Source organism: Trichosurus vulpecula, chromosome 7, assembly GCF_011100635.1.
Source record: "Trichosurus vulpecula isolate mTriVul1 chromosome 7, mTriVul1.pri, whole genome shotgun sequence".
Lineage (NCBI taxonomy): Eukaryota > Metazoa > Chordata > Mammalia > Diprotodontia > Phalangeridae > Trichosurus > Trichosurus vulpecula.
In genome coordinates, this window is record NC_050579.1 from 66,206,153 (window position 1) to 66,278,241 (window position 72,089).

The 72,089-nt window shown below is 37.2% G+C and overlaps 2 pseudogenes; one reads left to right on the forward strand and one right to left on the reverse strand.

The window, feature by feature from the left end:
• Positions 1-4,287: 4,287 nt before the first annotated feature.
• Positions 4,288-22,742, reverse strand: LOC118857543 (annotated as a pseudogene).
• Positions 22,743-58,245: 35,503 nt separating this feature from the next.
• Positions 58,246-65,912, forward strand: LOC118857544 (annotated as a pseudogene).
• The last annotated feature ends 6,177 nt before the right edge of the window (positions 65,913-72,089 follow it).

The window sequence follows — 72,089 nt, forward strand, 5'->3', positions numbered from 1 at the left end:
GCAATATTGTAAGGGTGATCAAAAGGGAAAAACTTAGTCACTCTGATCAAGACAGTGATCCAAGACAATTCCAAAGCATCCATGATGAAAAATACTTTCCATCTCCAGAGAGAGAACTGATGAATTATGAATGCAGATTGAAATGTACTTTTTATTTTTTGTGTATGTTTTTGTCTATGTTTTCTTTTGCAGAGTGGCTAATATGGAAATGTTTTCCATAATTTCACTTATATAATTGATATCAAACTGTTTGCCTTCTCCAGAAGTGGGGGAGGCAAGAGAGAGCAAGAAAATTTGGAATTCAAAATTTTAAAAATCAAATATAAAAAATACATGTATTTGGGAAACATTTAATGAAATAAAAATATTTTTAAAAATCTGAAAACAAATAAGTATAATTCCTCTTCTCCATGACAGCTCTTTATTTGCTTGAGGATATTTGAAACCTGTTCGCTCTTCCTTTCTCTTCCATAGGACCTTCAGTTTTAAAGAAAATAAGCTTCTTCAACCCATTTTCTCATGTCATAGCCTTCATTCTTGTCATCAAACCATTCACTTTCTTCTGTAAATAGTTCCATTTGTCAATAGTTCATTCTAATGTGGATTGTTCTGTTGAGAGTATATTAGAAGTATCAACTTCTTCTCTAACACCATATTCGAATAAGATCCTAAAAACATTATTTTTTTTGACTGCTGGAATGTATTGTACATTCATAGTTTATCATTCCTTTGAAAACCCTAGATGTTTTTAAGGACCTGTTTTCTTACCACATCTGCCCAATATATGGCTTATTTCTTTTAAAAGAACAAATGTAAGATTTTAGATTTAACATTATTAAAATTCATAAAATTTTATTAAGTTGATCATTCTTTCTTGACAAGATTATTTTGGAGACTGACTCACAAGTACCCTCTTAGTTTAATGTCTCTTGAATTTTTGATTAGGCTACTATTTATGATTCCATCCAAGTCATTGATAAAAATATTTAATAAAACATAGCCAAAGAAATATCCTGGGAGCACTCTACAGTAGACCTGCCTCAAGATTGGTGCTGATCAATTGATTGCCACTCTTTGAAGCCAATAATTCAATTCTTTCCAAACCCATCCAACTGCTTTATCATTTAGTCCACATTTCCCTATTTTTAACACAAAGATATCAATGATATATGCCTTTACTATTTCAAACTGAAATTTTCTGCAATAATTATAGATTAAGGTACTCTCTTCCACAGAAAACAAGACAAAAGAACAAACATCTCTAACGAGTGATAATTTTAGAAGGCTTCATATAAATGCTTATTTCAATACTCAAAATTATTCCGTCCAATTCAACAAATATGCACTGAAGGTACAGGGCATACTGCTAGGTGTACCAGAGAATCAAAGATAAAAATAAATTATCTTTGATCTCAAGGATCTTTCCTTCTTATGTGCCTTCAGTAATACAGATTATATCTCCTCAGCTTCTCCTATCTAATACTGAATAAGCAATGATTAGTTTCTAACTTTTTATTAAAACAACTATTTATAATAAATTATTTTCATTATAACTTTCTTAACCCACTTTTTACAAAAATTGGACCTATAATTTCATTGGTATATGTAATTTCAGGTGAGGGAATACTGTTTACCAATGCAGCTATACAGCTTATATTCTTGGAGAGTTGTATGGGGCATAAATATGTTATGAAATTTATGCAAGATTTCAAAGACACCGTCAGAGGCCAGAGTCGAACCCAGTTCTGCCTGAGATTGAGGCTGGCTCCCTCTTTCCAGTATGCCATGGTAAATCTAAACATTAATTTCAAAAGAGATAATATTTTCAATTATTGTTACTTCTTACTCAACCAAAGAATTGAAACTTGGTTGTCACAATACCTTTCTGAGTTTTGAGTTATTTTATATCTAGTCCAGCTTAAAATATAAGTTCAAATGATTTCTTATTTTAATTTTTGTTTTCAGTGCTATTAGTAGAGTTGTATTCTAGTTTTACAATTATTTTGTTCCATTTGTAGTATTGTTTCAACCCAAAACATCATAACCATTCACTTTTGTAGGGAATGAATATATAAATTAATGACAAATCACAGGTGTACGCAAATAGAACTTGTTGCTTAGCAACAAATACCTATTATCAGGGGAATGATATTACATCTTATTGAACATTGACATACTCAGCAAACAGTCTCTGAGGAAAGGATCTGTCACAAGTCTGTCACAAACCTCCTACTACAGATGGTCATGGGAATTAACAGTCTACGTTTTCTCACTTAATAGCTTGCAAGCCCCTGTCTTTTCAAAAACATGCATTTCAGTTTTATCGACTCTGAATCATCGTAGTGCTTTAAAAGATTAAATATTACGGAGCCTACAGACTAGTAATTTAAAAATAAAATATTCCATTTGCAGGTGCAGTCTGTCAAGTGACTAACATTACTTAATCTTTTACCATCTTCAAAAAAGCTCCCTGGGAAAATGAAGCCTGTGATTGTGGTATACACCCTAAGCCATTCTTTGAAGGGTCTCCAGAGTTTTTTTTTCCAACTTACCCCTGCATCTGAAATGAAAATGTATGCTTGAATGTATGTATATCCAAATATGCCCCAATATAATTAGTGATGAAAGAAAGCAGAACATTCTTTATCAATAAGAATTCAGTAAATTGACATTTAGTGAATGTCCTTTTGATTATCATATATTCCTAAGTATCAATATAATCTATGTAAGCATTTAAGCATCAAGTTAGTTTAAAAATGCAAATCTAATCTAAAACCAAATGTTTTTGGAAGGATGTGTAAGGCATAGAGTACAGAGGGCTATCAGGGTTGTGCAGGAAACATCTTGAATCAGTTATTAGGAGCTAACTGCTCAACTTTCTGTGTGAGCATTTACACCTCAGAAATTGAAAGTGCAAATCATTGTTTGGTTTATTAATTTGTTGATTTCTAGACTTAAGAAATTGATGGAGGAAATGCTAATAACGTAGATTAAACCTAAAAGTAAGGCATAAAATATTTTTTTTAATTTTGAGGTGGGGGGGACCAAACATTGGCTGGTATATCACTGACTATGGTTTATGGAAGGTCAGAACTTCAGATGGTTGGATGACAATACGGTTAGTTAAGAGCAGCTTGGACATTATTTGTGCAGAGCTCACTTAAAGTTCCAAATCCACTGGAAAATCCATATCTCCAAGAAGAGGAATTTCCCAAAATTCAGTGCTGATGAAATTGAGGACCTGATCATTGAGAATCAACTCATTTCTAATGGCTGTAGCATTAAGTACATCTTCAACTAGATTCACTTGGACAGTGGTGGGCAGCATTGGCATTTACCCTCTGAAGGAACAAATAGAACTTCATACAACTATCTATCCATACTTATGTACATACACACCCACATATATACACACAAATACATGTATATATATATATAATGTGTATATGAGTATGTATGTATGTATGTATATAAAAATGCACACACATATATATGCCCATATAAATATGCATGTGTGTGTGCGCTTGTGCATTACTCTTACATTGACTTCATGCTTACTATGTGTCAGGCACTGTGCTAAGTACTTTACCATTATTATCTCACTGATTCTCACAATAACCCAGGGAGGTCAGTGCTATTATTATTATTTTCATTTAAACTTGAGAAACTTGAAGCAAATGAAGATTAAGTCACTTTTCCATGGTCAAAGAATCAGTAGAAGTCACAGGCAGGGTTGAACTCAGGTCTTCCTAACTCTCTAGATCTGGTGCTGTGTGTATACATATAGATATAGAATTAGATATACATATACATATACATACATATACACATACACATATACATACACAGCATATGGTAGAAGCTTAATAAATGCCTTTGATCAATTAATTGGTATTCCCCAAACTGTATCACATCATTTGACTGGCAAGTTTGATTTGGTTTCTTAATCTGCATGTCAAAACATAGGTTTCTAAGGGGGTGATCAAGCCTTATGCCCTCGTGAGCATGGTGTTTTGTCTCCCTATGGGTTGGCAACAGTAGAGTCTATTGCATAGCATGTTGACTTCCTCCACCTGTATAGAAGAGAACAAGGTAGAATGAGGAACATGACTATCTCTCCCAGAGGACAGGGCCTGTGCCCAGATACTCCTAGAGCAAATGTTGTGTATGTATGTGAATGAATCAGGGCTGTTCTCAAGGAGAGAGAGGCTGGAGAGACTCCTTTTCCTTCCCACTCTCATGAGGGAGGCTCTCTAGGCTGGCACAAGCCCATACCCCTGTACCATTCTATACTTTCAGGGTTGACATAGAGGCAAGGGTCACAGGACACTTCCAAAGTGGATTTGGCTTGGGGGTGGCCAGACACTTCCAGGAGTAGCAGGTTCTGGGAGGCTATGGAATGAGCCCTGGAAGTCACCAATGGGCTCCAGAAGGTCCCTAAAGTTGTCTGAACCCAAGTCTGCTGCTGGCCCCTCTGGCGCAGGGGGATTGATAACAAAGGAGTGCCCCACAGGTGAGGCATTCAGGTGGTTGAGTGAACATCCCCTCCTGAGTAAGACTGGAGAGTCCAACCTGTCTAAGGGCCTCTGCCAAATGTCTGACTTGCTGCTTTTCTTTAGCTCAGAAGAAGCCACAGGGTGAATGGCCCACAGGGGCAGTCTCCTTAGGATGGGGTGACTACCCCAGGGTGCTGAGGGTGGCGTCCAGAGGAGGGACAGGAGCTTTGTAGTGTCTTCTGTCTTTGTCCACAGTGCCTCCCAGATGGTTCCCTCCTCTAGTGAGCAAAGAGGGTCTCATCACAGTAGGACAGTGTGTGACAGATGAGCATGTATTTATTTTTCTTCCTGAAAGAACGGGAATGCTGCTGCCTATGGATGAGTCCGAATCCAGATTCTATTTTGCACTCCCAGAATTAGGGGTCAATGGCACAGGCTTCCCAGATCTGACCTTTGTCCAAGGAGGGTCAAACTCCAGTAGGGTTGGTTGGGTCCCTGTAGTACTCTGTGGGTACGTTGTGGGTAGGTCATAATGGTACAGAATTATAAAAACAGTCTCATTTACTCCAAGACCTTTTAATGCTAAACAACCAATAGGAAAATCTTGCTGAGCTCTCGTCAGATGATATGGGCATATAAATAAGCTATAGAAAATTGGTTGGAAGGAAGTTTTAGAACCTTTCAGTTCAGCTGTACTTGAATAGACAGGGCTATTTTATCAAATATAAAGCTACAGAACCTAGATCAATACCTGAAACTTAATGCCACAAAAACTAAGGTTAAGAGTATATACTTCCAAGGGAAATCGTGGCCATATGCCTCATTGGGACTCCTGGGTTAAATAAAACTGTGAGAAGCATGTGGTAGATAGCACAGAAAACTATACAGTTAATAATCAGAGTTTTTTTCTTTTTTGGGGGGGGGGGCAGGGCAATTGGGGTTAAGTGACTTGCCCAAGGTCACACAGCTAGTAAATGTGTCAAGTGTCTGAAGCTGAATTTGAACTCAGGTCCTCTTGAGTCTAGGGCTGGTGCTCTACTCACTGCGCCACCTAGCTGCCCCTAGAGTTTTTTCTTAAGTGAATATTTTGGTTAAGATAGATTGAATTAATTTCTGTGGATGGTCTTCACAATAATAGCACACACAAAACCACCAGCACCACCAACCAACAATGGAAAGAAACTATTAAAGAATTTCTATAGAGTTCAAAGCTTGAGAATTTCTTCTCTTAGTCATAATGCTATTCATGATTGTCACTATTTTGATCTCCCTTGAGAAATTGTATTGGGGCTAGAAAGTGAACATTTGGTTCGAATCTTTAGTTCTAATGCTTATAACAATCAATGGATTTTAGATAGTGTTTTAAAGTTTGCAGCATTCTTTATGAATGCCATCTCATTGGATCCTCAAAGGTTTCCCCATGAGGTAGGCACTATTATTGTCCCATTTCACAGATGACTAAACAGACGAAAGAAAGATTGTTATTTGCTCAATATCATCAAGCTAGTAAGAATGTGTGGTAAGATTTGACTTCAGATCTTCCTAACCCCAATTCCAACATTTTATGCACTGCAAAACTTAGCTGGCCCATACTTGTATGACCTTAGGCAGGACATTTCCCATATCTCAGCCTCAATTTCCTCTCTTAAATGAGTTGGTTGAAAAATAGAGAACTCCTCAGGTTAGTTTCACCTCTAAATACTATGATGCTATAAAGATTCGAATTGTATGATGATAGTAGAGAAGGCAAGTAATGGGCATGATTCGTTAAATAGTACCCTTCAAAAATAAAAAAAAATATAAATCAATTTTGCCCTTACTATTTTGGTTTATTATTTTCCAAACAAGAAAATCTTCATAACTATGTGTCTGATTTACAAATGCTCTTGACTTTTTATTTATAGTCTTTTTCGAAGAGTTTATAACTCTCCCCTTGGGAAATCTAAATCACCAAATTGGACATAGAGAGAGAAAATTATCCCTAATTCTACCCTGTTAAACTTGATCAGTTAAGAGCTAATGCTTTTCTGACATGTCATGAGTAATGAATTTCTCATTTATCTATAATTACTACCTAATATTAAGATGTCACAAAATAATGGGCTAAATATATAAAACATAGATAAAAATGTAGATGTCCAAATAGAGTTGATGCCAGTCTACCTGACCATCATTAATGTCCTTTACCATCTACACCCAATTTTCCATCTATGAAAAAACAACTGTTTTTGCTACTTACCATTACTATATTATCTTGTAAATGTTTCAATGCCTAATGCCTCAGCTGCTAATACTAATTATCAATGCCAGATATAGTGTTCAATGTCCTAATATCCATATTTCTCAAAATCCATTTTATATATTTTTTTTGTAACCACTTACATGCAAAGCACTGAGCTGGACAATGGAGATAGTATAAATAAAAATGACCTACACATCAACCAAATCAAAAGGTTCATACATTCATGCACACCTATAGTTCGCCACGTATGAAGATATTTTTCATTTCTTCTTCGGAAACAAGCTTGGTCATTATAATGAAACAATGAGTGAGTCTTCCGGTTGCTGTTGTTTACTTACTGTTGCTGCTCTTATGGTTCTTTCCATTTGCCTTGTTCCAGTGATTGGGGCATAATATTTCTTCTACTTGCCTATTCTCAAAACTGCATTCATTCTCCCTTGAGAATTTTTAATTAATTAAACCCTCCTTATCTTAGTTATCAATTAATGCTATATTTGAAATGAGCCTAACCCAGAAGAATGCTTATATAATCTGAAATGATGTAGTGGCAATTATCGATCTGTCTCTATGTCTCTCTCTGCCTGGCTCCTCATCTCTGTCTCTTTCTGTTTCTCTGTATCTGTCTCTCTGTTTTCCATCCTTCTCTCTCTTTCCACCCACCTCTTTCTCTCATAGCTAAGTTTTGGGTCTACACATTATTAATGATACTAACTTCCATTCCTTTTGTGGTTTATATTTTACTAATCACTTTCAATTATTTTAGATACATTATCTCCTTTGAGCCACATAACCTTTCCAAAGTAAATTTGAGTATATATCTTGTAATAATAAGAAAAGTATTCTCAAAGTGGTTCTTTTACCAGTCCAAGGTTACAGCAGTTATTGGCAGAGTGAAAATTTTAATTAAAGCCATCTGACTATAATTCCAGTAATCTTCCCAGTACAAATTGTTGTGTGCCACTACTGTAGTGTTCCTGGCCTCAGTTTTTCTGACTCAGCTAAGAACTTGTTCCTTGCCTCAGAATCTGTTGAGCTACCCCCTTTTCCAGCTTAAATGTCTTTTCCTTCTAGGTTTAGGAAACACGTTTGATTCTGGTTGGCTACATTTATAACTCATTTCATCATACTACTCCAAATCTGGTTTCCTTTGAGGATACTCTATGTTACAAGAAAGAATGGGGTTAAATATTGCAGCAAACGCATCCCAACTAAAGTAGATTTCTTTTCCTTTCCTGATCTTGGACTTCCTTCTGTTTATTTTAATGAGTCATTTTAATACCCAACCACTAAAGTAAATTAGCTCAGGATCTCATGGCTGTCATGACAACGATGGAACTATCCCAGATGATTTCCAGTCTGATTTAAACCATTGACTATACCTTAAATCTTAATTTGGAGCTGGAATTAAAACAACTCTGAGACTCAGCAGAGGCTCACAGTTTTAGGGTGTAGAAGAAATTAAACTGATTTAAACGAAACTGAACTTTGGATAGGAGAATTTAAAATAAAAATTGAAAATGATCCATGAGGATCAAATGAGGCATGAGGTTTGCAGGAATATGGGAGGCCAATGCTGTACAAAAATATGGACATTTGCCACCCCTTTCACACTCTGTATACTCCTGCAAAAACAAAGCCATTTAATGAAATTTAAATTTTCCTTAGTATTTTTAAAGCACCTATGCAAACACTATGATGGGCTCTAGGGACATGGAGGTAGAAACAAACCATGTATTTCATCAGGCCAATTGTGTTCTACTGGGGATAGAAAATGTAAACATTCATAAAACGATAGCTATGCATCATTTGGGATTATTTTGGATCATTGAGAAATCTATCTATAATAGGTGCCAATACTTTCTCTGCTGTCTTCTCTTAAATTCTTACTATCTAGCTTCTGACCTTATCATTGCCCTGAAACTGATTTTCAACATTGCTAATGATCTGTCAGTTGCCAGATCCAATGACTTTTTCTCAGTTATCATTCTTGATTTCGTTGTGAATTTTAACACTGTGGATCACTCTCTCATCCTCGATCCTCTCTTCTCTCTAGGTTTTCAGGATGCACTCTCTTGGTGCTCTTCCGACCTATCCGATCACTTCTTCCTACTTCCATTTTCTGGATTATCTTCCAGATTACGCCCTCTAATGATAGATGTTGCCTCAGGGTTCTTTCCTGGACTCTCTTCTCTCCTGCCTCTATATACTACTTTACTTGGTGATATCATCAGCTTACGTGAATTTAATTGCCATTACTATGCTGGTGATTTTCAAATCTACCTATCCTCCCTCAAACTTTCTGCTGACCTATAGTCTCACATCACCAATTTCCTGTCAAAAAATTCAAATTGGATGTCCAGTGAACATCTTAAACTCAATATGTCTTCTAAGGACTTTTCTGAAACTATCCTCCTTGTCATTTGTAGCACAATAATATTCTATCAGAATCATATGCCACAACTTGTTCAGCCATTCCCCAATTCTTTTTGAGTCTGAGACCAATTCACAGTTTTCTTTGAGGTTTTGCATATAGCAGTTTTGATTTTCTTGTCTTCTCAGTTTGTGTTTTGACATTCACTGTCATATAGTAATTTTTAGCTGTCAGGTTCTTTTTATTGTTGCTGTTTGCTCATTTTTACAGCCCATTACTTGACTTAACTTGATATTAAAGTTAGGTTCTATTCTTGGGGAGAAGGGGACACTGTCTCAAGCTTCTGGTTCACTGTATATCTATTTTTGGTGTTAGTTCTGGGGATCTGTAAGTTTTCAGTTCTTCTAAGGAGGTATGATCTAAGAAGAGATATGTTTACTATTCTCCTATCCTGTGCTCCAGTCTCTGTGTGAACACAAGCACTCTATTCTGCCTTGGACCTGTGATCAGGGTTTCTTCTCCCCGGGGGCTGCAAACATTGGTAGACTTGTGCTTTTCCTAACCCTGGGACTGTGACCCGGGACTGTGATCCAGGACTGTGAAATAGATTTGGGTATATACAATCTGACAGAGTCCTGTACCCATGCCAATAAAGGGATCCTTACAATCTCCCTCTGAACAGATGTCCAACTCTCTTACCATCTGTGAGCTGAGAGCTTCAGAAGCTGCTGCTGCAAATTCAGTTGCTCCCAAGGCCTCTTCCTTTCATGCAGAGGAGTGGCCTTCTGCTGTCTTGTTCAGGTGTTACCTGTGTTTGGACTGTGCTCTGCTTTCACCTTAGTGCAACAGATCCTTCCTGACAACCTTTTTGGGTGTCTTCTGTTGGAATTTTTTCAATCCATTACTTTATGGATTTTGCCACTCCAGGATTTGTCTTGAGACATTATTTTAAAGTTGCTGGAGGGAGGGGCTGAAGTTTTGGAGAGCCTTGAAGAATCCTTGCCTCTTCTCTACCATCTTGACTCAGCCACCTTCCCACTCCACAAAATTTTAATGGAACAAAATGGTCCCTTAAAAATATTTCCCACTAATAAGATATACAGGCAATGAACTATAGAAATCTATCTTGCCCTACAAGAAAGTAAGGGAAAAAGGGATGGGGGTGGCAGCGTGGAGTGGGGTAACAGAAGGGAGGGCTGACTGAGGAACAGGGCAATCAGAATATATGCTATCTTGGAGTGGGGAGGGAGGATAGAAATGGGGAGAAAATTTGCAACTCAAAATCCTGTGGAAATCAATGTTGAAAACTAAAATTATTAAAAAATAATATATGAAAAGATCTACAAAAAATATTTCCCACTGTATCATCTGGCTTTTTTAATGCTAGATAGCTAATCCAGCCTCCTCATTTCATAATTCAGGAAAAAGGCACAGAGAGGCTGTGTGACTTGCTTAAGCTAAATAATTACACATTAATCTTAGGAGGAAGAGAAAGGAGAAAGGACTTCTCAATAGGAGTTGGGGAAGGTAGAGGTAGCTGAATTGAACATAGAAAGAAGTTAAGTATTCCAAAGGGTCAAAGTCAAAAGGATACGTATTCTAAGCATAGGTGATAACCTTTGCAAAGGCATAGAAGTTGGAAATATGACCCTAAGGTCAGGGAACAAGGAAGACAGTTCAACTGCAATCACATTCACACTCTGTTACTCTTTGTGGTAAAAATAAATACTTTCTTTGGAAGTTTTCTCTTCCGTAAAATGAGTGAGTTGGATTTTCCACTGAAATCCTATGGATGGGCTAAATCTTAGTTTTACAACTTTTTTTTAACTCTCAATTAAACGCCAAACACACCTGTACACCCCCCAATTAATAGATTACTTAGACTTTTACTTAGAAGATTAAGTCAATCTGACTTGAGGTGTCATCATCTTCTTTCAACATTCCTCAAAAATTAACAGCATCACCTACCACATTCTCCTTCCTCTGAGTCATAGAAGTGTCTTTATTTCTTACTAAGGCTAATCTCTTGGTTCAACCTACTGCTCCTATTCCTTCCTCCTTCCGGAGGATCTTGCTTCAAGAATTCTCATCTCTCCCATTCATATGTAATCTCCCTCTCTGTGGGCTCCTTACCATCTTACTACAAACATGCTTAGAGATCCCTAATTCTGAAGAAGCTTTATACATACCATCACCGACTGATTCATTGATATAATTAGGGAAAATTTTTTCTGATTCTTCTATTTCTTCTTGATTGGCCCTCTTCTTCAAAGTTGTTTTAATCTGGCTTTCACACAATGAACTCTATAGTAACTGTTCTCCCTAAAGTCATTGGACACTTTCTAATTACAAAATCCGAAAGTACTTTCTCAGTCTTCATCTGCTCTATCTTCTCAACAACATCAAAAAGTACTAAGTATATTCATCAGCTAGATGCATAATTAGATACGTTGATTTCTTGGTTGACCTGTAACCAGTTTGATCTTCTTGTTCTCAGTCCTTTTTGTATACCCTGTCCTATTCCCAATCTTTCTGAAAATGGATGTTTCTCCACAGGGCTGTCTTCCTATAGTATTCTTTTGTTCCTTTTCTGCATCAGCACTTTTATTCACTTCCACAACTTTAATCACTCTTTATTTGGAGATACCTCTCAAATCTTTTACTTCCAATCTTGACTTCTCTTCCGAACTGCAGACTCACATTTCCATCTACCTTAAAAATATTTCTGTGTATGTGTACAACTAATATGTTAAACTTTATGTCTCCAGAACCTGGATTACTTTCTTTTCCTCTAAATCTGACTCTCCTTATTGAATTGTATACATTTGTCATATCATTCACAATCTCTCATGTTCATAATTTTAGGCTTATTGTTGAGTCTTCCTACTCCAACATCACTTATATCCAATTAGCTGCCAGGTCCTGCTGATTCAAAGAAATAAGAAAATGGCAATACCATATCAGAAATGAAAAAGAAATATGATTTTTTACAACCAATGGAATAGAAATAAATGAAATTACTAGGAAATATTTCATATAATAAAATGATAATAAAACTGATAATCGGTGAATTGGATAAATACTATTTAATGTCCATACTAACAGAACAGGAAATATAGAGCTTAAATAGACCTATCTTAGAAAGGAAACTGAACAAGCCATAAATAAATTCCTAAAGGAAAAAAAATGGGATGAGGTGGATTTAAAAATATCAAATGTGAAAGAAAAATTGAACACAATGCTTAGATTTCACTTTCAAAAAATTGGAACAGTATTTTATAGATTATTTTTGTGTTACAAATAAGGTCTTGATATCTAAACTAGAGTCAAAACAGAGAAGAAAAATTATAGACTGAAATCCCCAAGTAATATTGATGCAAAAGTTTCAAGTAAAACTTTATCAAAGAAATGACAGCAACAAATTATAAAAGTTAGACATTTTCATGAAATTGACTTTATATTGGGAATGCATACCTGATTCATTACTAGGAAAACTATAAACATAAGTGACCATATTAACAACAAGAAAAAAAGTGAAAATCTAATGCTTTAATCCGCAGTCAAACTCCATAGTTCTTTCTCCAGCATTTTCCACTATGGGTCTTTGGAATAGTCTTAGATCATGGTATTGCTGAGAAGAGGTAAGTCTCTCACAGTTGGTCATCACACATCATTGTCGTTACTGTGTACAATGTTCTCCTGAGTCTTCTTACTTCACTTCGCATCAATTCATTTGGCTTTTGCCCTATTTTTCTGAAACTTCACTCTTCTTCATTTCTTATAGCACAATAGTCATGCCTCAATTGATGAATATCCTCTTAATGTGCAATTCTTTGCCACCACAAAAAGAGTTGCTGTAAATGTTTTTGTACCTATCAGTCCTTTTCCCTTTTTTATGATCTCTTTGGGATGTAGACCTAGTAGTGGTATGAATGGATCAAAGGGTATGTAGTTTTATAGTCCTTTGGTCATAGTTCCAAATTCCTCTCCACAATGGTTGGATCAGTTTGCAACTCCACCAACAGTGCATCAGTGTCCCAATTTTCCCACATTTACTCTAATATTTTTCATTTTCCTTTTATGTCATATTAACCAATTTGATAGGTGTGATATGGTACCTCAGCATTATTTTATTATGCAATTCTCTAATCAATAGTGAGTTAGAGTATTTTTCCATATGTTTATAGATAACTTTTATTTCTTCATCTGAAAACTGCCTGTTCATATCATTTGGTCATTAATTAATTGGGGTATAACTTGTATTCCTGTAAATTTAACTCAGTCCTTTATACACTTGAGAAATGAGTCCTTTATCAGCCATAGGCTATAAAAATTTTTTCCCAGCTTTTTGCTTTCCTTTGTATTTTGGTTGCATTGTATTTATTTGAGTAAAACCTTTTTAATTTAATGTAATCAAATCATCCATTTTAAATTCCATAATATTCTCTATCACATATTTGGTCATAAATTCTTCCCTTCTCCATAGATGTGACAGGTAAACTATTCCTTGCTCTCCTACTTTGCTTATGGTATCACCCTTTATGTCTAAATCACATGCCCATTTTCAATCTTATCTTGGTATATGGTGTGAGATGTTGGTCTATGCCTAGTTTCTGCCATACTGTTTTCCAAACAGTTTTTGTCAAATAGTGAACTCTTATCACAGAAACTGAGGTCTTTGGGTTTATCAAACAGTCGATTACTATCATCATATACAACTGCATCTTGTGTACATAACCTATTCCACTGATCCACCACTCTACTTCTGAGCCATTACCAAATAGTTTTGATGATTGTTGCTTTATAATGCAGTTTTAGATCTGGTACAGCTAAGCCACCTTCCTTAGCTTTTTATATTTATTTTTCATTAATTCCCTTAATATTCTTGACCATTTGTTCTTCCAAATGATTTTTTTTTTATTTTCTCTAGCTCTATGAAATAATTTTTGGTAGTTTGAGAGTTTTGGCACTGAATAAATAAATTAATTTAGGTAGAACTGACATTTTTATTATATTAGCTCAGCCTACACACGAGTAATTGATATTTTTCTAATTGCTTAGATCTGAAGTTATTTGTGTGAAAAGTGTTTTGTAAATGTCTTAATATAGTTCCTGGGCATCTCTTGGCAGGTAGACTCCCAAATATTTTATATTGTCTACAAGTTATTTTAAATGGAATTTATCTTTTTATCTCTTACTGCTGGGCTTTGTTGGTAATATACAGAAACGCTGGTGATTTTTATGGGTTTATGTTATATCTTTTAACATTGCTAAAGTTACTGTTTCAAGTAGTTTTTTTTAATAGATTCTCTAAGTATGCCACCATATCATCTGTAAAAAGTGATGGCTTTGTTTCCTCATTGCCTATTCTAAGTTCTTCAATTTCTCTTTTTTTCATTTGTTGCTAAAGCTAACATTTCTAGTATAATACTGAATAATATTGGAGATGATGGGCATCCTTGTTTTACCGCAGATCTTATTGAAGAATATTCTAGCTAATCCCCATTTCATATAATGCTTATACATGGTTGCAAATAGATATTACTTATCGTTTTAAGGAAAACTCCATTTATTCCTATACTTCCTAGTGTTATTAATAGGAATTAGTGCTTTATTTTGTCAAAAGCTCTTTCTGCATCTACTGATATGGCATATTACGCTGAAAGTTTTCCTAATATTGAACCAGCCCTACATTCCCGTCATAAATCCCAACAAGTCATAGTGTATTATCCTTGCAATACATTGCTGTAATATCTTTGCTAATCATCACATCCAAATCAAGTAACTCCTACACCCTCTGTCTATGTATACCCCTTCTAACTGCCTGTTTCAACAATCCAGCTAGCAGCTGCTGTTGGGGTGTAAAACCAACAACAACCAGCTCACAGAACGCTGCAGGCCCAGGTCCTTTTGATCAGCTTTACTAAGGAAAGCAACGTTAAGGGGTTAACAATCTTACTTTAATCCAGCATACAGACATCATTCACTTAGTTCACGGGGAAAAGCCAGCACCTGGAACTTCAGAGCAAATACAATCAAATTACAAACAGACCAAATACAATTCATAGTTACCAACATCTGAGTTCAGCCAGGGAGCTTGACAACGGCTGGCTCAGTCATGTGTCACTACTGCTGCAGCTCAGAGCTCTGAAATAAAAAAGCCAACCCCTGGTTTTATATGTCTTGTTCAGGGTCAAAGGTGAGTCACACATGCGACTCACCCACGTGACCTAAAATCGTCACAAAAATGTGACTTAAACCCACGTGGTCTAAAAGCCTCTGATGTCACAAACATGTCACTCAAACCCATTTTGATTGCCAATACAGTGCCTTAATAAAGATAGACTTCTCAAGAGTTACAAGTATCATCTTCCTGTGTAGGGATATAAACAGCTTAATCTTATTGAATAACATTTTTTGCCTTTCTTGTTTACCTTTCTATGCCTCCCTTGAGTTTTATACCTGAAGATCATTTTTTTTCAGCTCTGTTTTTTTATCAGGAAAGTTTGAAAGTCCCCTATTGCATCGAATATCCTTCTTTTCCCTTGAAAGATTATGCTCAGTTTTTCTGGGTAGTTGATTCTTGGTTGTAATCCAAGCTCCTTTGCCTTCTGGAATATCATATCCCAATCTCTCTGATCCTTTGATATACAAGCTGCTAAGTCCTGTGTAATCCTGACTGTGGCTACTTGATATTTGATTTGTTTTTTCCTTTCTGGCTGCTTGCAGTATTTTCTCTTTGATGTGAAAATTCTGAAACATGGCTACAATATTCCTCAGAGTTTTCATTTTGGGATCTCTTTCAGCAGGTGATCAATGGATCCTTTCAACGACTATTTTACTCTCTGGTTCTAGGATATCAGGGCACTCTCTTTGATAATTTCTTGAAAGATGCTGTCTAGTCTCTTTTTTTTATCATGGCTTACAGGTAGTCACAATAATTCTTAAATTAGCTCTCCTGGATCTATTTTCCAGTTCAGTTTTTTTTTTTTCAAATGAGGTATTTATGACATTTTCTTCTATTTTTTCATTCTTTTGATTTTGTTTGACTGATTCTTGATGTCTCATAGAGTAATTAACTTCCACTTTCCCACTTCTAATTTGTAAGGAATTGTTTTCTTCAGTTAATTTTTGTGCTTCCTTTTCCATTTGGTCAATTCAACTTATTAAGGAGTTGTTTTCTTTGTTTTATTTTCTTCTAATTGATCGATGGTACTTTTTAAGGAAATGTTTTCTTACAGTCCATTTTTGTCCTTTCCTTTTCAGCTGTTCACTCTCTCTTGCATACCTCTCATTTCTTCTACCTCTAATATTTGACTTTTAAAATCCTTTTTGAACTCCCAGAAAAGCTTTTTGTTCTTTAGACCAATAAATATTTCCATTTGAGGTTTTGCATGTTGGCATTTTGACAATGTTGTCCTCTTCAGAATTTGTGTTTTGGTCTTCTCTGTCACCATAGTTGCTTTCAGTGGTTTCTTGCTCATTTATTTTTGCCTATTTAATGGAATTTAAAGTTAAGCTCTGCTCCTGGGGCACAGTGGGCACTATCTTAAGCTTCTTGTGCTGGGGGCTAAGGGTCTGCTCACTGGCTGTATGTGCTGGGGTCTCTAGGCCTGGAGGCCTACTTACTACAGTGGGGTGACCAAGCCTTATCACACTTGCTGTTGTCTGGGTTATGGCGCTGGCAATTTGCCTTCTGTGCTGGGGCTAGAGGCTTCACAGCCAGCTTGCTGTGTCATTGGCCTGCTGAATCAAGACCAAGTGGCTTTGGGTGATGATCTGTGCTGTGGTTAAGAGCCTCTTGCTGGCATACCCAGACCCTGTCTGCACTGGACTGTGCTCCCTTCTTATCCAAGTAAGACAGACCTTTCCTGAAGTCCTAAGTTATTTTAATCAGAAAAAATGTTTAGGGGAAGCTAGGTGGTGCAGTGAGTAGAACACCGGCCCTGGAGTCAGGAGGACCTGAGTTCAAATCTGGCCTCAGGCACTTGACACATATACTAGCTGTGTGACCTTGGCCAAGTCACTTAACCCCAATTGCCCTGCCCCCCCAAAAAAATTTCATTCCATCTTTTTGTAGGTTCTGGTGCTCCAGAATTCATTCAGAGGCTTGATTTAATGCTGTTTGTGAAGGGAAATGGAGAGAGCTCTGTCAACTTCCTGACTTCTCTCCCACCATCTTTGGATCTTTCTATGAAATAATAAGCATCTGTCTAAAAGAAAGAGCCTGAGTTATGTGTAATGAGGATAAACTAAAGACCATTCAATAAATATCAGTGCAAAGCAAGAATGTCTTTTTCTTTTATCCCTATTACTCTTCAATACAGAAATAAGAATAGAAAAGGAAAAAAAAAAGATATTGTAGGATGAAGCATAGACAAAGAAGAAACAAAATTAACACTTTTGCCAGTGCTTTGATGGAATATTTAGAGTACATTAGAAAGTTAATTGAAGATATGAATAAATTTCAGCAAATTAGGAGTATATGTTAAAAACCCACACACTTTTATGAACTACACATTTTACCACAATTCAGCAATATAAAAAAAGGAAAAGAGACAAAATAAGAAGAGAAGGTAGAAAATATTTGAGAATTCATTTGCTACGGCAGACACACATGGGAATATAGGAATACAACTACAAAACACTCTGGACAAATAACGACTTCTAAATAATTGAAGAAATATTAATTGTTTATAGGTAGGTTAAGGCAGTAAAAAAGAAATCACAATACTACTCAAATTAATTTACTTATTCATTGCCAAATTAATAAAACATAGGGATAAAAATAACAAAATTCATATGAATAAACAAAAAAATCTTTCTAGAATTTGATAGGAAATAATGCAAAAACACACAAAAAGGAGCAGAGCAGTGCCAGTTCTCAAACTGCACTAAAATATTGTATTTTCCCTTTTCTTCCCCAATATAAATCTCAATTCTAAGATATATATGGAGGGATGATGATTCAAAATTAAAGTATTGAGCCATTTGCAATTTTACAAGTGGTCAAAACATATGAATATGTACTTTTCAGGTAAGGAAATCTAAGCTATCAATGATAATATTGAAAATTTCTCTATATCACTATTTAAAGAAATGCACAGAGCTGAGAGGAGCACTATCCCTTGAGGCTGAAGAAGAACAGGGGATCTGATTATAGTTCCAGGGCCAAGAGGAATGGTAGCATTTGTGGCTGCAGGGGAACAAGGACTCATCCTGGGCAAAGATCAGAGAACAGACCTGGAGAGGAGTGAAAATACTTCTCCTCAGATCACTCCACCTTGGAAACACTAAAAACTTGCAGACCCACAGAACTAGTTGTGAAAAAAGCAGCACAAAAACATACAAGATATACTCTTCATTTGTTTTGAAATCTGTCTTTCACAATAGGGAAATAGGGGAGAAAGGGGATAAGTGATATGGGGAGAGGAGATGATAAAAGGAAGGGCAGTCAGTATAAGGGAAGGAGTGTTCAGAAGCTAAACAAACTTAAGCAGGGACAGGATAAAAAGGAGAGAGAAAGATAAACAAAAGAAAATAGAGTGAAGGAAAATACTAGTTAATAATCACAAATGAGAACGTTATGAGATGAGCTCACCCATAAAACAGAAGTAGATAACAGAATGAATTATAAAACAGATTTCAACAGTATTTTGTTTACAAGAGACATACTTGAAAAAGAAAGACACACAGAGTTAAAATAAAGGGCTAACAAATCTATTATGCTTCAGTGGAAATAAAAAAGTCAGGGTTAGCAATCATGATCTCAGACAAAGGAAAAGCAAAAATAGAGCTACTTAAAAGAGATAACCAAGAAAATCACATTTTACAAAAAGTTACCACAGACAATGATATAATAAATATAAAAAAGTAAGTTTCTCTGATAGCCCTCATTTCTCAAATATAGAGAGAAATGGGTCTAATTTATAAAATTAAATAAATAAATAAAAGTTATCTCACAACTGATAAAGGTCAGAGATTGAAGAGATAATTTTTTGGAAGAATAAATCAACACTATCTTTAGTCATATAAAAAATGTCCTAAATCACTATTGATTAGAGAAAGGCAAATGAAACAACTCTGTGATACCACCTCCAACTATCAGAAATGAAGTGAGGGAAGGGATGAAGGGAAATAAAACACTAATAAATTGTTAGTGGAGTTGCGAACTGGTCCAACCATTCCAGAGAAAAATTTGGAATTATGCCCAAAGGGCTATAAAACTGCATACTCTTTGACCTAGCTTTACCACTGCTAGGTCTGTACCCAAAGAGATCAAAGAAAATGAAAAAAGGGACAATATGTACAAAAGACATGTAGCAACTCCTTTTGTGGTGGCAAAGAATTGCAAATTAAGGGGATGTTCATCAATTGAGTAATAACTATTGTGATATAAGAAATGATGAGGACGGTGGTTTCAGAAAAATGGGGCAAAAACCATAGGAACTGATGCAAAGTGAGAAAAACCAGGAAATCATTGTATACAGTAACAGCAATGTTGTAATGATGTTCATTTGTGAACAAATTGACTACTCTGATCAATACAAGGAGCTAAGACAATTCCAAAGAACTTATGATTAATAACTGCCATTCCACCTCCAGAGAGAGAGCTGATGAACTTCGAGTGCAAAGTGAGACATAATTTTCTCACTTTTTTTTCTTTTTGACTTTTTTTGTGATATTGCTAATATGGAAATATGTTTTGCATAATTTCACATGTATAGTTGATATCATATTGATTATCTTCTAACTGGGTTGAGGAGGGCTGGAAAGGAGGGAGAGAACCTGGAACTCAAAATTTAAAAAGAAAAGAATGTTAAAAGAAAATAACTAATAAAAAATTTAAATTAAATGAAAAAAAATAAAGTGCAGAGAAAGTTGACTGAACAGAAATGTGGATTAGATACCATTCCATATTCAGAGACAAGGTGAGCAGGTTAATGTTAACTAGGGAATATTTCCCAAGGAAACAATTATGATGCTTCCAGTATGGTACCTCTAATGGTCTCTTGCAAGGGAGGAAGGTAGCACAGGAATATGTCCAAGAATCCAGGGTGATTCATGACAGGGTTTCAATAAAGTCAAGAATAATCATGAGAGGACAGTCTTCCATATTCAACAATATGCAGAAGCATATTAGTCCATTGAAGAGATGATAGCCTCTATACATAAGCAGATGTCACCTGTTCACGTACTTACTTCTATGAATACCCCCATCACTGTGTTAGGGTCTCACACTATAAAGTTTTGTTGTAGTTATCTCCACCTCCAGTATTTTAACCAGCATCTGGCAGAGATTTGAGTTTCTGTCTTGCTGTTCTTCATAATAACTTGTATCTATGAACTCACCAGTAGAAAACAGAAATTTCTTGAATTCCCTGCAATCAAGAACTATCTTTCATCTTTCTCCTTAAAGTGTTGAGTTTAAAAATGTCTGTAGTCACATTTATCTACAAAGTTTAGTGGTTTTGGAAGAAACAAATCTATAACATTATATGAATCAATCAACTAATACTGTATTTTCCCCAAATGCATCCATACTCCCCAAAATTCATGTGTTTTGTGGGAAATATAATTCCAATCATCCAAGTTCACGATAACCGAATCATTCTTTAACTCATCTTCTGCATCCTGTCTTCCTCATGTCCAATCAACTAGCAAGTATTGGATCTCTATATCTTTACAATATGTCCAACATCCGTCCTCCTCTCTCTGCTCACACAACTTCTACCAAAGTTCAGAATTTTTTTGCAGTCATTCTTTATTGCCTCCAAGGTAAAATGCAAAATAATCACTCTGTCATGACTTTAAGACACTGCACAATCTGGTCTCCATTTATCTTTCAAATATCATCCCTCTTGCACATGCTCCTTTTCACTCAAATTTATTTTCTAGCTCTTCTCTGTGTGTAACATTCCATCTCTTCCCTTCATGTCTTCTTATTGGTGCTGATACATATCTATAATTCTCTACCCTGCCACCTCCACTCTTGCAAACCATAGCTTTCTTTAAGATACCAGGTTGCATTTCTCAGTTGTGAATATTTCCCTTCTTGAAATAATATTGCATATCATATAAATATATATGTATATATGTGTGTGTGTTTATATATGTGTGTATATATGTACGTATGTGTCTGTGAATGACTGTGTATATATACATATATATATATAAATATAAATATAAAACACTATACTCCTTATTTATGTTTTTATATGTTATTTCCTCTCCTCCTCCTACTCTAAGGCAAGTAGTTTAGGGACATGAATGGTTTAAATTTATCTTGTCTTCATCTTTGAAGAGCCTTGTAGATAGTAGGGTATTAACAAATAACATTTTTCACTTGCATGATGCAGTTAGTCAATGTTTGAAGGGATCATGATATAGTAGAAATCACACTCAATTTAGAGTCAGAGCATTGCTCTGGGCCCCTATTTTCCTCATGTGCAAGATAAATGTATTGGACAAAGTGATCTCTAAGGTGCCTTCCATCTCTCAGCCTAATGATCCCAAGTTGATTTATTCACTTGAAATCCTTGCCCAATATTCTTATTCTCATATTCATAATCTTCCATATACAAGTTATGCCAACATTAGAATCACACACATTTTGAATCATCTGTCCCTGAAGAAAGGGCCAGAAACTGTACCTTTCTTCTTAAAGAAGCAAGAACTGTCTATTTTTATGCATAGTAAAGAAAGAGTGACCTAGGCAACCTATAACCATCTACGGGGAAAAAGTGTTACAAATCATTACTAATTAGAAAAATTGAAATTAAAGAATTCTGATATTCTAACTCATACCAATCAAATTGGTAAAAAGCACAAACAGGCACATGATGAACTATTGGTCAATCAATGAAATAATATAATCCTTCTGGAAAGCAATTTAGAAATATATAGCAAAAAGTTACTAAGATTTGTATGTCCTCTGACCCATTTTATGAAACTTCTATGCATTTAACCCCCCAAAATCAGAAAAAGTCATACACACAAATACATATTTAGCAAACGTTTTTTTGTGGTGGCAATAAAACTTTAAACAAAAGGGGATATCTATAAATTGAAGAATAGTTGAATAAGTCATGGTATATAAATGTGATTGAATACTATAGTTCTGTAAGAAATGAAAAAAGAAATGATTTCAAGGAAACCTAGAAAGAACTATTTGAACTGACAGAGTGAAAAGAGAAGAACCAGAAAAATGCATACCATAACATCAATAATATTAAAATTAGACAACTTTAAATATTTTTTATACTGACAAAGAATGAAATGAGCAGAACCTGAAGGACAATTTAAACAATAATAAATACACTGTAAAGAGAAACAAATTTGAAAGCTTTAATACAATGTCAGTACAATGTTTACAATGTTATTCATGATTGCAAAGGACCAATGGTGATACTATCCTCTTCCTGACAGAGAAGTGATAGATTTAGGATGCAGAATGATTGAAAACACACATGTGTGTGTATATATACATATATATTTATGAATTTATATTTATAGATAGATAGATATAAAGGCATATCTATGTCTGTCTATATATTTGTTTGCTTAAAGCAGGCCTGCACAACATACGACCCACGGGCTGCTTGCAGCCCACCAAAGGATTTCTGGCAGCCATCACGTGCACCAATGCAACTAACCATCATCAGTCTGTCTCTAGTCTAACCCATCTAACCTAACCAAAGAAATTTGGCCGATTTTAATTTTTGCTCCTACCTACTGCCAAGTTGTGCAGGTCTGGTTTAAAGCCAATGAGGGAAGTTATTTTAGTTGATTATATTTATGATGAGGAATATGTTTTTCTTTTCTCTTTATTTCACTAGGATGGGAGAGAATGTAGATTACTCTTTGCTATTTTTTTAATAGATAGTTAGAGGGTACTACAAATGTTAAATCCTCCATTCATTTTCACTTGAGGTCTCTATATTGTTAGTTTTCTTTAATTATTATACTTTAATCCAAGAGATTTCTCCCAGAGAGGGGAAAATACATAAACCTTTATAACATAAAAACTTTAATAAATTTTAAATGGATGTCATATTTTTAAGCAGGGAAGAGAGGAAAGTAGGGACAAAGAGGGGTGTGGATAACTGCTACAACAGAACAGGGTCTTCAGTAGGGCCCCTGGTTTTCCTTGTGCCCAATTTGAAGTCAGATCATTCTAATGAAGGCCATTCAGAAGTAGCAAATGGGGAACCAGTAGGGCATTTGAAAAGAGGGAAGCCAGCTGTCATTATCATGAAATTGTAGCTGGCATTAAAGCAAGGAGAAGTAAATAGTATGTTACCATATGTTGTACTTAGTGAATAGAGTTTGGCCACTATATGTGGCTCATTCTCAGGCTGATATGTCACTTAAACATACACATATATCTGTGTACACCACAATCTGTACAAGCAGGGCTTAGACCAATATATCTAGCAAGTCCCTTTAGTATTCAGTACCAATAATGCTAAACTTACTTCCGAGGTGATGAGATTGAATTTATAAGCTATTTACACCACTGTTGTCCTTTAATGAATTCAGTAGGTAATAAGAAAAAATATTAGAAATGTCAGAAATGAATATGAATTATTATTGGAATGATTTCATCAACATTTACTGAGCTTCAAAACACATGATTAGACATGAAACAAACAAAAGAAAGGATTACAAATAAGTTTAAGATGATCTGATTATAAATGTGATAATGTACTCCTAATTGGAGCATAATTTTTAGAACTTAAAAGAAAGTATTTTTTTCTGTAATCACACTTTTTTTGCTACTGAAGTTTGAAGATTAAAAAAAAACTGACCTGGACTTTTATTTCTAAAGCTAAAAGTAACTTTAAAAAATAAATGATATTAGTTCTAGTTCTTTGAACCTTTTCAATTGTTAAATTAAAGCACTAAGAATTCCTAATACTCCAGTGAGGCATAGGAAAGATGATTTAGTCCTAGAGTTATGGGGCTATTAGGAACTTCAAGAAGTCATCTACCTCCTGTATCAATAAAATATTAATGTATAGATATCTGAGATGTATGGATACTTTAGGCTAGAGAAGGAGGACAAATAGGTTTATACCTAATGTAGCTTTCCCCTGTTCTGCAAAGGATACCAACTAGAAGGTCAATGTTTAAGCAAAAGACTCACCATAGATTAAATGGAGAGGGTAGTCAAGTTTTCCATCAGATCTGCTATCTGTTATTTCTTTTTGCCTTCCATTCCATTCCTGTACACTTTCACCCACCTGGACAAGTATTCAATAGTCTACTAAAGTTTTGTGTATGCCAATATTCCTCAAAGTGGCACCTCAACCAATAAAGCTCTATCTGGGTTGGATTCTATTCTCATACACTATCTCACTGTCACTCTTTTACAACTCTAGTCTTTCAATGTCTTGTTCCTATTACAAAGAAAGTGATAAGGGGGAAAACTCATCCTTTTCTAGTTTCCAAAGAAAGCCATTGAAGAAAATTTATCATTTTCCATCTAGCAACTACCCCAATATTGACTAAAAATTAGTCTACTAAGCACTGTTTTTTTTGTTTAACTATCTAAATGCTTGTCTTCTCACAGGTTGCCTTCTGTGCAAATCTTGATTGAGAAAACCTGTACTATCTCAAACTGGGAATGAAAGGGAAATAAAAAAGATGCCCCTCCCTATCCTCCTCTAACTCATTTCTTCCCCCTGCCAAAAAAAGTATGGTCAAAAATGGTTAGGATTATGGGTCAAATGTCTGAACTCTCTGGAACATCAATGAAAGAGAGGATGAGGAAGTATTCAGGAGGTATTCAGTCATTCTCCTATTCAATAAGCTCTAGGATCTTTTCCCTCTTGCCTCTAAGACACAAACACCTCTTTTTTTTGCATTTAAAGCTTTTCACAATATGTTTATGGACAACTGTTACATATAACTGTATTCATATAGTCCATATTCTCACCAAGCTGCTCTCCCTGTGTCCCCTAAGCAGCAGCGTATTGTATCTCCTATCTCCAAGATTGCAAATAGCTTGCTAACATTCTTCAAACGTACATCATCACCTCCTCTCCATCATAGAATTTAGTTTTCCTTTAATACCCATCTCAGATGCTACTCCTACAGAAAGCCTTTCCTGGGCCCCTTGAGATACTAGTACCACTCCCCTCCGAAATTATTTTTAGTCATACATACACATGCCCATGGTATATTTAAAAACCAAACACATACACTTGTATATAGACAGGCATATATCAAAACATGTACATGTGCACACATATTCATGTAATACATACATTCATATACATAGATATATAAATATCAAATTTATGGGTATCTATAAATTTCGCTACCATCTATCATCTGTCTGCCTGTAGAGAGATACATGTGTGTCATATACATGTGGAAATATGTATAATCGTAATATAAGTATGTATATATAAAATGGATGATTATAAATGTATACACATATATGTGTACATGCATGCATATTTGCACATGGATTATTATGGAAACAAATCTCAATTGTGGCAACAGAATTGTGGTTAAATAACTTTCAAGAACAAGAACATTCCACCCTTTCAGGAATTTCTGATAGGAGAGGATACATATGTAAACCAGTATGTTCCATTGTTAAACAAGCAGTGTCTTTATTGATGGATCAACAATAGGACAGACTAATAATAGTGAACAGAATTGAAAATCCAAGAGAGTAAAGCTAAGCGTCCCAGATTACAAAAACAATAGAAGTAAATAGGCAGAACACCATACAAAGCACTTGAACTGACCCCAAGATACTCATGAAAGCAATATAAACATTTCACTAGTGGTGTTATATGGTCATAAGACCAGGAACATCGTGGCCTCTAAAGAATGAAGATATTTATTACACAGAGCACAGTAGAGAAGTGGCTATGATGAATTGCAACAAATAAAAAAGAATAAAACACTGTTGGCAAGGAATTGTGGGACAGTTAGAAATGATAGACTGGTCAGGAAGCTTTTCCCAATCTCTCTCAATTCTAGTGCTTTTTTCTGTTAATTATTCCCATTTTATATATCGAAATTTATAGTTTGCATTGTGTATACAGCATCATTGCACATAGTTGCTTCCTTATTGTCTCCCCCGTTAGAATGTCAGCTTCTCAAAGGCCGGGGCTATCTTTTGATTATCACATCGTAGGTACTTAATAAATGTTCATGGACTGACTAACACCAGTTCACGAGGAAAAAAGAGAGTGAAGCCAGGCAGAATGCCAGAAGGTTCCATTGCTATCCTTTCGATTTTTGGGAAAAGAGAAGTAGACCTGTAGCAATTTGGGTGGACCTCCTGGGCAGAAATGAACAAGAGTCAAACAAATTTGGCAGGTAGAGATGAATATGCATCATTAGAAGTAACTGAACAGATGAAATCACATGTCTATTCAAGTATGCTGAAGAAGTATCAAGATAAGTATTAGGATTCTTAGCCTGTCAGGATTTCCAAACATAAATACCTTAAGGAAGAAAATTCAGAATCTTTGTTGGTGGACCTCTAGTGAATTAGAAGCTACTGCCTCACAAGGAAGTTCATACCACTCTGGGATGACTCTAACTGTTAGGAAGTTTTCCCTTGTATCAAATCTAAGTTTGCTTTTTTTGATGTTTCCATTCACTGGCCCTCATTCTCTCCTTTGCTTTCTATCATTTTTCAACTGGATAAAAAATTATTTTAAAAAAATTTGACAGAATCTTTTGAACACCAGAGTTTTTCCTAACATTTTTTAAAAAGCTATCATTTAAAAATAGAAATGGGAAGAAAAAAATTGAGGTAGTGGATGTCGCTTTGTACTCTTTTAGGTGAGTTCACACATATATCTCTCTCTCCTTGATAATTACGTGAAAGGAAGGTGAGCCAATATAATTGCATCTTCTAGATAAATCTCCAGAGTGGCCAGAATCTATCATATTATCCTCTATTGCCATATTTTGTTTTGCTTTGATTTTTCTATAAGACTAAAGAAAATATTCAGTGTTTTTCAGCACTATACAAATACTGTCTTCTTAGCCACATTACCTATAGAAGTACCAGATAATGACTCTTTCCCCTATTTTATTACTAGGAATGGAGCAGCCAGGTGGCACAGCCTAGGCACAAGCCTAGAGACAGGAAGACTCATCTTCCTAAATTCAAATCTGGCCTCAGACACTTGCTAACTGTGTGACCCTGGGCAAGTCACTTAAACTTGTTTGTCGGTTCCCTCATCTGTAAAATGGGCTGGAAAAGGAAAATGCAAGCCACTTTAGTATCTTTGCCAAGAAAACCCCAAATGGGGTCTTGAAGTCAGACACAACTGAAAATGAGTGAACAATAATTCCTAAGAACCACTGGTATGCATCAATGTACCCAGAACTCTAACTGTGGTAGGCCGACCAGAAGAGGCTGCAGGCTACATGGGAGAGCCTTTATCCCTATTGGGGGAACACCACTCCTATGACTCAAGCCTTATAGTCTTCCAGAATATATCTACAAATAGATTGGAATTTAAACAAACATGAGCCCCAGGAAAGGGCAAAAGATAAAGGTTGCAGGACAGTGGAAGAGAGAAGAGGGAAGGAGAATCCCCTTTCCTTGTGTGACCTACTACTAACAGATTATTTTCTGAAAGTGCCACCTCCAGCGCTTTTGTTATATTGCCATTTCTTGCTAACTGAACTAATGTCTGCCATTTTTTCATTCTGCCACTCTCAAGTTGATTATTTTGGTCCAAAGTGAAAATATATACATACATGTATGTGTGTGTGTGTGTGTGTGTGTGTGTGTGTGTGTAGTGATTGACTGATTGTTATGCTGTTAAGAAACTGTATTTTTTCCTTAACGAAGGGCATTAAAAAATATGATGACTTAAATCCGTATACTGCAGTCCAAACTACAGATTTTCCTTGCCCAATGCCCATTTCCTAGTCAGAAGAGAACTGGACAGAGAGAAGAGAGAAGAGAACTGGTTGGAATGCTCTTTGATTTATTATTTAGTGTCTACCCCTGATGACAACATCAGTTCTTGCTGTCTTTTCACTGTAGACCCATGGAGTACTAACGAACCCCATGCTGTTTTTCACACTGTATAAATAAGTTATCTCCAAATAAGTTATCTTTATTTTTCCATGTCAGAAAATAGCTAGTGAGAGTGTGAACCATAACGAACACATAGCAATTAATTTCCAAATAGCTGTATTTTAAAGGGGATGCTTTTGATTTCTTCGGTAAGGTGGATAGACTTTTGAAAGTATAGGTTAGATAATTCTGTTACAAATCCAAAGTTGTCTAGGAATCATAATGAATATGAGATAAGAAAACTTAAAATCTAGTAAAACAAAAATAAAGCAAACAAAACTGTTTACTATACTGTAAATTGTTCTAGTATATAAAAAGGGGAAGATATAATCAAACCTTATTTTCGTTGCCTCTGCTGGAGACCACCTCTCATTCTTTTGTTAATGAGTCACACAATATAATTTCAGAAAATTTTAGGTAGGGCTCTTACTAAAAGCTCGGGTGGCTGCACAAAGCTTTACTGTGGGGGGAGGGAATTAGAGAGGAAGTTGTACCAATAACTGCCAGGAACACGTATAGATAGAAAGGTACATAGAAATGCCTCATACACCATAACATTAGTAAGTAATTTCTAGGATGAATTAGGAATATACAAGATCGTATGTATTAAAAGGCTAACATACTGAAGGCTATTTCCTGGAAGAGGCAGAGAGGAACGGAAGTGGCTGTGTGTTTCAACAACTCATCTAGCAGCCACTGTGGGGGTGAAAAACCAACATGAGCCCAACAACAAGAATGCTGCAAATGCAGGTTCTTTTTATCTGCTTTACTAAAGAAAACAACGTTAAGGGGTTCACAATCTTACTTTAATCCAACATACAAATATCATTCACTTAGTTCAGGGGGAGAAGCCAGCACCCTGAACTTCAGAGCAAATACAAACAAATTAACAAACATCCACAGACAGACCTTGTCTGATTCAAATCTCAATGCATAGTTACCAGAGTTTAACAAAGTCTGAACATCTGGGTTTACAAGCTGGAGAGCTTTTAACTACAGCTGCCCAGAGTTTCCACATCAGCACTCCACCAAGAACAAGCGCAAATAGCTCTGTTCTAGCTTTTTATACCCTCTTTAGCCATCATCAAACATCATCTGAGCAACCAGAACTTAGGCTCCTACTATTGGCTCTGGTCTTAGCAAATCCCCTTAGGACCCTGAGGGCTTCACGCCCACATAGGCTTAGGACCTAGTAAATAGGGGTTTGGGCCTGGGGTTTAGCACCTAATGAGATTCAATCAAAGACAATCATTTTAAGACAGCAAAAAAGCCCCACCCTAATTGATATTACACAGTGCAACAAATTATGAATGTAGGAAGGAAGGAAGGAAGGAAGCAAGGAAGGAAGGAAGGAAGGAAGGAAGGAAGGAATAAGGATTCACGTGCTATGTACCAGATGTTATACATAGCACTGGCAATACAAATATAAGAGAAAAATGAGACGGGCTCTGCTCACAGAAACGAATTCACTTTCCAATTAGGAGAGAACACTCACACAAAAGAGCTCAGCTGCACAGTAGATAGAAAGGCCCAGAAGTCCTAAACATATAATAGCTTAGCAGATGACAAGGTTCAGAGGTCATTAGCATGCACCAGCAAGTCAGATGACAGCATCCAGGAATCTGGAATACATTTCAGCAAGGAATATGGTAAGGTCTGAAGAATTGATGTCCCAATCACAGGCAGGTGACAAAGCCTTTTGGCCCTCCTGTATACCTATGACTTCTAGTCAATCCAAGTGAACACGCTTTCCACGGATGGTGACTAGGTGAAGGTTGTTGTGGAGAGATTCAAGAGAAATCAAAGGGGAAGATATTCACTCTTCTTGTCAACTGGCCAGCTGGATCAGTTCTATGTGGCCTAGGCTCCCCTGGGGTTGGGAAGAAGGTAAGAAAAGTGGAAGTGAAACCCTTCTGGTAGTTCATGTGTGAAGTGGTAAGTCATAGATTTGTAGTCAGAGAACTTGTATTCAAATAGTAGCTCTATCACATATATAACATTAGGCTAGTCATCTAAGCATTCTGGTTCTCAGTATCCTTAGATACAACATGAGGAGATGAGACTAAATGGCCTATACATTTCCTTTTATGTCTTAATCTTCCAAAGGAGACAGGAGATGGAAATAAGTGGAAATGAGGCAGAGTGGGTGAACCTTGTGGAAGAAAGTGGTAACCAGGAGAAAGGTAAGACTCCCATAGTAAAATAGAATTGGAGATAAGGAAGAGGAGAAACTCACTCGGTAACATCTGAGAAAGAAAGAGAGACAGAGAGAGAGAAAGAGAGAGAGAGAGAGAGAGAGAAGCATGGGCTTATATCAGGCCACCTTGCAAAGGAGGCAAAATAGGGAGAAGGCAATGCATGCTTATGGAAGATAGGCAGTACAGTAATATTAGACAAAAGTGTGAGGCATGCAAATGAGGAAGTACCATTGTGGTACAGTTTGAATAAGTAGTAAAACATTCTGGACCAGAGGCCAGGAGAGGAACCATATCGGGAAAAAAGGCCCTTCAACTCACTGAAATTAATCACTGACCATAGGTATAGCCAGAGTATTATATAGCTTTGGTCTCTGGTAATTTATCTTTGCTCCTAAAGGAACTGAATGTCAGTCTTCTGGATCTGAGAGAGCTCCTTCTTTCCAATCTAACCTATCTGAATAGGTATGGTATTACCCTTTATCATTCTCTCATATTTTACAGAAGTGTTTTCTTTTATATGTATGAGGTTGATTTTGAGGGTGAGTCAATAGTGTATTGTGAATGCTGAGCTTTTGCAATGAAAATTATTCTACAAATCTCTAAAACTCAGAACTCCTCAGAAGAGGCGTTGTCTGTATCAGAAGGAAAAATTTTGGCTGACTCCTGCTTTGTCAGAATTGTTATTTTCTATCCTTACTTTCTAATTAAAATCAAGAAGAGGACTATATTATTTGCATAACTATGGCTTAGGTAAATATTGCTTTTGCAAATAAATAGTTATTTAAGCAAAAAAGGGGGGAGTCAAGAAAATATGATATAGGGATAAGCAGAGTTCAACTGAGTACAGCTGTAATTCTTGAAAGGCTGTATATAATTTGGTAACAAGAACAATATAGAAAAGAAAATGAATACGTTTTAGCATACAACCATAAAGTCACACATGAGTTTTAAAAACAAATTATTTAAGAGTTTATATTAAAACTGACTTGTACCTGGCACTTGATTTAGAAGGAATTTGACTAAAAACACATTATTTTCTTAGCATAGTTTAAATAACCATGAAACCTGAATTCCATATTAATAGTATAGGGATCATCTGCATTCCATGGAGCACCTAAAGGATAGATTTGTGCCATGGTACTTTGCCATGGGTGATATGTGTACTGGCCCCTTGCTAAGAGTAAAGAATGACCAGCAACTTCTAGTTGGTCCTTTGGTTCCCATGCTGAAAGGTGAGAGGGAGAGGGGAGGAGAGTATCTATTTCAAAGAGATTTGGTACCTGAGCCAGAAAGAATAATGCAATTTGTGGTCTATAAGCAGTGACAAGGAAGTTTCTCCTTTATTTCAAGGGGATCTCTTTGTTGAAACATAGTATCAGCTCTCCCTTAGACTTTAAACTAAGGAGTAGGGATTCCTTCCCTCTCCTCAGAAGTAATGGTGGAGTGGACAAGGAATAGAGAATAAAATAGTTTCTAGGAAAGCCTGAAATTGGATCTCTAAGCCCTGTCTATTCTGCTTTGTGTTTCTTTCCCTAAACATAGGTCCTGAGAGACAGAAGTTTCCAGACTCAGTATTTTCTTTGTGAATTTGAAAGCTACTGAGTCCTCTTGCAAATTGCTCTCTCCAGTTCTACCCTTCCTCCCCAACTCTACCACTAGACCTGACTAGGAGGAGATGCCAGGTGAATGAGTCATGCTCTAACTGATCAACATAACTAGACTATAAAATAAGATAACAATGAAGTCTTGTCTATTCTCCCAAAAGCATCCCAGGAATTTTTTTTCTATCTCCCAAGGGAATATAATAGAAGAAAGAGGTTACTGTTGCATTTAAATGTGTGTAGGTATGTATGTATGTGTATATACATATATATACATACGTGTATATATACATATATTTCCAGAGAGGATTATGAGTCATTTGTGCTTTAAGAATGTCTTTTGTGGCAAAGGAAATAAATGTCCCCCCTTTACCTGATACCTACTTTGTATCTTAAATATTTTTTGGAAGTGACTTTATTAATTTCTTCTAAGGGACAGCCTAGGCGTGAACCAAACATACATGGGGGCAAAGAACCAGAAAGTAAAAGGAAAAGCCTTAACCCTTTTCTTTGGGATCATTCTTCTTCATATGCACTGGGTCATGCACGCGCGTCCATGCGGCACACACACACACACACACATACACACACACACACACACACACATAGAAGTTCTCCCTCCTCCTTGTGAATTTGAATCTACTTGAACACAGTGCCAATGCCCTGAGGTACAACTGTGAGAAAACTGACAATAAGCTTGGAATGTGAAGTAGTACCAAGTGGTAACATTCCTCAGAAACTGCCATCAATGTGTTTCCAAGGATGATGAAATTCCAGTTCTCATGGACAATACTATCCTTTTTGGCCTTGGCAGCTGCAACTGTAAGAATTACCAATAGTTACTGTAAAACTCTCAAAACTCAGTGTCAACTATTTGCCTTTAGTTTGTTGAAAATACCAAAAGAGAGGGAGACAGGCAAAGACAGACCCAGAGACAGAGAGAAGAGACAGAAAGTAAGAACAGAAAAAAGACAAAGACACAAAGAAAGAGAGACACAAAGACAGAGAGAGGGGAGAGGAGGGAAAGGAGAGGGGAAGATAGAAAAATCGAATCAAATTTACATTCTAAGTTAGATCATAGTAATGCTTTTGATATTATTACCTTTTTACCTGTGCTACTCACTAATCAATTAGCAAGAATTCATTAAGCACTAATTTTGTCACACATTCTGCAAGGTGCTATGGATACTAAGACCAAGAAACTTATGTTCTACGTAGAATAGCAATATGTAAACGTCTAAGAGGATAAACACAAAGCAATTTCAGTATAATTTTTTGGAGAGACATTAGAAGTTGGAGGATGTATGTAGGACAACATTTGAGACAAGTTTTGAAAAAATCTAGAGGATCTAAATGGAAAAAGTATGGAGGGAGTGAACTCCAGGCACCGGGGGCGGGGCGGGGGGGAGAGATGAGGGGTGGAGGGAATCAGTGTAAAAAGCACAGACAATAATTGGTTGTAAAAGGAAGCAAATAGGTCAGTTTGACTGCAATCTAAAGTGTGTGAATGTTAGTAATTTGTACAAACATAATGAGGTATTGAATCTTGCTTGACAACATGCTGTGAAGGGAAGGTGAGTGTGGGCACTAGCTAAGAGACTGAATAATCATTCATACCTCTTTTAAGAGTTCTAAGATATACCATAGTCAGCAGAGTTATGGATCATGTCAATGGGTTTAAAAGGCCAGGAAACTGATTATACCCTCCCATAGCAATACAAGTTGGCAACATGCACAACAAGAAATTAGCTGCAAGCAGAAAGATAGTGTCATATAATGGATTTATACTATACTTGGAGTGAGGAAAAGCTGAATTCAAATTCCACTTTATACAGTAACTAGTTGTGGTGATAGGCAAGTCAGTTAATTTCTCCATGCCTCAATTTTCTCATCTGTAAAATGAAAGGGTTGAACTACATGACCGCTAAGGTCACTTTTAGACCTAAGTTTATGATCCTATGATCCTATGATCCTATGAACTAGATAACTGACTAAACTAACTTGGCACATGTTTTATTATAGTTTGACCTATATAAACCTTAACTGTACCTCTCTAAGTTTGCATGTCCCCTAAGAACTCTTGCCCACTGAAAATGGATATAGTGATATAGTCAATTGTTGATTGGAATCAATCTTTTCTTTCCCTGTTGAATGTCTTCTATTATAAGGAAAGTAAGTGCAGTCTATACAAAGAGAAAACTATACAGCACAGAAAATCTATCTATCTTTGCAGAACATCTAACCTAGCTTTGACTTTCAAAGATACTTGTATTTATTTTTTAATTTTTTTTTGCAGGGGGGAAGGCAGGGCAATTGGGGTTAAGTGACTGCCCAAGGTCACATAGCTAGTAAGTGTATTTACTTTTGAATATGGGATGCCTTATTATATAAAAACTTACAAAGCACAGACAAAATTATGGAAATTTACAACAACGATCAAATTGTTTAGCATTCCCACCCCATGCTTCTCTAATCGAAATACAATTAAGGAATGGATTATTGCTACTCTGATAGAAATATAAAAACTGAAAAAAATCTGAGCTTTCAACTAACATTACTGATACATCTCTTCCTGCGTGGTCTGGGAAAATAATACTTTTGGCTTTAAGGTCCCCTCCCCATTCTTCATATAATATATTAAAATAAATCAATGTCCCTCTCAGCTTTAAAAAGGGCCTAATTTAAAGGAAGAAGGGGAAATGGCAGCAGCAACAAAATCAGCAAAGCCTAATATTTATATACTGCTTTAAGATTTGGAAAATGGTTTACAAATATTATCCCACTTATCTTCACAACATCTCTGGGAGGTAAGGGCTATTATTATCCCCAATTTACAGATGAGGAACCTGAGTCAAACAGAGGTTAAATGACTTTGCCAGGGTCAAATACCTAGTATGTGTCCAAGTCCAAATTTAAACTTGAGTCTGACACCAAATACATCAATCTTTTCACTGGTCCACCCCTATCCTAAAAGATTTGTCCATGATTAATCAAGGATTGACAGTAAAGTTCTTTCTTTTATGTTTGTATTCATGAACTATATTCACAATGATACTTACAAAATAAAGCCCAAATGCTTTACCCTGACATTCAAAGCTTCCCGTTCTTTCTCTGTCCCCAGCCTACTCTTAGAGCTTTATCTCTCACTACTCCTCAGTCAAAACTCCCTGAAATGTTTCTTGATTGTTTCTGCTTCCTTGTCTTTACTGATGATGGCCCCTCTACCTGTGCTTCCCTTTCCATATTCACACTTATTAGTAGTGAATCCATATTACCACTCCCATTGATGTATTTCCTAACCCACATAGTCAGAAATTATCCTCCCCTCACCTGAACTCCCATAAAGCTTTGCTTTCACTTCTCTTTGAGGTTTTTCATCCCATTTTGCTTTTGTTAAAGTTATTGTTTGTCCACATATATCTTCTCTTTCTTGACTGTAAACTCCTTGGGGTCTGCGACTATGTCATGCCTTTCTAGCTCCAATTACCTCTAGAACAGTCCCTTCAAGAAAGCAAGTGCTCCGGGAAGTTACTTTTTCTAATGGATGGATAAATAAACTCCATCACATTGTCTGCTCAGTGTTCATTCCACAGTCAGTCTTTGTTAACCCAGCTTCCATCTTCTTGATTAATTGGTTTGTCTTAAACTTTAAAGTTCTTCAAGTTGTCCATAATTCCAATTATATTAGTTTTACTTTTAGACAAAAATGTCTGTAAGTGTAAATGTAGATAACCTCAATCATGTATCTGATTAAGTAATATTCCTCAAAAATTGGTGGAGATTGAAATAAATTGGGAATACAATATGCCTGGCACTACAAATTCATTTCCTATCCAGAGATTTATTTTTTTCTAAAGTTATACAGGTTAAAAATATTCCTGTGTAAGAACATCTCTATATATCCTGACCATCCTCCTGATGGGGTGTTTGGGTGCCTGTGCTTGGACCCCAATTCCAAAATCACATCTCTCCCTAGCCTCAAAACACTGTCTCAGGCAGTTTCTCTCCAGCCCAAGGACAGAATGCCCTAGCAAAACGTTTATCTCCCTTCCTGATATAGTAGCCAGGTGCACCTATGGAATTTATTAGTTTGAACTGGCTTTGTACTGGCTGAACTGGCTGTATACTGGTCATAAAGATATTTACTACTCACTGCACCATCATATATCTCCCAAACTCCTCATTATGTATCTTAGTCTTAGATATATGTATACTCCCTTATGTTTATCTCATCCAACAAGATATTGATGGGGGGGCAGTCTGGGTATTTCCCAGTCAGTCCTCACCATTAGTTGACAGTGACATTTCAGGCCTAAAACCACATCTCCCTGTAGCCCCTCTTTGGGCTTTTTCCCAGTGAACTCTGGGTAAGATACCTGTGCAGTAGATACAAAAAGTGCATGTTCCTTTAAGAACTGACCACTTCTTACCTTAACCACTCCCTAATCTCACCTTGAACCACCTAGTTAGCATATTTGGCACATGTTTTATTATAGCTTGACCTATATAAACCTTAACTGTACCTCTCTAAGTTTGCATGTCCCCTAAGAACTCTTGCCCACTGAAAAGCATAACAATAAGTCTTTGCTACTTTGACTTAAAGAATGCTTGAGACTGCGAATTCATTCTAGACAACCCCATCAAGTACTCTGGTCCCCCCCCAATCACCTGGTCTAGAACTCCAGTCTTGGGGTTCCTGTAGCTCTCCTACCCTCATCACTTCTCCTTCCCTCCTCTGGGGTGGGGAGGAAATCTATATCTATATCTATATCCATCATTCTACATTTATACATATATATACATATACACACATACTTATGCACCTATACCTATATACTTATGCTTTTTAACATATTCTGTATATGTAATGAACTCCTAATACCATTTGCATTTCACTTTTGCCTCTCATTATAATAATAGCCTAGTAATATTTTGTTAAATAAATAAATGAACCCAAATTATTCTACTCTTCATATCCCAAACACATTTCCCAGAATTTGAAAATCTCAGGAATGGAAGAGACCCCATAGGCCAAATATTATAACTCATACTTGGAAAATAATTTTCTCTAAAATATCTTTGATCTCTGGTGTCTTTACATTACATTTAAATGTAAATTTTTAAAGACTTAATTGGATAAAACTCAAAAAAATCAAATAATGAGATTGAATGAAAATTACATGGGGGCTGTCAAATAAGGGAAGTTTGGCAAGTTGCTGCCTTATAAAAAAAGTGATTTACTGAATCTGGAAGAATATGGTTTAAGTCATTGAAAGGAATAGAAGATAAAGGCTGAGGTTGGTGTGAGGAAGAGATTGAAGAAAACTGAAAGAAGTCTCAGCAGGGGCAGAAAAACAACTTTATCAAAGCTATCTGAGAATACAGATTGCAAGAGCAATTGGCTTACAAAAGGGCTGCACTTACTATCTTTTGGTTGGATAAAGACTTGTGTTACGTCTTAAGAGCAATGAAGACTCTCAGTGTTTTTGTGCCTCTAACTGCCCCCTCTAAGATGATAGGAGAAAAAAAAACATGAAGTAGAATGAGATTATACACTTACCAGGTTGGATAGAAAGGTATTCTGAGATTTAATTGGACAACAAAGAATCTTGGTGAGTGAAGAGCTGACCAGGCCAGCTCATCCTGTGCAGAGGGGCAGGAACAGACTAAGCTAATTATTGTGTGCAATGGTTACTTCCAAGCTGACTGGACAACATAGTATGTTGGTAAGAGAATAGCGGACTGGTCTGCCTTGAGATGACCAGTTTGAGGAACTCTTCAATTCTCTGGCTTAAAAGGGACTTATATCCGTATTTATGGTGTAACATTTTCCATCAGTCTTTGAAGGGTGATTGCAAGTAGAAAGATCTTATAAACGTTATGTCAGTTGGAGAATGACAAAGAGAATTTGCACATCTAGAAGGCAAGTTAGGACCAGAGACAAGAAGTTAGCAAAAAAATGCCTTCATATGTAGTAGACATCTCTGAATGGACCAATGATATCAAAGCCTACATTTCAGAGTTAAGATTGATGCTGAACACATATTCTTGCTAGTTTTTTTTTTCCTCCCTCATGTGCTCCCCTGCCAGAAATCAGTATCTATGTGGGAATTCTCCCTCAGATACTTGAGCCCACTGGTGGAAAATTGTGAGCTCAAGTTTATTTGTTGAATGTGATGAATAAAGCTGATGCCTTTATTCTTTACTTTGCCTTAGTATTTAAGTAAATTATTATGCTTATCATCCAAAAGTGTCATTATCATGAGTGACTGGGTTTATATAAAAGGAAAAACATGGTAGTGGGCCATCTTTGGGAAATTATATATGACTGTATGACAGCAGGTTGGAGTGAACAAGCTAGTCCAGAGAGTAAATAGCTATTTAACATACCTGTACTAGAGGAATGAGGCCCTACATGGTCAGAGGTGTTGGTCCTCTGCACCTCATTACAGTAAACCAACAACTATTTGTTAGTTGATATAGTGCATGTTACAGATATACCAATACATTCTTGGTGGAGCTGTGGACTAAGCCAGTCTAAAAACAATTTGGAAGGACAGTATTATGGGTAGGAACTGGAACTGTGATTTCATTAGTAACAGGAAATTCTAAAATGATAAAACTTCCTTTATCAACGTAGGTTGTCACCTTCTCTAAACTCTATTGTCTTGGAGAGTTGCCAAGGAGATTCAGTAACTTTACCAGGGTCATACAGATAGTGTTTGCCAGCTATGACTCTTGAACCTTGGTGTTCTCAAATTTGAGGCTATATATCTACTACAGGACACTCTCTTACTATGCAAATAAATAGACCAAAATGTCTATGCCATTTGATTGAGTGATACCAGCATTAGACACTATACCCCAAGAAGATCAAAGACAAAAAGAATGGACTTATATATAACAAAAAAATTGTATAGTATATTTTGTATAGTAATAAAGAACTAGAAAGAAAGCAGATGCCCACAAATTAGAGAATGTCCAAAAAAGTTGTGTTATATGAATGTAATAGAATATTACTGTATTATAAGAAATTATGGATATAATTCATGCATAGAAGCACAGCAAAACTTTTAGGAATTAATACAAAGAGAAATAAGCCAAACCAAGAAAACAATACGAACAATAACAATAACAAAAATAAAATTAAGATTGAATACTAAGATACCAAATCCTAAGAAAATCAAAAATGAATCCCAAAGAAGAGAAGTGAGAAAGTGCTTTCCCCTCACTTCTCCACAGGGAAGTAGATAACAAATGTGGAACACTGAATATAATTTCAGAATTTTGTTTATGTTTTAGAAAATTAAATAAACTTTCACCCATTTTTATTTATTGGGATATGTCAAGTTGTAAAAACAAAGTATATGATTAAAGTCTATTAATAATAAATGTATTGAGTAAGACCTCAATATTTTCATAATTTTTGTGTCTTTCATAGTATCAGGTATAGTGATAGTACAGTAATTCCTTAAAACATGCTTTTTGATCGATTACACTGCATGTTTTATTCATTTTGTCAATCTTTAAGAAGATGTCAACCAAAATGACTTGACATCTAAAAGAATGTGTATTGGATAACAATTCCTTAAAGCAAGTATGCCAACAAAAAAATCCTCTCAGTAGTTTTACAATCTCTGGTTTCTAGTCTCCAAACATTTCCCCATTTCAGCCCAAAGAATAAGTTACACTTGAAATGGTCCCCAGAGAAATGATAAAGTTTAATAACAGAACCAGTTACATGAAAAAAAATCAGGCACTGAAGTTTTGTTTTATCCTTGAAAGGGTTTGGTAGATATTGAATATATGATCTCTCATAACCTTCCGTGATCTCGTATGTTTTCTGTTTATCCATGCAAACCAGTTATTAATTTCTATTAAAGGTGATTAACATAATTTAGTAAATTTCTGCCCTGAAAAACTAACAATGGAGTTAAATGTATTTTTAACAGTAAATGGACAGTGAGAGCCCCTATGGAGTACAAGGACAGCTGGCATGACAGCACTTGACATCCTGTGTGTAATTGGTTTTGAATGCTTGACAGATTTTTATAATGGTACAGAGGCCCTCAGACTGGCAGGTAACTATTGGGAATAGATTGAGTGGTAGTGGGGCCATTTTCATATAACTCTTACTTGAGAATCCTTTAGACACACTTGACATCAAAGATGTATTCTCTTTTAAGTTCTGCACCTGTCAACTGGTACACCCTGTTTCATCAAATTCTAGAAGAACAGAATACCTAAACCATCAACACATTATTTAATTAGTTTTATGTTGTTCTCCCCACTGCTTTTCCCCTAGGCAAAGTGTAAAGGTCAGTTTTAGATTGGAATTAAGATTCTATTGACTAGGTAACCAGGGAAATAAACATCTACCTTTTGGGTCCAAAATTATGTTTATTGGCAAAACCCAACCTTGGGATCACTTGTGAAATCTGTGTCAGAATCAATTTAAATGCCTGAAAATTAAAACCAAGATACAACCAGTGAATTGTATTTGTTGGAAGAGGGCTTCTTAATCTATAAATGTTCTCAGAAAGCAAATATAACTGTGATTAAATCATAATTATGGTGCAGTTTAGATGAATCCACATTGGGGAATAAAGTTGCATTAGTGGAGTTTTAGAACTGCCACTCCATGTACATGGGATGATGATGAATAATAACAGAGCTGCTGCTAAAATATTAGTTTACTCCTCTTTTCTCTTCCGAGGAGAATAATCTTTGGATTGGAAAGGACAAAACAAATAGGACTAATAGAGAGTTGATGCCCAGCCAATAAAAGAAGATTTAACTGTGCTTTATAAGATTCTCTACTTTGCTTCTGCTGTTCTGCCTGATTTCAGTTCCACTGAACAAGATACCCCTCCTTGGTCAAGCATCACCTCTAATCTTACTAGCAGGCTGCTAACTCAAGCCTTGATTGATGCCATCTTTCTTAGCCTCCTCTCCCCTGGAGGATAAGGCACTAAACTTCTCCCAGTACCTTCTTTATATAGGGCAGAACCTGGACTCTCAGCTCACTCTACCCTACAACTGCTACTCTTCCTGGTTTCAACTTCACAGAACAAGATGGCTCCTGGTGTCCACCCAGCCCACTCCAGAACTCCACTCTGTGCTTTCTACGTCCTTTTTTTTGTTGTCTCCCCTTTTAGATTGTAAGCTCCTTGAGGGCAGGTAATGTTTTTCTTTTTTGTCTATTATATACCTTGGGCCTGGCACATATTAAGTGATCAATAAATCTTTTTTGGGTTGGATTGGATTAAACCAAGTAAGCTGGCTTATATAAAATGCTTCCCTATGTATTGACACATTTGTTTTTCGTTTACTTATTTTGTTTTATTTTTTTAGCGGGGAGAATACAACTGTCAGTGATCTATGAAATATTGTAAATAACTGAAGAAGTTCTAAGGGAGGAGAAGGATGAATATTTTCCCAATTTTCAAAATAAGAAAGATGACAGAATTTGTAAAGTATAGACCATTGAATTTGGCTGACACTAGACAAAATTCTGGAATATAATACTGAAGGATGGTTTGTCAAAACATAGAAAAGGAAAGAATGATCACAAAGAACACAGTGACTTCATCTAGAAGAGGTCAGAAAAATCATCTCCATGTAGAGAAGTGGCCAAAGGATACAAACTGAAATTTTACATAAAAAGAATTCCAAGGATTCAGTATCTAGAAGCAGAATAAGGCATCTTTGATGGTGGTGGATTCTTCTCTACTGGAGGTCTTCAAGTAAAGACTATCTGATTTTTGACTATATTGGATAGGATTATTTTACAGAAATAAGTTAGACATGATAGTTTCTGAAATCCATTCCAATTCTAAAATTCTTCAAGGACGTTGATTTAAGTGTCCTCAAAAGATCAAGTTCTTACAGTCTACATTTTTAGGAACTGAATACAGAAGTCACATTAACATCACATATTTCTCATATATCAATCAAAGCACTTACTATATTCGTTGTTTAACTCTTCAGTTGTTCAGTTGTGTTTGAGTCTTTGTGACCCCATGGATCATAGCATGGTAACGCTGTCCATTGGGGTTTTCTTGGCAAAAATACTAGAGTGGTTTGCCATTTCCTTCTCCAGTGGACTAAGGCAAACAAGGTTAAGTGACTTAACACGGTCACACAGCTAGTAAAGGTCTAAGACTGGATTTAACTGAGGTCTTTCTGACTCCAGGCCCAAAGAACATTCAGTTGAGCTGCCTAACTGCCTTACTATATTCTTTTGGGATTTGCAATATTTTTGGAATGACTGAATGAATGGTTTGGGTAATTAAATGAACAAAATGATTATCTTGAATATAACTTAATACTTAACTGATGCAATGAGACCGTGCAGAGGTACAATTCTGTGGGAAAAGGCCATGAATTTAGGATGAAAAAGAAAATTGTCTTGGGAGCAGATAGAATAGCCTTATTCTAGAAATGAATATTGATTACAATAAGAGACCTGTGTGCATTGAACACAATCGACAGATTTTTGACGCAAGTATTTCTTAAGAGGTTTGACATATGTAATTAGAAAACTTCTGTTTGCATTTATATCACTTTTAAATAATTCATTTATTTTCAATACTTATTAAATAGCTAGTCAATTCTTTGAATCACTGGCTCATAAAATTTAGAGCTATGAAGGAAAGTAAGAATAATACATTTCAACCCCATCTTATTTCAGAGGAGATAATTACGCTCAGGGAGATTAAGTGATTTTCTGTCCAGGATCATACATATGTAAGTGAAAGAGCTGAGTCTGAACTCAGATCCTCTGGAGACAAATTAAATGCAATTGCTGTTTGACAGGAGCTAAGTTGTAGTCGTCAAAATGGAGTGTCTGGTTGTATCATACAGATCTAGCCCCCAAATAAGTTTGTAGATTCTACCATTACATTTTTTAAATTAGTAGATTGCAATTAGTGATTCTGATTATGAAGTAGAATAAGTTGGCCAATGTATATCCATTATTTACCTCATGTGTTTGCATGTATGGCAAATATATATGTACATATGTACCTATGTATACACGTGCATATATATATATATATATGTATACTTCTGATAGTTTACGTATGGTCATATATGGATAGAATATATTCTCTGTCATCTATTTGTCTTCGGAACAAATAGAATAGCCTTAGTTTAGAAATAAATATTGAATACAATAAAAGGCTAGTGTTGACGGGACATACTTGGTATGGATTCTCATCAACTATATTCTCTTTCATATATACATGTAAATATACCCCACACTTGATTTAAGTTCTTTATAATTATCTTGTTTGATCCTCACAACTGAGGAAAATAAAAATAATTTCAAGAAGCATGTTTTAGAGTAAATTATAATCAATTTTATCAATCGTGGCCAGCAAAAGATTGACAAAAAGGGCTCATTATCCTCTCAATGATCAAAGAGAAAATCATAGCCACTTCTTAAGTTTTATATGCCTTTGGAAAAGAGGTGTTTCAGCAGATGGCAATCAACTCTGACTGGTTAACAATTAATGAGAGGTAGACTTTACAAAGAGAAGTGAGCTCAGTCCAATGAGGAGCTAAGAGAGGCATCATGCCATTCTTGGACAGAGAGACTATCCCTATACCCAGATCACCCCCAGCCTTGGTCAATCTAAACAAAAGATCTATCTCTACCCCAACTTGATTGACCTTGGATTAGAGATTCCTTGTAAGGTTGAGTGAGATCAGATAGATGAGAAGGTTAATTTAACCTTCAGAGACTGAGTTTTTGAAATGAGGACAATAGAAAAAAGGGGAACTCTGGATCCCCCCAAATGATTGGCTGTTAATAATTTCTCTTACAACAACCCTACCAGGTTAATAAATAAGTTTCTGAGCCTAGATTTTTACTGACTGCAGTAACCACTGGACCACCACCAATAGAACAAGAGGGATATGATAGATATCTCCATATATTTCAAAGTTGTCATGTGGAAAATAAATGACATTTTTTTCTTGACCCTGGAAGATCAAGTAGGTAAAGACCAATGAGTGGAAATTATATAGCAGCACATGTGAATTTAAAAGAAGGCAAAATTAACCTACTTAACCATTAGAAGTCTATGAAACTTCCCCAAAGTCTCATATATGTGTCAGTAAGGAGGATTTTGTTATCTTTTTAGAGTTTAGTTTCTCAGGATCTCAGGAATGTCTAGTTTCCAGGTGTTAGATAACAACTCCCAGAGTGGTCTCAAGGATCCTAGATAGTAATTCTTAGTATACTACTGACAGACAGTCCTACTGAGGCTGCACTGGGAGATATGGGAGTGACATAACTGATATTTACTACACTTGTGCAAAATGCCGATATTGCTAAAGTTAACTTGTGAGCTTAATGTTGGCAAGATGGCTTCTTTGTCTGGTGCCCTATAAAACACGTGGGCATTGGTCAGTGAGTTAGGGAATCCACAGGGAACCCATGAGGGAATCCACAGGTAATGCATAGCGGAATGCATGTACCTGCCTCAACTGCCCCCCATTGAGGCTTAAGGGGATTTAGGGGAGGATGAGCGTGCTTGTCTCAATTGACCCTGTCAAGATGTAGGTGTAGTTGCCCCCACTTCTCACCTGCCCCTGTGAGAAGGGTGATTAGGGAATACTGTAGGAGTTTGTGCTTATTATCAACAATACTGTGTTAGAGAAACTAGACTAGAATAAAGTTTATCATTAACCCCTCCGAATCTGTCTTCCTGTTTGACCAGATTAAAAGAGTGAATCTGCTAGAGGCTGGAGTCAGAAACCTTCAGTGCCTCCTGTGTGTTATCAGTGAAACAATATTCTATGTCTCTTGAAATTTTTTAAGGGAAGTCTAGATATTCACTTGTCCAAGGGTGTTGGAAATCACTTCCATATTTTTGGCAAAAACTAGATTAGATAAAATCTGATGTCCCTTTCTGACTCTGCAATTCTTATTCTTTGATTCTATGAAAAAACAGGTATCCCTGGTATTCCTTCAGAAGAGAGAGTAATAAATGATTTTTCCTTTAAAGAAATGTATTTTCTTAACAATTGACTATGCTTATTAAGACATTATTTTTATCTTTATTATTGCCATTCCGTAAAACATTTTCAGTTTTGATAGTGAATAATATTATTCTCACACTCTTCTGTAAGTACTACACGTGTTGATTGTCCATTCTTCATAACAATAAAAAACTGCAAACTCTATGATTTATATTTGCTTTCCTTATGTGATCATGCAGAATTTCCTTTTATTGTTTGTGATTTGTTTTTGTAAGAGAAAATGTATCATTCTATGGTGACATAGTATTACCCACCTGACTAGAATGTTGGAATAAAAACTTTAGTAAGAGAAATAAAATATTTTTAAAATAAACTATTTTAGTAGTCCAACAACTAGTTATTGTATAAAAAGAAAAAAAAACTATTCAATTAAAAACAAAACTCACATAATTTTGCCCTACCATTTAAGTTGGAAAACAGTAACAAAAGAAATCCATGCATCCATTTCAAAGAGAAAATAATTTGTATTGAAAACATTTTAAAGCATTTAATGGTTCTGGAGTTTATTGTTGTTTGATTTGTTGGTTTTTGACAAAGTTCTCAGGTAAATTTTTTGGGAATTACCAGGAACACCCTCAGTAGTCTGGGCAACAAGAGTGACCAATGATAAATCCCAAAAGCTTTCCCAGCATGATGTATAACTTCTCTTGAGAACTGGAATCCCACATGTCTCTCCCCAGGTGAAAAAAGAGAGTATCAAACAGTGGGTCCTACACTAAAAAGCCACCCCCTTTAAGTGCAGGACAGGCTGTGATGAGTTCTCAGAGTGGCTGTATTTTAGATGTGGACTACAACTATGTCAACTGAAATACACAGGGCATTTATAGTTACACATGCTCAAGGGAAAATATGTGCTTTAAGATTCTCTTTCTTATTGAAGACACAATGTTAAAAGCTATCCTCAGTCTGGAAGAAAAGTACACACAAGGTTAAAAGATGACAATAAAAGGGACCGCCAGGATGGAGGCATTTATTCAGACAATGGGAGCTAAAGCTCATTGTCTGGCTGCCCTGCCCTCAGCTTGTTTTCTCAATTGTTTTTTTCACTGCAGCCATCTATATGTGTCCACAATAACATTAGTCAGCAAAATAGTCATTCATGTAATTTAGGAAGCAATGGAGTTAATCAGCTTAAAATTGTCTGATGATAGTCCACTTAACTAGGAAGACGGGCATTGTCAAAATCGTGCACTGAGCTATAGGGCAGATGCAGTTGCTTCAGAAAACAACATACATTTTTTGTACATTTTAAAAACCATTCTACACAGATCTCTTTCACATTGTGAATGCAAATGTATTTGTGGCTCATTAAAAAATACTGTTATTTGTCCTCTGTGAAGGACTTCCCCCCCACACCCCCTTTTTTTTATCAAATCAGAAGCAAGAAAGAAGAAATAAACAACCACCAGGGGAAAAAAAAAGCAGATGAAGTTCAAAACAAGTGACCTGCATCCTTGCCTCCAGGGACTGTAAAAATGCAACTCAGTTATAAACAAAGAGCCTACTCCTTTGTGGTATATTGTAAATGCAAGGTTTAAAAGAAAATGGTTATAACAAACAGGTTTTTGGGAAAAGCTAGTTTGATGACTAAATGCTAAGTTTTTCTCAAGAACAATTCAACCTTGGTTAGTAATGTTCATTTCACTCAATGAGGGTCATTTTTAAAATTGTGTGAAAGCGCAGATAGGAGGGAGGCAGCTAGGTGGCTCAGTGGATGAAGTGCTAGGCAGAGTCCGGAAGGCCTGAGTTCAAATCTACTCTCAGAAGAGAGGAGGAGAGGAAGAGGGGAGGAGGGGAGGAGGGGAGGAGAGGAGATAATTAGCATTCAAATTGTTTTTTAAGATTTGCAGCCAAGATTTGTATGAGATTACCAGCAGCAACCTCAATAGTCCAGGCAGCAGGCAATGGTCAACTCTCAGCTGCCCTTGTAGCTTAGTGGGCTGTTGGGACAATACCTCTCTGGTTAAAGTAAATATCTTCATGCTATATTAAGGCAATTAATTCAGTCATTTTTCTAAATTCGTGAACCTTTATGATCACACTTTTCTTTTGATACATTATCTTTTGCCTTACAATGATCCTGTGTGGTTGTACTATAATAATTATCATTCTAATTTTGCACATGAAGAAATTGAGGGTCTTAAAAGTTAAAAAAATTGCCTGTGGTCATACATAAAGCTAATAAGTGTCTGAGGGAAGATTCAAATCACGGTCTTTCTGGCTCCAATTATAACACTCAATCCATTGAACCTTGGGCATCACATGCTAGCAACAATCAGGTAACACATAAATGAGAGGCAAGATAATACAGCAGATAAAGAAGCAGACTTGGAATGAAGACCCAGATCCTTCCTCTAACATGTACTGGTTGTGAGACTCTGAGCAAGTCAGTTAACCACTCAGTGTACCAGGCCAGGAGATTATATATGCTTTGCAAATCTTAAAATGCTATGTAAGTGCTATATCATTATTACAACTAGTAAAGGTACTAACCTATATTGTTAGAGGGAATTTTATCACTGGGCATTCCTTAGAACAATGAAAACACAGCTCTTCCCCATCCCCCTAAAGAGTATGCAATCTATGCAAGATGGATTTTAAAAACCACAGTTGAAACCCTACTATTTATAAGGAACTGCTATAGGTACTGTGAAGGATGCAATCAACATATAAATGGCTAAAAATAAATATTTAAATAGACGAATGAATGGGTAGACAGAAAATGGATGAATGAATGAATGAAATAGATGGATAGGCGAGTGAATGAATGAATGAATGACTATGACACAATTTAACTTCCAGGAGCTACAATGAAAAGTCACATTCAGTACATATATTTTTTTAAAAGTGCTAAATGAATATTAAAAATGCAGAAAGGAGAAATCACTTATAACAGGTGTGATCAAATCAGCTTTCATGAAGAAGTTGGAAATTTAGACTCTGAATAATGGTTACAATTAGATTCATTAAAGAAGAAACAGGGTATTCCAAGATTACAAAGATATACAAAGTTATGGAGGTGAGATTGGGAAGGTGGGATTTAACTCTGAGGAGAATTGTCTGGTGAGGGCATAGAGTGTACATTATGAAGTAGTAGGATAAGATTCAAGAAGGAACCCAAAACTTTATTATAAAGAGACTTGATTTCCATGTTATCCGATAAGTAATGATTTAACATTGAAAGTTTTTGAGCAAGGTGATATTCCAATCTCCTGAAATAGACCATTATAATAAAGAAGTGGGGAACTAGGGGTATTAAATGTTGCACGTGTGCTCACTGTGCTTAGCTGATTTAACCTGGTGGTATTTCTTTGCTAAAAGGGAGGGTTCAGTAGTAGATTGTGGTGAATAATTAATAATAACTGAGTAAACACAATCCAAGCCATAAGATTTATTGGCAAAACAGATGTAATAAATGGATCAGTGGATTCCCCAGTGAGTTCAAAGATCCAGAATATAGAGTGAAACAGATTTTTATGTATTAAAAACAATTAATCACATAAGACCAATTAATTAAATAAAATAGTTAACAAACTGCATACACACCAGTATACAAAATTGGAATCTCATTCTAACTAGAATAAAGATTAGGGGCTTTCCAAGTTGAGAGGGGGATAGTGAACAGCTACAATTAACTGTAATGAGAAAAGGAGCTATCCCAATCACCCCAAGTATCTGTTTTCAATCAAAGTAACAAAGAAACAGTAACTGATCGACCAGTATGGAGCCAGTTTTCAGATAAAACATGGGTTGCTTCAAATGTATAAGTGTAAGAAAATTCCTTGCATCAAACTCTGGATCTGCTGGGTTTCTGGTCAGCATAACCTAGATCCTTAGTTAAAAGTCTTTAATCACAGCTAGAAGTGGCACAGGTTCCCAGTCACATAAGGCAAGATTTAAACAACGCAATAAAGTTTTCTCCCAGTTCCCATAATTGAATAAAGTTTTCTCACAAGACAGAAACTGGACTAGATTCATAACTGAATAGAAAGAAAACCGAGCTGGCTCTAGAGTAGAGTAACAAGATAGAGTCAATGTGGTTCATAGATGCCACAGATGGAAATTTCTGGAAATGATTGTGTGTTTCACAAATAATACAAGGAAGGCCCTGGAGTTTTCAGTCTCCAGCCTCTAACAGATTCACTCTTGATCTGGGCAAACAGGAAGGACAGGAAGACAGCTTCAGAGGGGTTAATAATCTTACTTTGTTCTAGTTTAGTCTATTCAAAAGGGCTTCTGATAATGGGAGCACCAACTCCTATAGGATCCCCTGATCACCCTTCTCGCAGGGGCTCATGTGAAGGGGGGCAAATACCTCTGTCTTGATGGGGTCAGTTGAGGCAAGCACAGCTTTATACTCCTCTAAATCCCATCAAGCCTCATTGGGGGCTGGTTGAGGCACACATAGCATTATACTGTCATATTCCCCTATGGGTTCCCCAGTCACTGACCAGTGCCCACTTGCTTTATAGGGCAACAGACAAAGAAGGCATATTGCAGCAATAACCTCACAGGTTATCTTTAGCAATATCGTCATTCGGTGCAAGTGTAGTAAATATTACATTATGTTACCCTAAATCTCATGGCGCAGTCTATGATTCTAGGAATTACTATCTAGGATCCTTGGGGCTATTCTGAGAGTTATTATCTAACACCTGGAAACTAGATATTGCCATGGCCACAGATCCTGAGAAACTAAACTCTAAAAAGGATAACAAAATCTTCTTTACTTACACTGGGATATAAAGAGTATAGAACAAACAAACAAAAAACAACAACAACATGGTGGAAGGATATCCCAGACAAAGAAATTTTCATTAAAAAATATTTTTAGGGAGTGAAGAAAATAAAGTTATTAGAGCCTTGACCAATGTGCTGGAATAATGTTAATAACCTATGAAGGATTGTAGAGAATGGAAAAAAAAATGACAGAGGAGTAAAGAATATCAAAATTACTGTTTATTTAAAAAGAAAATGAGTGGATTCTGTAAATTGTAGGCTGTTGTGACTTAACTTCAATTACTAGGGAAAAAATTAAAATGTAATATTAAGAGGTTGTTTGAGAGCATTTAGATAGGGAGAGTGGTCACTATGACCCAGCAAGACTCTATCAAGAACAGGTCATGTCAAAGTAATCTAATTTTTGACAGCATTAATGGAGTGGTAGATTGGGAGAATGGTATAAAGCTTACCTAAATTTCAACAAGGCATTTGATGAAATCTCTCATTCTATTACTGTTGACAAAATGGCAAGATGTGAGCTACAAGACAGGAGATTTAGGTAAATCTGAAACTGTGTGAATACTGAGTATTTAATTTAATTAATGATATTTTTATGAAAGTCTTTAATGGAGTAGCCCAGAGACTAATCTGTGGTCCTGTACTGTTGAATATTTTCATCAATGTCTTGAATGAAGCTATAGATTGCTATATAAATGGAAATATAAATTTAAATAAATAAAAATTTACAGGTGACTCAACTGCTTAAGGAATGGCTAACACATTAGTTTCCCATGATTTCTTTGTTGTGAATATATTCTTTATCTAAGAAGATTCACAATTTTACAATAATACCTGGAATATAATACCTGGAAAAGCAATCATTAGTGATGGGAACTCCCCTCCCATGGGGAGGAAACTCTCTGCCAGTGAATGTCAGTTCTTTCTCTGTAACTTAAAGAGTTACATAGCAGTTAACTGACTTGCTCATAGCACTTCTTTGAGTCCAAGTTTGTTATAATTTCAGAAAATTCCGTTTTGATTGTTTTGTTTCTGTTTGGTCTTGAAGGTACATAGTTGATAAATTCACATAGTTGTTGTAATTGTGCATCTTGTTTTTCTGATTCTCCTTGTCTTTTCATGAATTCATATGGGTCATCTAACCATCACTGTTTCTTATAGGATTGTAATATTCCATTACTTGTATGTACTATAATTTGATTGGCTCTTGCCCAATCAATAGGCAGCTACTATTTTCTACCTGAAAATGTTTAACAAGTAATTCATGAAATCTGTCACTCCATGAATATAGAGTTTTATATATGCTCCTTACTTTTCAATAACTAGACTTCACAATTTAGTATAAATTTAAAAACAAGTAAAGAATTTTGTAATCAAGCTTTTACACTAAAGTGATTACCAGAACAAAAAATGAAAAGCAATAAGTAGGACTTTAACTTGTTATTCAGAAAGAAATCTCATTTGAATGGAAAGATCATGGGAATGAAGTTAGGAGAGTTATATTCTAGTTTCTGCTTAGGACAGAAATAGCTATGTGACTGATATTCGGCAAATCACTTAGCTTCTTTGTGTCTCAATTTCATCAACAATAAAATGAACGAATTAGATCTCCCAGGTTCCATCTAAACCTAAAAGTCAGTGCAAGATACCATATGCAATATTAAGATCATGAGAAAGGACATGTTAATTTAGACTAATAGTCCATGTAGCGTTCCCATGTTTTTGAATGTCTCTGAGATATGCAAAACTACAATCTCTACAGAATTGAAAATGAATATCATCCAGAGGACAAAGAGAATTTAATGAAGAGAATAATAATGGAACTAAATTTGGAGCAGGTTATATTTTGCTTTACAAAGTAGGCTGCAACAAATTGCAAACAATTAATCATGAATGAAAATGACAGTAAAGAATATCAAAGAAATGTTTGAGTGAAAAAGATTGGCTAGTCATGTGAAGAGAGTGAGGGACAACCAACGAACAATCTTTATGTTCCTCTTCATGATGTCAAAAAAAAAAAAGGAAGAATGGTCCCCATCACATAGTAAGGTGAACTAAGGTAGGGACATGGAGGAAAACCACATAGAATAGGGAGGACTAGACTAGAGATAGTTGTAATTTGCATCACTGAAGAGAATATTCACATTGTAAGATCACAAATAATTTGTGCGTTTGGTCCATTCTGTCTCTACCACCAATGGGCGAGTAGTTTTTTTGTTTTGTTTTTACCATGTATCTCTTTATGATGTTGACCTAATGATCAGAGATGCATACAAACTCCTCTAGCTTCCTTTACCAAACTATTCTGGCTATGTCACCTCATATCTCTTTAATTAGTTTCAAATAAATCTGGGCTTAGCATATTCAATATATTTAGGCCTTTTCTGTGCCAGAGAATCACAACCAAGGATAAGATTCTTAATCATGTCAATTGAGATTTAAACTCATTCAAACAGACTGTGTCTTTACGATAAAACCCTCATTCAACACTAAAAGGATTAGGTTTAAGATTGTTTGGTCCCATACTTCCCTGTTTCCATTTATACTTTTTTCTGCTAAAACAAAATACTACCTTCTCCAAACTCAGATCCATTATTTATTGAGGAACTCTCTGAATCACGGGGATGTGTGTGTGTGTGTGTGTGTGTGTGTGTATGTGTATCTTCATCTATCCATATCTCCAATTTAATATGGTTTAGTGATTCCTACAACTGATTTTTTCCCCCATTGGTGCTATTTCATATTTTCACCTATTGGATCACATGAAAGCCTGGAGAAATATGTGATTTTTGAATTTACTTAAGGGCATGTGAATCTACTTCCTTCTGCATAATAAAAATACCTTCCATCTGCAAAATGAAAAGACTGTGACTCTGGAATCATAAGTATCAATGCTAGCTTTAGAAGCAATTCCCTCCCATGACTTTTTTGAACTTCAGTTTTCTTATCTGTAAAGTTGAAAAAATTATACACGAAATAAATTCTTCTAAGACTCTGTGATTCTAAGATTCCCCCACCCCTACTATAGTTTTACTGTAAACCAGTGGCCATGTATGATTAGCTACCTTATTTGTGACTCTCCCACAATCCTCAATTTATTTTTAAGCCTTATGTGGACCTTAGTACCAGAGCAGGTACACATAGATGGGATGGGCAGCAATTTATCCTAGTATCACCACCATCGCCACTACTACTGCTGTAGTTCCTCATCTTTCTGCTGTTACTTTTGTGTCTCATTCATTAAGTCAGAGGAAGTAATGGATAGAAAGCCAAACCTAGAGTAAAGAAGATGTGGGTTTAGTTTCTTCCTCTGAGACCTGCTGACTATATTAACTTGGGGAAGTCTTTTGAACTCTCTAGGCACCTATGTACCCTTCTAAAACTCTGAGCTCCATCAGTCAATCAATAAACATTTATTAAGTACAATTATTTGCCAAGTATAGCGCTAAACACAAGAAATGCTACATATAGACGTATATATGTATGTATTCTATATGTGATGATAATACATTATATTCCTCAAGAAGCCCACGTTCTAATAACAGAGGCAATATACAAAATAAGTATGTATGTGTAAGATATACATAGTGCAAATGACATATAATTTCAGAGGTAAGGATTCTTGTAGAAAATGAGAGTTGATCTTGTTGAATGCAGGCATCAGAAGGACTACCTTACCACATGGATAGAGTAGGTCGAAACCAGTTGGAGCTAGTCTTATGGTTTCTCAGGAAACTACCCATTGCTGCATCCAGAGCCCACTGCGTTGACCAGATATCACCATTCTCTCAGCCTCCCAAGCCTTTTCTATGGACCTTTGGCTATTTTGCAAAAACAAAAAACAAACAAAACTTCTGTAACAACTTCAAGAGGCTATGCCTTCTGTAAGACTCCCTCCTTAATAAATAATATTTAAACCTTGCCCCTTTTGCTCCTTCCAGGCACTCCATTAATGCTGTGTGGTGTCCTGAATTGCCAATCCCTTGGCTCTATCAAAGACCACTGTTGTTACTTTGGTAGTCCTCATTATTTCACATTAAAATTTTGAAAGAAACCAGGGAAGCCAGGAAATGGGGGTGAGATGGGACAGTCAGTCAATGAAAAATTGCAAAATAGATGCAAATTCTCCTGAGTCAATAATAGCTTTCCTACTCAGACTTCAAATTCTCTAACATCTGGACCTTAGCCCTTCAGAATCCATGACCCTGAGGAAGTTAACCCACTTATTTTTGAAGGTTCTGCTCTAAGTCCAGGTGCTCTGATGAAAAATTAGTGCAAACTAGCATTCCCAGACCTTACTTTAATCCAATTCGGCCATCCAGCTTTCTACCCAGAGAAGCCTGCCATCTGTTTGGGGTTGGAACTTATCCTCTCCCATTCATACCCCAAATCCACCTCTTACTCTGAGCACAGAATCAAACCATTGTTCCCTGGGAAAGGGTGTATCAAGAATCTACTTTCTTTACCAATGAACTCACAAAGCAAAACTTCCTTCTCAGGCTGCCACTCCCAATGGAATGAAAGTTCCTTTAGGACTGGGACTGTTTGTTTTCTTTCTTTCTGTGTTTAGCTGTCTGTGTGTGTTTGTGTATTTCTAGCATTTAACACAGTGTTATTTCATTCATTCTACTACTTCATGTATCATGTAACATTGTGAATTACAGCTATCTGCAGAATTGTCTTAAGATCATGGGTTAATTTATCTGTATCTGGAAGAGACCTCAAAGGCCATCAAGTACAACTCCCTCATTTAACAGAAAAACTTGGAGCTGTGGGTGGTTAAGTGACAGGCCCCATTAAATAGAAGGAGGATAGAGGACTGCAACTGGGTGTTATCTCAATTTAAAGTCTCTCTAAACCTTTATAACAATTCCTTACAAACAGTAAATGCTCATTAAGCTGAGATGATTTGTTTATTTAAGTAGGTTCTTTAAGGATGCTGTCCTCTGTATCCCAAGAGAAAATAAAAGCAAAAGCACAAACAAGAAAATGATAACTGATTCAGAGAGAGGAGGAGGATTTTTCACATTTCAGTGTGCTGTAATTTAGAGAGGCTCTTCTTTTCTGACCTTTGTTCTAGCACTGGGGAAAAAAACAACTTTTAAAGCATAGAAGCACTGGAAAAGACTTTAAAAAGGCTCAAGTAACCTTCTCTTCACCCTAAGAGATTACCAAACCTAACCCAGATCAATCCATTGAGAAACTAATCTTCAACACATTCAAAAAAGGGTGGCAAGGGGAGGGAGTATTATCCACCTCCCTTGGTGTCCCATCCACTATCAGAAAGTATCTGACCTGAATTCTGCCTACCCAGGGATTATCCCATTTCTTTTTACTTCCACTTACTATCTATATAACTTTAGAGGAAATTAATTTCTTTACCTATAAAATGGGAACACTTGCACCCACATCAAATACCATACAAGAGGATGAAATGAGACTCATTAACATTGTAAAGCACTATGTAAATCTAAGTTCCAATTATTTTCCTACTAACTGCTCACCTAGCTTTAGATTTAATTACATGGATATGTATTTGATACTAATCAATCATTAAACTTTTTTTAAGCAACTATATATGTTCCAGGCTCTGTGCTAGGTATTAAGGAGGAAAAAAATCTACCTAAATACACACACACACACGTGTGCATGTGCATGCATATGTGCATATGTGCATTGCGTGCATATGTGAGTGTGCATATATGTACATATGCTCACACATATGCACATGTGCACACATGTGTATGATATGCACACACATACACACATATTGTCAACCATTACTGAGTTCATACTAAGAAAGATAAAATTAGGCTGCATGTGCAGGTTTATTTCTCTCAATGCTTACAGAACAGAACATGCATATAGAGATATACATGGGAGCTCACTGTAGAAAATTAGCCCAAGGAAAGATATACAAAGGGGATTTTATATCTTCAGAGTAATTCCCCTCATCCTTCTGTCCCTTCCTTGCTCAGGATGCCTGTGTTTCTTCCATCATTAACATGACATGATACAAGATAACATAACAAGTATCTATAGAATACCAAAATAAGAAAAGTCCCATTATTCCCGGTAGTGTCTGGGTGAAGGTATTCTTTCCTTGGCGGAAGAATGCTCCTAGTAGGCTTCATTCAGCCTTGTAGTTGTTGATATAGGAAGGAACTTTTTTTTTTTTTTGCTTTTTGGCAAGGCAGTTGGGGTTAAGTGACTTGCCCAAGGTCACACAGCTAGTACATGTGTCAAGTGTCTAAGGCCAGATCTGAACTCAGGTCCTCCTGACTCCAGGGCCGGTGCTCTACTCACTAGGAAGGAACATTTTGATTGCACTCAGAGCACAAAGCAAAGCATGCCTGTTATGACTGAGCATGTAAGGCATTATGGTAGGTCAAGCTCAGAGTGGGCCAAAATTTCCTTCTTCTGATTGTCCAATCCAGGTTTTAGGACTTTCTCAGGTGATGAGGGGCTCACCACACACACACACACACACACACACACACACACACACACACACACACACACAGATACAGATATAGAGAGATATAGAGATAAATACATATTAGAGTCCCTGCCCTCAAGTAGCCTACATTTGGAAAAAATGCATACCTTGATTTGCTTGAGTCTCCCAATCATCCTGGGAACCAGAAGAACTCCATGAGAACTGGTGGTATTGGCTGAGGAACAATCATTTGTGGTGTCCTAGAGTAAACCTAGCTGGATGTGAAGAAAATCGGCAACTCTGAAACTAATTAAACTCATACCAACTTTGAAATAGACCCTGAGTCATTCGATGGTTTATGGACCTTCAAGAGACATCCCTATCTTCAAAGACTTTATGGGTTTTGGAGACATTTTTTTTTTCTCCAGGGAATCCCCTAAATTTGGTTAGGGGTTTCTTGGAATTATTCTGTTTTTGACACATCTCCTTATGAAGCCTTGAACTATGAATCGCTTATCACTAAGGATGACTTCTGATTTGTGTATCAAAGAGCCACAGCTAATTCCTAACTGCCCCCTGCCCTCCATTAACTCATTTCTTCCAAGCCCAACTTTCCCCCAAATTCCTTACCTTCCTTTGTTCAAAAGATATATAAACTCTTCCCATCCATTAATTGGTGGGCTGTCAGCATAGGCTGGCAGTCCTCCATGTGCATATTTATTCTTCCCTACTTAGTAAAAACCTTTCTTTAATTTCAAGACATCATCTTCCTCTGGTTTTCTTCCCTTTCAGGGAAAAGGGGGATTTAAATCTGGAGAGCTGGCCTTTGTGTTCTCTAGTTGACTTTCCCTTTGGGGCATTGAACGTGAAAGTTGGTTAAAGGAGGCAAACAAGCTAGGTGATAGAAAAATTTATATTACTTATACATTTATTTATTCCCTTTAAACTTAGCAGATGCATTCATGCATGGGGGCCAGACTAATTCTGACTCCCCGAACAAAGAAATGAGGAAGCTTAAATACATTTTTTTGGTCCCGACACAGCAGCCTGTATTACATCAATTTTATGACTCTCATGCATGTTAATTATGATACAAGACAAGGATTTTCCTTAATGGAATAGATTGTAAATACGTTAAGTCAGGATAGTTGACAAAGTGTCAATTGAAATTACAACCCAGGATCTCTGTGTTTAATTTGCCATTAGCATTCCATAACATAGTATGTGCCCATAATATATTAAGATAAGGAAAAGTCACATAATTCAAGATAGTGTCTGGGGTCAAGGTTTTCGCCCTTAATGGCCATTGACAGAGGAAAGAATGCTCTGAGTGTGTTGACATAAGAAGAGGCATCTCTGAGCATACTCAGAGAACAAAGAAGCTGTTAGGTCCAGACTTTTCTTCTGGTTAATTAGTTCAGGCTCTGAGTCTTACTGAAACTACAAAAATGATATAAAAGGGTACAAAATGTTCCACAGGGGAAAGAGATCTGAATTCCCTCAAGAGAAAGTAAGGCTTCATACCTTTCTGGGAATCAAATTGGTGGATTAAGCGGTAAATTGTTGTAACTCTCTGAAACAAATCCTGGAACAGCAGAACCAGCAAAAAGACTCAGTGAAACAATCTTTTAGCCCAAGAAACTTGGATGATCACCAAGAAAGATCTGACTCACATGGGCAAAAAGGAAATGCAGTCCAGGACAGGAAGCATCCCAATAAGCCAGAGCAAGCTCCACCTCAGCAAACCAGTGGGAGATCCTGAGCCCCAGTGCAGGGGAGTAGGTAAACCCCTAAACCAGGACTCTCCATGTGGCTCAGCATAGCCAAGGGAACTGGCAAACTCAAGGTCCAAGAACTGCCAAGTGCTTGAGCATAGCCCAGGGCAAAGAGACAGCCACCAACCCTAAGCCAGCACTGGACTCCTACCATGTGCTTCAGTGTAGCCCCAGGGAAACACAGAAACATTTCACTGGCTTCAACACACAACAGACACCAGCACTAGGACCCCAGCTCAGCACCATATAAGCTGCCAGGCCCCTATGGCCACCAGCAGCACCAGCCACTACTCCACCCCACCCCTGCAGTGCAGCACTAGACACAAGGGCCTCCCCTGGGCATCAGAGCAACATCAGGGCAGTGTGAGATAAACAGAAAGGGCCTGTAGCCCCTGGCACAAGAAGCCTGAGGCAGCACCCATTCTATCCTGGGAGCAGAGCTCACGTTTTAAAGAAAGGACTTAAAAATGAGCAAAAACCAAAAAAAACAATAAAAAAAGAATCTGATCATATTATGGTGACAGGGAAGATCAAGGCACAAACTCAGAAGAGGTCAATGATGTCAAAACACCTATGGGAAAAAACCCCAAGGGAAAATGGGAAGTAGTCTCATGCCCAGAAAGAACCCATGGAAGAACTCAAAAAGGAGCTTAAAAATCACGTAAGAAAGGTAGAAGAAAAATTGGGAAAAGAATGAGAGTGAAGGAAGAGAATTATGAAAAGAGTTGGTAGCTTGGGAAAAGAAAACAACTGACCAGGAAAATAGAACCTGAAGAAATAATGTCAGAATCACTGGACTATCTGAAAGCCATTAAGAAAAGGAAGACCTGGAAGAAATTATCAATGAAAATTATCCTGTAGTTCTGAAGACAGAGGGTAAAATAGGATTGAAAGAATCCACTGATCCCTTCAGGAAAGAGATCCTAAAATCAAAGCCAAATTTCAGAACTATTAGGTGAAGGAAAAAATACTGCAAGTGGCCAGAAAGGAACAATTCAAATATTGGGGAGCCACAATCAAGATTACATAGGATTTAGCATCCTCAAAAATAAAAGATTGGAGGTCATGGAATATGACAATCAGGAAGGCAAAGGAGCTAGGACTACAACCAAGAATCACCACCTACCTGGTGAAATTAAACATAATACTTCAAGAAAAAAATAATAGGCATTAAATGAAATACAAGGATTCAAAGCTTTCATAAGGAGAAACCTGAAGTGAACAAAAAATTAGATCTCTGATATCAAGACCCAAGAGAAGACTAAAAAGGGAAAATGGGGAAAGGAAACAAGGGATTCAAAGGAGCTGAACTGTTTACATACCTACATGAAGAGAGGATGCTTGTAATTCTTAAAAAAAACTGTAGCACTAATAGTACAGCTAGAAGGAATATACATAGATAGGGGGTGTGGATATAAGGTGAATTTGTAGGAATAACATAAACAAAATAACTAAGGAATGAGAAAGAGGAATATACAGGGAGCAGAAGGAAGGAAGAGATAGAATAGGGTATATTATTTCACGTGAAGAGGAGCAAAAAACTTATTAGTAGAAGGGAAGATGGGAAGGAGGGTGATGGGCAAAAATTGAACCTTACTCTCATAAGTATTGGCTCGAAGAGGGAATAATTTACATAATTAGTTGAATATAGTAACCTATATTACACAACAGAAAAGTAGGAGAAGATGAGGTAAAGGAGTGGGGGAGTCACAGAAGGGAGCCAGATCAGAGGAGGTAGTAGACAGAAGCAAAACTCTGTTGAGGAGGGAAAGTGTGAAAGGAAAGAGAGGATAAATAACAGGAAAAATAGGATGGAGGGAAATACACAGTTAGTAATCATAACTGTGGACTGGATGAACTCTCCCATAAAATGGGAGCTGATAACAGAGTGGATCAAAAATCAGAAGTGTACAATATGTTGTTTACAAGAAACATACCTGAAGCAGAGAAATATGCCCAGAATAAAGATAAGGGGCTGGAGCAGAATTTACTATGCTTCAGTTGAAGTTTGAAAAGCAGGGGTTGGGGCAGCTAGGTGGCGCAGTGAGTACAGAACCAGCCCTGGAGTCAGGAGGACCTGAGTTCAATTCTGACCTCAGACACTTGACACATCTATTAGCTGTATGACCTTGGGCAAGTCACTTAACCCCAATTTTCCTGCCTTCCCCCCTGCAAAAAGAAAAAAAAAAGCAGGAGTAGCAATCCTAAGCTCAGGCAAAGCAAAAGCAAAAACAGACCTAATTAAAAGAGATAAGGAAGGAAACCATATATGGCTTAAAAAGGTACCATAGACAATGAAGTAATATCAATCCTATACATATATTCGCTAAGTGGCATAGCATCCAAATTCTTAAAAGATAAGTTAAGTGAGTTACAAGTTCATGACCAAACAAGAGATAGGGAGTATTACAAAATGTAAAATACATAATTTTGATTATATAAAATGCATAATTTTGATTATATTAAATTAAAAAGCTTTTGCACAAACAAAACTAATTCAACCAAGAGCAGAAGGAAAGCAGAATGCTGGGAAACAATCTTTAGAGCAAGTATCATTTCTCAAATACATAGAGAAATGAAATTATAAGAATACAAGCCATTGCCCAGTTGATAAATTGTCTAACGATATGAACAAACAGTTTTCAGTTGAAGAAATCAAACCTATCTCTAGGCATATGAAGAAGCATTCTAAATCATTTTTGATTAGAGAAATGCCAATTAAAATAATTCCAGGGTACCACCTAACACCTATCAAATTGGCTGATATTACAGAAAAGGAAAATGATCAATGTTTGAAAGAATGTGGGGAAACTGGGATACTAATGCATTGTTGACGGAGTTGTGAACTGATCCAACCATTCCAGAGTGCAATTTGGTACTATGCCCAAAGGGCAACCAAACTGTGCATACTCTTTTGTCCAGCAATACTACTTTGTATCCCCAAGAGGTGATATAAAATGGGAAAAGAGCCTACGTATGCAAATATATATACATATATATGTACATACACACATGTGTATATATATGTACGTAAATATATACGTATATATATATATATGTATGTATGTATGTGTACACACATATACATACGTACTGGAAATTGAAAGGATGCCCATCAACTGGGGAATGGCTGAACAAGCTGTGGTATATGAATGTAATGGAATAGTATTGTGCAATAAGAAATGATGAACTGGCAGATTTCAGGAAAAAAAACCTGGAAAGACTTTATATGAACTTATGCAAAGTGAAATGAGCAGAACAAGGAAAACATTGTACACAGTATTAGCAACATTGTGTGATGATCAGCTATGAATGACTCAGTTCTTTTCAGCAGCACAATGATCCAAGAGAAGTAAAAAAGACTCAGGAAGGAAAATTCAATCCACATCCACATAAAGTACTGATGGACTCTGAATGCAAGTGGAATCATACTATTTTCACTTAATTTATTCTTTTTCACAATTTTTTCTTTTGATCAGTTTCTTCTTTCACAACTGTTGACTAGTATGGAAATATGTACTACATGATATCACATGTATAACATTAAACTGCTTACCATTTTAAGAAGAAGGAAGAAAAATTTAGAACTCAAAATCTTGTAAAAATGAATCTTAAAAATTATCTTGACAAGCAATTGGGAAAAAAAATTTTAAAACTATGAAAAAGAGAGTGTCTGTCTCAGTTAACACATTTCATAAATTCTTTTATTCAGATACTCTGAGAAACAAAGAATCTCTCTATTGCCAAGGCCTTCAAAAGCTGCACATCTGGCCCAATCCATACTTGAAAATAAATTGCCTGTATAAAAGTACAGGCAACATGATCAATCTGCCTTTGCTTGAACATCTCTACTGAGGGGCAACCCAAAGCCTCTGGAGGAAGCCAATTCTACCCTTCAACAGCTTTAATTATTAGAAAGTTTTTCCTTAGACTGAGCCTAAATTTGCCTCTGAAGTTTCCAACTATTTATCTTAGTTTTACCCCTTGGGGCCAGTTAAAACAAGCCTGATGGCAATAGAGACACTCTACCTACGGCTCCTGAAAACCTTGAGTAGGAATAGATAAAACAGGCCTGGTACTCACAAAGTGGGTTCAAAGCATTCATCTATACATTATTTCACTTCATCCAAGGTCTTTCAAAGATTTTTCACATTTATTCTAAGATCTCTTGATTGAGACATACTCTTACCTAGTTAAAGTATAAGAATTAAAGAGAGGAGAAAAAGTGTTTATCCTGATGATCACTGATATCATTTAATAGCATTTTTGTAACTTTCAATAAGGGCCAGAGCCTGAACTGATTAACCAGCTGAACCTAAGCTTCTTTGTTCCCTGAGTAAACTTAGAAAATACCTCTTCCTATGTCAACAAGGCTAGATCAGGCTCACTTAAGAGCATTCTTTCCCCTGCCTGTGGCCATTAAGGATGAGACCTTAACCCCAGACACTATCCTGAATAATGTGACTTTTTCTTATCTTAGTATTTTATGGGCATACACTGTGTTATAGAACGCTATTGGTAAATTAAACACAGAGAGCCTGGGTTGTAATTTCAATTGACAATTTGTCAACTCTCTTATTGTATTTACAAACGATTCCATTAAGGAAAATACTTTTCTTCTATCATGGTTAAACATACTTGAGGATTGTAACAGTGAAGTAACACAGGCTTGCTGAGTTGGTACTAAAATAATGTATTTAAGCCTTCTCATTTCTTTGTTCAGGCAGTCAGACTTTGTCTGGCGCCATACATGTATGTATCTGCTATACCTTTAAGGGAATAAACAATACGCATTTACATATCACCTAGTTGTTTGCCTCCTTTGACCAAACTTTCAGGTTGACAATCCCCATCCTTAACACATAATTATAGCATTGGGTTTAGAGTAGGGAATACTTGGGTTTAAATCTATTTCTCATACTTACAATGTGACCCAGGGCAGGTCATTAGTCTTCTCTTTCTTCTGATCCTAAGAGATATTTTTAAGTTAACCTGATGGCTAACAACAAAGATCAGAAATGATTCAATAAAAAATGATGCTTCACATTTACATGGCCTTCTGGGTAGTCATAAAAGTAAATGAATGATCTTTGAGTTTAAAGCTCTTTCATAGGATGTGGGGGGTGGGGGTAGCAGGTGATCCCACTAGGATTTCTTTTATTGGATGGTGTGGGTAGGAAGAATGGCATGGTGGAAAGAATGCTTGATCCCATGGAGGAAATGTGTGATGTGAGTTTGAAAGAAACACCTTCTCCCCAGAAAAAAAAAAATAAAACTCAGAGGCCAAAGAAAGGGAGTTACAGGGTTTTATCAATAGAGAGACTGGTAGTCTGTATTTTATTTAACAACAGATAAACCCACTGAGCCCTTCTGGAAGAATGCCACCACTATCTCCTTGGAACCCTCCAAAATTCAGATGGGGTTAACCAGGGAAAATCATTTATCCCAGAATAAAACTGATCTTTGACAATTTCTGAGACACTAAGTTTAACAAGTTACAATCTCAAATTTAAGACATTGTCCCCTCAAATAATCTGACATCCTTTGTCTATTACTGAAATTACTCCAAAGAAGGGAAGTAACTATTTGCCCACTAGGCTTCTTTTGCCACCTGGAATGTTGATTTAAGACTGTGTAAAACCCTACATTGGTGTGTATCTCCCTGGGTTATATAGGAGGTGCCAGCCACCTTGTAATTGCCCATCAGCTGTTGCTAATTAAACTTTTTTTTTCTTGTAACTTTGCTTCTTGATTTACTGACCTCCAGTCAAACAGACCAAGGTGAGAGGAATTACTCTTCTAGTGTACAATAGGATCTCTGGGGGGAGAAATTCCCCTATGATCTTGAATCAGATGATCTGGGTTCAAATTGTGAGTCTGTCACTTACTGCCTGATCTAATCAAACACTTTTAAAATCTAGGGTTCCTTATCTGTAAAATGAAGGGTTTGCCTTTAAAGACCATGAAGGCCCCCTTTCAGCTCTTCACCTAAGAGCTTTAGGACACTTTAAAAAGAAGTCCACAATGTTCTTTTGTGTTTGGGTAAGGTTTATTCTAGTGAGCAGGTTTGAATTGTAGTCTGAATAATAGGCTCTTGCTGATTTATCCCACTGTTTCAACCATCCCCTTCCTATTTAAAGGAAGAAGTGTTGTTATTGTTAAGGTTGTGTAAACACTTGAATTTTAAACCTTGTTTTCATAGCCAGAACCTCGGGAATACTTAACTTTGGAACCTGTCAACTGCAAATGCAGCTACTGCTTTGCATACCAAAATCACTATGCATGCAGTACCAAAATACCCTCTTAAATTGTCTCAGGTTGTACATATTTACACACTAAATCTCCACAGTTCCAGAAGAACTGTTAAAATGTAGTGAATGAATAATGCATTCTTAAATCATATTCTGTTGTATGAACGGTGGTGTCCACCAAAAACTCAATCCTCTAATTCTTGGTATTAGGTCAAATTGAGAAAAGTTCTATTTAAACCTTGTGTCTCTCTGTTCTTGGGCTACCTCTGGAAAAAAATATCTCAAATAAGATACAAAGTTATGTAAACAAAGATTAAACTTGCATGGGGAGGTAGCAGTGGATAGAGCACAAGCCCCGGAGTCAGGAAGACTCAAGTTCAAATTCAGCCACTTTCTGGTTTATCTTAGGCAACTCACTTAACCTCCATTTGCCTCAATTTATTCAACTGTAAAACGGGGATAATAAAAAACAACTATCTCCCAGAGTTGTTGTGAGCAACAATTGGGATAATATTTGTAAAGCACTTAGCACCATGCCTGGCACATAGTAGGTACTATAAAAATGTTAGCTAATATTATCTTTGTTGTTATAATTACTTTACATGAATATATGGTAGACCTATGATTTCATCAGAATAAGGATCTCTAAATGTGGAGGCTCCCTGTACCAATAGCAATCAAAAACCTTTCTATGACTTAACAAATATCATCTAGGCCTAAGGAGTTGCTTGAGGAGCAGAAGACTAATGGCTTGCCCTGGGGCTCCCTGTATGTGTGAGAAATAAGATTTAAATCCAAGTCTTCCCTATTCTGAACCTAATGCTGTAACTATACGTTAAGGGTGGAGATAAATGTTTGTTTTTTGTTTTTCCTCTCACTTTAATTCTTATAACTTAACTAGGTAAGAGCATATATCAATCAATCAAGAGATCTTGGATTAAGTATGAAAAATCTTTGAAAGTCCTTGGATGGCCTCACACCATGTCCCCGCGCTCTGGTTCTTGCTTCAACAATGTTTGTACAGAACAGATCTGGGGTCCCCCAGCTCCCCTAGCTTTTTAGCTTTACCTTTCTGCAGCCGGCCAGCCCCTGGGACCAGCCCCCTGCCTCTGGGACCTGTCTCCTCCGCCGCCCCCCCCCACCCCTTCCCAGCCTCTGGGAACAGCCGCCTTCTCCCTTCGCAGGCAGTGCTAAGATCTCTAGCTCCCAGATTCGCCAAAACTTCTCCGAGGCCTAGGCTGGTGTCAAACGCCTGGCCAACCTATACCTGCAGGCCCCCTACTCCTACCTGTCCCTGGGTTTCTATTTCACGTTTTTTTTCTGTGAGCTGGTGAAGGACCAAGCCGAGCTCCTTATGTGGCTCCAGAACCAGCGCGGGGCCGTGTCCTCCTCCAGGCTGTGCAGAAACCTGCCCAAGACGAATGGGGCCGCAGCTTCATGCAGGCTGCCCTGAACCTGAAGAAGGACCTGAACCAGGCCCTCCTGAAGCTGAATGCCCTGGGCTCAAGGCAACTTCCTGCAAGGCTCTGCAACTTCCTGGAGAACCACTAGATGGGCAGGGAGGTGGAGCAGTTGAAGCACCTGGGCAACCACCTGACCACCCTGCCCCACTTCCAGGCAGATCCCCAGTCCGCTCTGGGCAAGTACCTGTTTGAGAGGCTAAGCCTGAAGCATGACTAGGAGGAGGAGCCCACGGCAGGCAGCCTTAAGGCAGAACCAAGAACACCACAATAAAGCTAGATGCTCATGTAGAAAAAAAAAAAAAGTCCTTGGATGAAGTTTAATAATGTATAGATTAATGCTTTAAACCCAGTTTGTTAGTACCAAGCCAGTTAAATCTGTTCCCACTCAGGGTTTTCAATAACCCTGGGTTGAGTGTGCCTCTTTGTCATTAGTTCAAACTCCCCTCAGTTTTGTCTCCCATTTTAGGGCCTTAGTGGGTTGCTCATACAAAGGAATGTTAAATTCACAGATATAGCAAGAATAAATGTACAAATGTTTCTCCCAATATACCAGAGGCAAAATCACTTCATCCCAGGGAGTGGAGTACTCATTTCTCTAACTTATGGGCTTAAGCTGAACCTCATGGCCTTTGGTTTGTCTCGACTGACCCCATAAGCAGAGTCAGTAGAAGTGGGAAAGCTGCACTATTTCAATCATGCTATTTATTTGTTCATTCATCTTCCAATCATGCAAAGGTTTTAATAGAAATTTGGCTATTAAATTCTCACCCTCCCTAATATCAGTAAAGTAGAGATACAGTCAGAGCCCTGGTCCAGAGGGTTACTGTTCTAGGTGGGGAGAAGAATTCAGTAGAAGAATAACGCTCAGGTATTTTAAATTAGTGGTGGTATTTTTAATTTGCCTCCAAAATTCTTGATGAATTTGGGGATGGGGGTGGGGTGTCTGGAGAAAGACGCTGATCAGAGAGAGTGTGTGCTAGATACTTGTAACAGTAAGGCAATAAATACAACATCAAGATAATCGTTGTGTGGGACAGAGACCACTACTCAAAAATATCAAGACAAAGACTTAGATACCTTGAAAGCAGAAAGGAGTTTATTGCTTTCTGCAAGAAAGGGTGCAGCACCCCCTTCACACTAATAACGCCAGCCTGGGAGTATGAGTTGGGAGCCGCATCCTCGGCTTTTTATCCCTACCGTGACGCCTCCTCCCTCTCTGCACGCCACCCCTTCATCCCATTGGCTGGGCTTCAGGGTGCACAATCTGTTTGAGGAAATCTACCCAGCAACAGGGGTTTCGGGGTTTGCTAGCCACATAAGGAAATAGGGTATACACAGAATTCTGCCCGGAGACAAGAAATGAAGGAGTGCTTCGATATTTTGTTTCTACTATGTGCTCAAAAACAGGGTCCAGGTGTGTGAGGGAGGGTCGGGTACAATACAGGATGTGCTGAAAAACATGTTTTTGCAAGGTTAGCTAGCTGCAGGTGTTGTTTTTGTGAGAGAGAGAGAGAGAGAGAAAGAGAGAGAGAGTACATGTTAATAGAGAGGACACAAGAAATTATTCACCCTTTGGGGAGGCTTCACTTTCTGTGAGGTCATCTCTCACATTGTGAATATGCCTATGTAGTTCTGTATCGCAAAGTATGAGAGACTCCCCATAAAGAAGGTAAAAGAAGTATAACATTTATTCAGACACCAGAGAACCATATCCCACAAGCCATTTATCCAGTCTATCACAGCAGTAAAACATTCCACACACAGTATCACAACCTGGATCCTTGCCATCCCAAAACCTCTCCCATCCCCTGCTGGGGTCTTCCCCAAAACAAACTCACTGTACACCTAAGTCAGCCTGTTCAGTTCTAACAATCACAAGGGCAGCCATTAGCAGCCATTAGCGGCCATAACTGATCTCTCTCTCTCTCTCTCTCTCTTCATTTCCTGTGACATAACTTCCTTTTCCTGTTAGGAAGTTCCTCCCGCCACATGCAACTTAGGCTGTCTGTGACATAAGCAGGTTATGTGGCCTGTTAATGGGTGGGAAAGATCTCCCAATCTAAATCACTACTACAATACTTAACCTTCAAGCCCATTGACAACATAAGCTTTCAGCTTTTTGTTAGCGGCTGTTTTTGTTTACTCTCACTCTAACTCCTCCTGCTTGTGCTTTCCTGCCCTGGTTGCTATTGAACTTTTTACTATATAGCCTTTTCCAGATTCCTCACATTCCCTATTTTCTCTTGAGAATGGAAGGAAAGAAAAGGGAAGGGAGTGAAAGAGTTATAGTCCTCTCTGGGCAGCATTGCCCCTTCCTGGGAGAACTTTACTTCCTGGTCCCATACACAGACTTTTACTTCCCCTGGGATTTTGCGTGGTACAACTCTGCACTGTGCTAATTGTGGAATCTATTTGTTATCTTTCTTCCACTGAGCAGGAGGGCTGCCTTCTGGAAAAGCAGGATATGCTAATCCCTCTGCACCCTGTCTTTTTATCCCCATGGTCGTACCCCAAGTGATCTGTTAATCTTCGACAGAAGACATCTAAATTGTGTCTTGCTGCTACCATGCTGTCAAAGGAGGGAAAACAGGGGCTCCTGGGAGACACAGAAAATAACTTCCTTCCTGCTTGCTTCCTGTGCAGGAAGCTCATGTACAAAAACTGTCCCAAACTGGTATCACACTCACGCCAGGTTAAGGAGAACAACAGATTCGGGCAGAGGTGTTAAGCTGAGCTACTATTTGACTCTCCTCACTTCTGATATTTCTTTGCCTAACACTACTGATCAACTTATAGATCACCTGGTTTAGGGTGTGTTCAGGGAAGACTAGTATCTCTGGTGTGAGGGCTGCTTTCGACCTTTGGTATCCACCTAATCCACCCAACTCTCCCCTGTGGCTCCACAAAGTTGTACCATGTAGAGCCGCCACACATTGGTAAACCATTTCAGCAGACTGACTGAACAGTTTGAGGGTAACTGAGGTGTCCCAAAGCCTTTGCTGAGTTGGGGGTGTCTACCCCAGGAATATAAAAGACTTTCCCTGATGAAATGGGTGAATGAGAACAATTAGTTCCAATGGCATTGAAGGCAGCTGAAGCAAGTGCTGTGGTGTGCTTAGAGACTGATTAGATATTGAAGACATCAGGGTCATCCACAGAAGTCTTTTTTACTTTGTCTTGCCACTGGACTCCAATGACTCTGTAAGACAGAGTGAGGCCAATGACTAAGTGCCAATCAAATGATATCACCATATCATTTTTACCTATCTCAAAGTCCTGTGGTGACAGGCAAGTGATGAAGCAGCAGGTATGGATAGTTATAACCCTTCATACAGGTGGCCCAGGCCATAGGGCCAGCTCATTGGAAACAGCGGTAGCATTCAGCAGCACCATGGGTGTCTGGGTGTCTGAGTAGCCTTTTAAGGACTGCACTGTTCACCTCCTGGCATGAGGAACGGTCTAAAAGAAGTACCATAAAAATTGTCTGCCTTACCCAACCCTGGCCTGTGTACCATGACAGGTGGGAATCCCAATTTCAGGTTGAAACAAACACAACCACACACACACACACACAACGTACAAAAAACTTCTGCAAAGATTAATCTACTCACCACTGCTACATGGAATAGGTGCATGCTTATAGACAACGTGAAATCCAATAGAACTGAAAGACACACATCTCTTGTTGCAAGATAACCCAGCAGATATCACATCCAAATATCAGCCTTGAGTGAAAAAGAGCTTACAAATGAAGGCCAGCTTAACAAAGTTGGAGCTGGATAGACATTTTTCTGGAGTGGCTGCAGTGAAGGGGAGCACCTTGAAGCTAGGATAGGTTTTATAATCAAAATTAATCTAGTCAACAAGCTTGTATGCCTACCAAAGGGAGTGAATGACAGGATCATAAAAAGGCATCAGTGTGCGTGCTTCCACCATGACAAACCTGATGAGGTCAAAGAAGAATTTTATGAAGACCTGGAGACTCTCATCATCAATGTGCCAAAAGATGATAAGCTTATAATTGTGGGTAACTTTAATGCAAGAGTAGATACAGACTACCAAATATGGCAAGGAGTCCTTGGGAGAAATGGAATTAGAAACAGTAATAGCAATGGTCACTTACTACTGAAGACTTGTGCATCTTATGACTTTTTCATCACCAACACTGTCTTCCGTTTACTTAAATGCAACAAAACTTCGTGGATGTACTCTTGCAGCAAACACTGGCAACTAATAGACTATGTGATTGTAAGGAGAAGAGAGAGGATGTAAAGACAGTAAAGAAGAAGATGTGAGAATAAAGAAGATGATGCATGGGGCAGAATGTTGGACTTATCATAGACTTATCTTCTCTAAACTAAATAATCGCATTCAGCAGAAGTGTTGGCCCCAAGACAAGAAGACTACCAGAAGACTTAATGTTAACTGATTAGTATTTCTTTGAGTAGGTACAATTCATTGCTAGCTTAGAGGGAAAGCTGAGTCAGCACTTGGTTGGCAACAGTAGAGCAGAAAAAGGAGTTGGTGTACAGCACTGTATTTACTCATCTGGTTCAGAACACTTGAAAACATCAAGACTGGTTTGACAAAAAGTATGAGGAAATTCAGAAGCAGCTAAATGAAAAATGAGAAGTCCATAGGGTTTACCAGCAGGATAGTTTATCCACCTCTAAGAAGGAAATGTTTAATTCCATCAAAAGAATAAAGCAAGGGAAGCTTAGAGAGATGAAATATTCTTGGCTCAGCAAGAAGGCAGATGAAATTCAGTTTTACATTGATAGTAACAATCCAGAGCACTTTCATGATGCCCTCAAGGCTATTTGTTGGCCAAAGACTTGCGGTGCTGATGGAGCCTCATTGATTAATGATAAAGACATGATCCTGGAGAGATGGGCTGAATACTTCCATATTGTTATCATCAGACTATCACAAATAATGCTAAAGCCATAGATCATATACTTCAGGTTGGTGCCAATCCTTCTCTAGCTGAATTTTCAACTGAAGAAGAGGTTTTGAATGACATTCAGTTCTCTCATGTGACAAAGCACCTGGTACTGACCCTGTTACAGCTGAGATTTACAAGGAAGGGGACCCACTGCTCATACAAAAGCTGACTGAAATTTTCCAGCTTATATGGCAAGAGCAGGTTTTCCCTCAATAATTCAAGGATGCCTCCATGGTCTATCTTTATAAAGGTAAAGGAAATAGATTGTCTTGTGACAATCACAGTGGGCAGGTGTCTCTCTCTTAGTCATTGCTGACAGGATTTTTGCTAGATTCCTCCTTAATAGGCTGATCTTTCACCTGGAAGATGGTCCTCTACTTGAGAGCCAATGTAGTTTCAGAAAGGGCCAAGAAACAGTCAATATGGTATTTGGTACCCAAAACTCCAGGAGAAATACCAGGAGCAGAACAGAGGTCTGTATACAACATTTGTTGATTTGACCAAGGCTCATAATGCTGTCAGTCATGAGGGCCTATGGAAAATTATTTCAAAATCTGTTTGCCTAGAGATGCTCAACACTATTAGACATCAATTTCATGACACAACATTTGCCCAGGTTCTGGAAAATGAATGATGCTCTTACACTTTCCTAGTCACCAGTGGAAGAAAGGAAGGCTGTGAGCTTGCTCCTATGCTTTTTAGCATGAGGTTTTTAGCCATGTTGTCATAGCCATGTTGTCAAATGCCTTCAGTGAAGATGAGCAGAGCATCAAGGTCAACTACTGCACTGATGGAAAATTATTTAACTTGAAAAGGTTACAAGCCAAGACTAAAGTGGAGGGAGAGTTTGTGGACAACTTTTTTTTTATTTGCAAATGACTGTGCACTCAATGCAGCCTCTGAAGCTGAAATGCAACAAAATATGGATAAATTCTCTACTATTGGTGCTAATTTTGGCCTAACAATTAACATCAAGAAAACATAGGTTCTCTACTAGCTGGTACCACGTCATCCATAGGTAGAACCATTGGCTACAGCAAATAGAGAAATTAGTGAATACTGCGCATAAGTTCACTTACTTTGGCAGCATAATTTCCAGGGTTGTACACATTGGTAATGAGGTTGGTGCATACATTGCTAGAGCCACCTAAGTGTTTGGGAGGCTCCGAAGGAAAGTATGTGTAGTGCCAATGTGATACCCACAGCTGCTTCGGCTGCTATGAATATGCCGGCATAGTTCTGAATCACAAAACATAACAGACTGTCTTCATGGAAGACAGAACCAAAACATTTATTCCAACACCAGAAAGCCAAATCCATCACAGTCATCAAGAAATTTATACACATTACCAATGCATGGGGCACCACCATCCCCAAGCCTTCCCTCCATTAAGGCCTACCCACAAATGAACTCCCTTAAGCAAAATCACTCCCTCTCTCACTCACGCT